The following is a 72,089-nucleotide window of genomic DNA, read 5'->3' as shown; positions in this document are numbered from 1 at the left end:
CAGGAGTGGAATTGATTGGTCTTGTTTGTGCCTGGGGTACAAGCGATGCGTGTGTTTCGGGGTACCCAACTGGGATACATTGGTTCACGAATCACCGTTTCTGTGAGACGGTACGACTTGGCTATGGTCTAGCACCAGTAGTAAGAACTAAAACTTGAAAGGTGATAAAATAGTTCTAATTGCTTACCACCTGCTTGAAAGTAGCATAGATGCTTACATAGAATGATTAGTTAATGAACTAATGATGACTGCTAGTAAAATTGAATATAAGGACAGCGCGTTTAGTAATGTTTCCGTAGATGTAATAACCCACAAGCCAAATAAGCCTTGTATATCATTGGAGTCTTTTATTTTCCTCCTATCGGGTAAGTCTTGCTGAGTACAATCGAGTACTCAAGGTTTTATTCCCCCAGTTGCAGGTGATCAGAGGATACTTATAACTGAGTCTTATGTGTGGAAACCTCCTGGTAGGCTCAGAGAGGATTCCCACTACGACCATAGTGTTTATTTATAACCCTCACTAAAGATTTTTATAAGAAAATATATAAAATCTGCTAGCATCTCTTGTATAAAAATGTTCCACCATGTAATTAAATTAATATTTGTTTCCTCTGTAACTCTGATAACATTGTTATATTCCGCTCCTATAATCAATTAAGGTAATATTCTGTTACTGTAATAAAGTGATGTAAAAAATGGCTTAAGAATGTTGTAAGCTTTATTCTCTTATTTATGATCCTGATGGAAAAATATGGATTTTCGAGTTCTCCCTTGGGTGTGCTCGATAGAACAACCTGGTTTAGTGCATTCTCTTGGGTATTTAGTATCTAATGGAAGACAAGTACTCTTGGAAGGGCATTAGATTAGGCAGTTCTGCCACACACGTTCTCATGTGTTATATTATACTCCATCCGTTCCTTAATATAAGCATATATTTGGACAGTTCTCATTAGGTACAGTATGTCATAGAAAAATTACACATTTCTCATCATAATACAAATTAATAAATTAAAATGAACCTATTCGACACCTCGCTCGTTAAACCAGCGAACCAGTACCAGAAGGCTGACTATTCCCATCTCCGGTGTGGCTTTTTGTTCTGTGCTTTGGCCGCTGTCCATGTTTATCGACATGCCTAGGATACACATCAGCTAGTTGGGCCACCTCGGATTAGCGTTGGACCGTGGTTTTTCTTGGGTCACGATAGTTAGGCCAGGCTCTTTAGGCCAGGCTCTTGATCCTCATATTTTGGCCACACATATACCAGCCCTCAAGGCCCCGTATGGCCACATTGAGATCACACTCGTGGCCACAATCAAAGATTCTCATTTAGTCCTGCGGCGTCACTATACTGCATCTATCTTGTCCAACAGATTAACTGCAACAGTTCAAAATGTTATGGCTGCAAATTGTAGCGCTGGGTTCTGCATGCTTTGGTTCCGCGTATCTACGCGTTATGATCGAGATAAGCCAAGAATCCCGCCAAACGGACTGCGATCAATGCGTGATGGCCGGTTGAAAACGAACGCGGGCGGGCGTTTCCCAAAACGCGGCCTCGGAGGCGCTTGGCTTAAACGCGGTCGCGCGTTCGTGAGTTGCGGAACCAAACAGGTACTTAGAATAGCATCGAAGGACTACTAGCTGTTTGCTACTTGGAATAAAAAATAAAAACAAATATGAAAGTAATCTATTCAAAAGAATTTCCTAATTTGAGCACGATAACAAGGATACTAGCTAGCTCACAAAATCGTTATCACTTCTTTTATACTTCATGCCTGAATTTTAAGGTGGTTTCAGACAACACTCTTGTACAATCAACTACGGAGTAGTACGTACAAGTGAATTGTTACTTTTGTGTTTTGTTATTTATCTTTGTATTATAACATAACAAATTTTATCCATGTCTGACTATAGAAACAATTGTGAATTGTTAATTGTCTTTGTGCCGACACAAATTAGATTTTGTTGGGTTTGTAGTTTTTGGAACAAAAAATTACAGATTATACTTACATAAATTGCAATGAACTAAACCTGCAATTTTAGTGTCAAAATATATGCAATAACCGTCCATAAAAGAAAGCTTAAATTCAGGTTTCTTGCATAGCTTCCTTTTGTCCCATGAATACCTATCTTAACAAGTGAGCGCACAACAAGTCCCTGCACCTGCTACCTCATGGCTTAGACCGGCTAGGCTTGACGGTTTGTCTACTGTGGCCAGTAGTGGTGCAAATTGTATAGAGCATTGGAAGCTCGAACAAAAGTGATAAAATCTTTGTTTCCATCCATGGACAAAAGGAGAACGATACAAGTAGTAAACACCAGTCTAATGCCTGATGATCACATTGTCAACATGGAGAAATCACAGATTAAGCAAGGCCAAGCAAAATCAAATTACTTCTAGGCATGCACTACATGGTACATACATACACCGTGTGTCATCTCAATCACCAGCAATCCGTCACACAGTTCTTTGATCAACTAATTAAGGTGGCAATAACCAACAGATCGATGGCACAGGCTATAAATCAAAAACAAAAAGGGACTCATTGCATGACCTGATCACCACCATCTCCTAAAGAGAGATGGATCGCCAAACCTTTTTTTTTGTAATAATCGCAAAGAAATTTAATCAGTAGGCGCCACTAATCCATCACTGGTTCTGTTCAGGAGGTGGCGACCCAGAACGCGGCAGCCTGCTCCGGCTCCCACTGCTTGCCGCGCCTCGCCGCGGCGGCAGCACCTTCCGCCTCGACACAACGGCCGCCGCGCACGTACATCTGGTAGTGGCACTCCTCTTCCTCAACCTTGGCCTCTACCACCTCCTCCTTCGCCTCTGCATCTCGCGGTTCTTGTCGGCGGCAAACGGCGGTGGAGCCGCTGGGGTGGGAGATGAAGCGCATGCGAAGGCGGCCGCCGCTCCGCTCGGCCTCCACCCCTGGCGTGCGCACCGCGTACACGGCCAGTCGGCCGTCCCGCCGCTCGTGGACCATCCGCACGCGGCTGGCGCCGCGCGCAAGCGTCGTCAGCGGCGGGGGCAGAGGCCGGCGCGACGACGACTGGTGTGCCCTCCCCTCCATCTCCATCTCCTCCTCCCGGACGCGCCGCTTCCACTCCGCGCACTCAGCCTCCCCCACTTCACCACCGTCGCCCTTGTCGTCGGCGCCGTTACAGGCCGGCGCGGCGTCGACGGCGCCGGTCTCGCACCCGAGCGCCTCGGTGCACGTCTCCAGGTTCTTCTTCCTGCCGCCGCCGTACGCCGTCTTCTTGGCAACTGCAGCCGCGGGGACGACGGCCGTCACGTGACGAGGTTTCACGGGTTCTTGGACAGCGTAGTACAGCGAGCCCCAGGCGCCGGCGGCCGGGATCTGTGGCGACGACGGCGAGTCGAGCAACGAAGGCATGGTGGATGCGAACACACAGCCACACACCGGACGGCGCCCCAAGGGTGCTGTAGAGGTCACAGGACACAGCTGGTGTATATAAAGGTTCGGAGAGGGAGGCGATCGGAGGCCAGAGGGTGTGGCGGTGATCACGATGGGAGAGAGACACTCCGGCCACAAGAAAGGATCACTGGGATCAATCCGCACTCGCGTCGTAGAACGCGGCGCTGGCTGTCAGGTGTGTTTTCTGGGGAAGAGAAGAGCCCGCTCTACTCGCTTATATAGGGCCAGAAAGGCAGGAGCAGTAAGCCCTGGTTTAGTCGGAGAAATTTGGATTTTGAGGCTACTGTAGCACGTTCGTTTTTGTTCAAACATGGACTAATTAGGCTTAAAACGTTCGTCTCGCAATTTCCCACCAAACTGTGTAATTAGTTTTTCTTTTCATCTACATTTAATGCTCCATGCACAGGCCGCAAACATTCGATGTGACAGGTACTGTAGCAAATTTTTGGAATTTGGAGTCCAACTAAACAAGGCCTAAGTGTGGTAAATTTTATTCGGTTGGTTATTTAGTACCAAAAATGCTTTTTTTATTGCCATAATAATGGTGCACTGACTCTGATTCCATCCGAGGCTAAAAAAGGGGCCTCCCGCTGCTGTGGCATACTGGCATGTAGGCTGTAAAGGTAGACCGCCCATGTAATTGGACTTGTCCATAGAGTGGTAAAGCCTTCTCTCTTTTTTTTTACTATACGACTGAGTGTAAAAATACCTTCTCAGTGCCTCCTGCCTTTTCCAATTTGGAAAAAGTATTCACCAACCATTGTCGGAGCTAGAAATTGCTAGGATGCCTCTGTATTTTTCCTAAATGCTAGATCTAGAGATTTTGATGAAAAACTACCCTCTAATAGCTTTTTTTAAATGATTATCCAAATATAACTATCTTCTATTCTGGATTTTTTACTGGCAAAAAATAAAAGACGATAATGGCTCTCTAAAGTGCGCATGAGATGTAAAAAAAATAGTGAAAAGTGAAAAGATATAGAAAACAATTTTTATACAAATGACACTCCAAATAATGATTTAGAGAGTGGGATTTAGAAAGGCTCTTGAAGATACTCTCACTGGCCACCCCATTTGCGCCATCAGGTATCACTTGTGCTTAACAATTTTCTTTTTGACACGTCCTAACACACACACACACACACACACACACATATATATATATATATATATATATATATATATATATATATATATATATATATATATATATATATATATATATATATATATATATATATATATATATACACACATATTATGTAGCCACTTTGAGTTACGATAATTACTATGCTAATTTACAAAATTATAGTAACTCTTTACTATGTGATTACTATAACGTTATGATAAATGTCCTCATATGTTATAGTAACCCAACTATCATAAACATGTATTGACATTATCGTAAATTAGTATATAGAATTATCGTAAATAGAGGTGGCTACAGAATAATTTATTTTATAGCTAGCTACTGAATATACTCTCCATATATATATATATATATATATATATATATATATATATATATATATATATATATATATATATATATATATATATATATTATAATAATAATCTTAAACTCCACTAGGGATGTATCTCAACATACAAGTTGTCCTCCTCAGCAATGCACTATAATTCAAATCCACTAGCACATTCAATTGTGATGTCCACATTAGTAAGAGACACATGTATTTTATTGTCCACGTCAACATGTCACGCAATCCACTATCATTAATTTATAATAATAGTTTATTCCTTCTATAAGTAATTATATAGTCTTAGTTTGTTCTAAATCATTAGTAATTCCCGCAACAACGTACGGGTTATGCTTCTATTTACTACTAATCAAATGCTCCTTTTAATTTAATACCTCTAGTTTTCTCCACCTATGCCATATGAAAAATAATCTAAAGTAACCATAATGAGATATAATTTTCAAAAAAAGACATAATGAAAGTCTAAATTATCCACCACTACAAATAATCTAATGTAAACAACCCCCATCAAAAGTTCTGCATTCTACTTTGATATAAATAACATATATATACAAATAATAAAAAGAATTTTTTCTACTCCTAGGGTGTACATATAAAAAAGTATACTTTAAAGACACACATACATTTCTATCTTAAACAACATACTCCCTTCGTTCTATAATATAGTGTATATAAATATTCAAAATTTATACACAAATATAATGAATGTATGGGATCAGAAAACAGTTTGCATGAAAATAGTAGAATAACTTTGGTAGGTATTATATTGTTATTTGTCATTTATCAATCAATCATCATTAATCATGTTGTTGAAAGGTCCTAATGGTTAGAGAGGGTTGAATAGCCTATTAAAAATTTTACAATAACACTAAGCCAAGTGGTTAGATAAATATAAGGCGAAGCGAATTTTACGCTAACACTACACTTGGGTTGCAAGCCACCTACCCAATTCTAATATCTATGATCTCTAGTATACACACAAGGGCTAAGCCACTAATTTACACCTAGGTGAACAAGCTAGCAAGAGAACTACAACTAAAGAGCTACACTAACTAGCTACAACTACCACAAACACTATATAAGGTAAAGGCACAATATAATACAAGAGAGTGGATAGAGAGATATACCACCGTGGCTAAGTGATCAATCAATGAATATCAAAGAATACCAAGGAGACAAATGATGACACAATCAATTTTTTCTCCGAGGTTCACTTGCTTGTCCGGCAAGCTAGTCCCCAGTTGTGGCGACTCACTCACTTGGAGGTTCATGCACTAATAGACATCACACGCCTAACCTACAACCGGGTGCCGCACAACCAACTACAAGATGAGGATCCATAAGCCTACGTGCAATTCACTAGAGTTGCCTTTGGCGCTCCGCCAGGAGAAGGCACAAGAACCCCTCACAATCACAATGATCGAAGCCGGAGACAATCACCTTCCTCCGCTCGATGATCTACCAATCACCGAGTCATCTAGGTGTCGGCAAACACAAGAGTAACAAGATCTCCACCAGCCCAAATCGTCCAACTAGTGCCACAAGATGCTAGAACAGTAAGCAATGCACTAGAGGCTCTTCAATCTCACTCAAGATGATGAAATCAAGTGTGCAAGTGAGTGGAGTGGTGTGCTTAGCTCCCAAAGGGTGTATGTAGGTGTAAGAGGTGCCAAGAGAGTGGCCAAGGCCGACCACCACCTCTATTTATAAGCCCACAAGCAAATAGAGCCGTTACCCCTTGGAGCTACTTTCTACGAGGGCACCAGACACGGTGGTGCTAGCACCGCCCTAGGGGTGGCGGTGCCCCCCAACGAATGGCCCAACGGCTAGTTTGACTGGCCAGGTGGGCACCAGACAGGCGGCGGTGTCACCGCCCCTATGGTGGCGATGACCACCCGGTCAACCCTCTGAAAAAAACAAGTCTGTGGAAAAAAGAGGTGGTGCACCTCCCTCATGACGGCGGTGCCAGTAGCGGTGACCAACCCCCTTTCCCACTCTCGGGACTGAAAAGCAGCGGTGGCACCACCCCACCAGTGGTGGTGACTAGGCGGTGCACCGCCCTCACCGCGGCAGTGTACACCGAACGCACCGGTGCCACCCTCTACTCTACTGCTCTCGACCGTGGTCAAGTGGGCACCGCCCTAGGGGTGGCGGTGCCACCAGATAGGGTGACAGTGCCCTACCAGAACACCTCCCTCTCGGCCTCCTTAGCTGGTCACCGCGACAGGGACGGCGGTGCACCGGACAAGGCATGGTTGTGCCTTTGGGATAGCACCCCAAGCCCGGTTATGCCTCTTTTCTTCACCTTTTTCACCACCTTTATAAATGTGCTAACACTCCAAGTGTTTCACCATCACGTGCAAGTGTGTTAGCATTTTCACAATTATTTTTCAAAGGTTAATCACTTTCTCATCGATTGTGCACTAGGCCTAAAATGCAATGCAAGTTTTCCAACACCTAGTGGCACTAGATGATCGAGTTATCAGATAAGAGCTCCCCTCTTAATAGTACGACCATCTATCCTAAATGTGATCACACTCTCTATAGTGTCTCGACCACCGAAAATAAAATGGCTCTATGGATATCACCTTTGCCTTGAGCCCATTTTGTTTTTCCCTTCCTTCTTTTCAAAATTCCGAAGCTTGTTCATCACATGTGTTCACACCATCACCATGATCTTTATTTTATGTGGACATCTCCGTCCATGAGTGCCACCTAGCTCCTTCACTTGGGTCGGACCAACCTATGTCAAATCCACATTTAGAGCATAGGATTAGTCCAAATAGGTTTCATCAATTAGCCAAAACCAAACTAAGGCTTTTAGTTGTTGATGATATCTTCCTATTAAGAAATAAAGTGAGGGTGCATACGTCTTTTAAGTTTTCTCATAATCTATCCTAAAATCTCTAGAATGCACTATATTACAGGACTAAGGGAGTACCTCATGCTAAAATTTCAACTAAAGACATGTCAAATACATATAGAAGTGCAACACAAGAGGAAGAACTATAAACAAGGATGGAAAAACATATAGAAGTGCAACTCATAAAATTTGCCATGCTACAGGAAATACCAGCACTGGGCCTTCCCTAGCTCATGTGACAGTGGAGGTGAGTTTGCTGCCCACTGAGTGGGACATTGGGGGCTGCTTGTGACTACAGGCTTCACCGGCACTACCGGAGACGGCTTCTTTGTCGAGTGTCCTAGACTTTGCCGAGTACTTTTTATCGGGCTCTCGGCAAAGAGGCTATTTGCCGAGTGCCAGAGATAAAGCACTCGGTAAACAACTAGCACTCGGTAAAGAGGTAGTTTGCCGAGTAGTCGAGCACTTGGCAAACAATAACACTCGGCAAAAGGGCCACCGCCGTTAACCCTTTGCCGAGTGTCTTTTTCTAACACTTAGTAAAACGGTGATTTGCCGAGTGTCATTTTTTAACACTCAGGCAAACCATATTTTTTTCTTCACTTTTGACCTCCTAAACTTTTTTTGCAGTCCTCATACAATACCTGGTACTCCATGTTCCAATGTGGCACATTTCTCGAATTTTTTCTATATTTCTTTAATTTATTTCATTTAATTGAATTTTCTTGGATAATTCAAATTATAACTGCTAGTCATTCGAATAATAAAAAAATGATATTCATGTTATTTAGTATAATATGAGGCCATATCTAGGAACAAACCACCAATTTCGAACATCTTGTTCATGAAACATGACCACGAAACCTGCGGTCGAGTTGTTTTTAAATTCTATAAAAAGCAAACTGAAGTACAAAAATCATGAAACTTGTCTAGATGTCATGATATCATATGTGGAGGCTGTGATAACAATTTGAGAAGTTTTTCGCACAAGTTGTCATGTACGATGCTTGCAAACCGAAGAATCTCCGAAGAAGTTTCATGATTTCAGTAAGAGGCCAACGAGGTGGTAAGCATCGTATGTGACAAACTTGCAGCGAAACCTCCTCAATTTTTTATCACAAGCCTCCACATATGATATCATGACATCTCGACAAGTTTAAGATTTTCGGTCTTTGTTTGCTTTTTATAGAGTTTAAAAACAACTCGACCGCAAGTTCGTGGTCATGTTTCAGTGAGCAAGATGTTCAAAATTGGTGGTCTGTTCCTAGGATACGGCCTCACATTATACTAAATAACATGAATATCATTTTCCCATTCATTTTTTTCATTATTCGAATGACTAGCAGTTATAATTTGAATTATCCAAGAAAATTCAATTAAATGAAATAAATTAAAGAAATATAGAAAATGTCTAAGAAATGTGCCATATTGGAAAATGGAGTACCAGGTATTGTATGAGGACTACAGAAAAAGTTTGGGGGCAGAAAGAAAAAATAAATAAAAACGGTTTGCCGAGTGTCTGCGTTTGGCGCTCGGCAAAGGAGCCTCTTTGCAGAGTGCTAAGACGGCTAGCACTCGGCAAAGAATTTTAATTTTTAAAAAAACCCTCTTTGTCGTATGCCAGGCCGGGTGGCACTCGGCAAAGAATTTAGAAAAAATAAAAGAATACTTTACCGAGTGCCAGATCAGGGGCACTCGACAAAGATTTTTTTAAAAAAAACTCTTTGCCGAGTGCCAAGCCAGGTGGCACTCGACAGAGAATTAAAAAAAATTAAAAATACTTTGTCGAGTGCCAGATCGGGGCACTCGACAAAGGGGGGATTTTACCCGCTGGCCCAGCTGGCCCACACACATCGCACACACGCACACACGCACGCAGGCAGCTGACCGCACCAGCGCCATCGTCACCGCCCGTACCAGCGCCACCCCTGCCCCCCACCCCTACCCCCGCTCGCGCCCATGCCACCCCCCGCGTTGCGCCGCCGGAGGAGGAGGAGAAAGAGAGGAGGAGGAGGAGAGGAGGAGAGGAGGAGAGGAGGAAGATGGAGGAAGGAGGAAGAGAAGGAGGAGGAGGAAGAAGGAGGAAGGAGGAAGAAGGAGGAGGTGGTGGAGGTGTCCCTGGCCGCGGTTGCCACGTCCCCGGTGCTTCCCCAGCCATCGCCTTAATCACTGGTGCCCTTGGCCCCATCACCACCGCCGCCCTACGACGCCCACTAGATATGCCCTACCGTCGTCGTCATCGTAGTATTACTAGTAGTTGCGGTAGTAGTAGTGGTAGAGTAGCAGTGGTGGTAGTCATAGGAGTGGTTGTGACATTGTTATATATATGTGGTTGGATATAATCTTGTGCATATCGGCCATCGTGTCGTTCATATATATGTGCACGTCGGCCATCGTGCCGTTGGTTTTCTTGTAGGTTTTGGAAACCTCACCGTGCAGGGGAGGTGTTGCCGAAATTTTGTATTGATAGTTTTATGTTTCTTTTTTGCTGAGAAGAGCCCGTCGGAGTGGAGCAGAGTACCTCGGCGACATCAATCACCTTCCTCGCTGCTATGGGTCTACCTACACCGCGTCGCCTCACCACTGCACCGACCCACCATGGCCCCGCTAGCCTGACTCCACTGCCACCCTAGGTATAACCCCTCTTTCAATATCATAGGTCGTAGATCACGTAACCCAGTTAGGCGTCTCCCGTTCGAAAGAGATATGGTTGGAAATATGCAAATATTTCCATATCTAAAACCGTATCTGTTTCGAATTGTCCATGTTTTTTGGATAGCCCGTGGATGCATAGGTGGGGTTAGTTTCCATGGTTTGCTCCAATCCGAGACAGAGTTTCGGCATCATCTCCCTGTTGTTCTCCGAATACACACTCTCCCTGGCAGGACGTGTATTTAGGAGAACAGCGGGGAGGTGCTACCGAAATTCTATCTTGAATAGGAGTAGAGCATGGAAACTAATCTCATCTACGGATCCTCGCATGGGATTAGGACCTATCCTCACCTATTTGATAGTAGGAATATCGTGTAGATGCAATTGATGTTTATATTACTCGCCGCTATATATGTTAGAGGATGGAGGACCGTGAGTGGATGTACACGGGCCGCGCAAGTCAGGTTCAGGTCACCAATGAATGGATCGACAAGACCGATGCTTTTCTTGGAACAGGGCATTTGGCGTGGCTGCTAAAGGAGCAAGAAAAATTTGTTGTCCCTACAGCAAATATGCAAACAGGAAAAGACAAACAAAGAAGGTCATGGGGGAACATCTTTGGAAGAATGGATTTACGGCAGACTATACCCGGTGGGTCTACCATGGTGAAGCCGATCGTATGAGAGAGGAGGTGGTGAGACCACGCGTCGAGGATTATGATGCTAATGTCGGGGTAGCAAACATGTTAAATGACTATCACGAGGCACAGTTCACTGAAGGACATACGGAGGAGGAGCTAGAGGCAACCGTAAAGGCGTTCTACGACATGTTTGTCATGGCACAGAAACCCCTTCACGGCCAGACAAAGGTTTCTCAACTAGATGCCATTGGACGCATAATGGCGTTAAAGTCCCAGTATAGCCTGAGTTGAGATGCCTTCGATGGTATGTTGACAGTTATTGGTAGCCTGCTTCTGGAGGGTCACCTTCTGCCAAAGAGCATACACGAGTCATAGAAACTCCTTCGTGCACTTAAGATGCCATATGAGTAGATACATGCTTGCCCGAAGGGGTGCGTCTTATTTAGGAAAGAATATGTGGAAGCAAAGTACTATCCAAAGTGTAAATCCTCTAGGTTCCTAGAGATAGATTCTGGTGATGGACTAGAAGAGGCAGCTTGACATTCCCGTGACAATCCTACGGCACCTTCCTGTTCATACCGAGGATCCAACGGCTATACATGACCGAGGAATCCGTGAAACAGATGACATGGCACAAAAATAGGCAAATGATACAATCCTAACAGGATGGTACATGCATCCGATGGTGAAGCATGGACCCACTTTGATGGCATTCATCATGAGAAAACTAAAGAGGCTCATAATGTACGTGTTGCACTGGCAACAGATCGGTTCAATCCTTATGGAATGATGGGTGTGTTCATGGACACCCGGGGAATACACATGTTGGCCCATGTTCAGTTATCCCCCTCAATCTACTCCTAGCGTATGCTTTCAATGACAGAACAGTATTCTTGTCAGTTGATAATTCCTGGACACCCGAGAAATAATATGGGTGTGTTCATGGAGCCTGTGATTGATGAATTGGTCCGTGCTTGGGAGGAAGGGGTATAGACATACGATCGAGCTACAAAGAAAAACTTCAAATGCATGTTTGGTACCACTACTCCCTTGCATGACTTCCTGGCAGTATTGGATATTCTGCGCCTGGTGTGTTCACGGGAAGTTCCCATGCCCTAGTATGCAAGGAAGGTCTGAGGTTCATTTGGTTGCAGAAGGGTGGTAAGTATTCATCGTTCTACAAACATCGACTAATTCCTCCCTCTTGACCATGCATTCAGACTAGACATCAAGAACTTTATGAAAGGTTTCATACTGATAGACCCTGCACCACCGATAATGACTGGTGCCGTGGTTTAGTGAACAGGTAGATGGTCTCGTGGTTAATCCAGAAGGTGGTTTTGTGGGATATGGTGAGCAACATATGTGGACTCATAAGTTGGGCTTGACTCGGCTCCCCTATTTTGATGACCTTCTCCTTCCACACAACATTGATGTAATGCACACTAAAAAGAATGTCATCGAGGCACTTTGGGCAACAATCATGGACATTCCTGACAACTCAAAGGACAACATTAAGGCTAGAGTGGATCTGGCAATGTTATGCGATAGACCAAACCAACATATGAAGCCTCCTAGTCATGGCAAGACATGGAGAAGGCCTAAGGCCAATTTTGTCTTGAGCAAGACCCAAAGGAGGGAAGTACTAGAATGGATCCAGACGTTAATGTTCCCTAATGGGTATGCAGGTAATCTGAGGAGGGGAGTGAACTTATCTACTATGCGAGTCTTAGGGATGAAGAGTCATGACTACCACATATGGATTGAATAGCCTCAGCGGATACGCAGAAACATAGGTACGCAAATTCATTTATTTATTCTAACGCTCAATTCTGCATGATTTCTAATCATCTTGCTGTTTTTCTCGCAGTCGGCATCACATGGTGGCCAGCCTTGCTCCATCTTCAAGGCATTTGCTATGGCCCACAAGGGCAAGGCGACGTCCGACGTCGACTACAACCCGGAGGACGGGCCCAAGACGTACAGCAATGCGACCGTCCACAACCGTCTAGTGAGTACACATCGATGACAAGGGAGGTACATGGGCCAGAGTATGATCCGAGCATCGAGGACCTTGATGGAGAAGTCATCATGAGGGTGGGAGGAGGCAAGAAGCATGGGCGGTACTGGATTGGCGACGGCGCAATCGACTCAGCCGCTACTCCTAGTCTCTCCCAGATTCGAGCAAGCAGCACGAGCCCGAGCCTGGCCATACGACCTCGGCAGGACACTTCACACCACCGGGTGGAGGCACTCGAGGTTATTCCTGGTTTATTCGTTGTTCATTGGTTTTTTCATACCTTTCTTTTGCATTATTGTAACATTGGGGTGAATATATTGTAGGCCCAACTAGAACAAGAGAGGAGGATACGGGAGCAGATGCAGGCGAACATGAAGAGGGTGGAGGCCGAGCAGCGGAGGATGACGGAGATTCTTTAGTACATGCAAAGTCTTGGCGCCGCTACGGGTGTAGTTCCGCCACCTTCGCTATTCGCTCCACCTCCACCTCCTCACTATTCTACTCCTATGAGTATAAATGTTTTAGTTTGTATGTTCATGCTTACGGTCAAACCTAGTGGAGTATGAAAGTTTTATTCATGTATGGTATATATTTATCTTGTCTCACACATGCAATCTCTTTTTCTTTGTGCAGAATCAATCGGTGACATCGAATGATCCTCATGCTTTAGCGAGTCCTTCACCAAATTAGTCTCACTGGCCATCTTGGTGATGATACTTGTGGTTGTTAATGGTACTTCTATTTGCAATTGTGGTTGTAGATGATGGAGCACTTGGATTACTTGTGAACTTATTTGTGATATATTGTGAGACATATGACGTTTGTGATATATATGTGGTGTTGGTGATATATATGTGCTGTTGATGATATATATGTGATGTTGGTGATGTTTGTTATATATATCTTCGATTTGTTTGGATGGGATGTAAAAAACAAATAAAAAAGTTGTTTTCAGTCACTTTGCCGAGTGCAATGGCCATGACACTCGGTAAAGTGACTACCTGGGAACATGCTTTGCCGAGTGCAAAGGCCATTGCACTCGATAAACATCACAGATTTGTCGAGTGCCACGGGCCAGGCACTCGGCAAAGGTCGCCTGTTTGCCGAGTGTCTTGACAGGACACTCGGCAAATAGGCTACCTTTGCCGAGTGTCTTGCTGGTGGCACTCGGCACAGTGGCCACATTTGCCGAGTGTCTGAGTCAACGACGCTTGGCAAAGCGGCGACCTTTGCCGAGTGCTTGACCTTGACACTCGCCGTCACGGTGGCGCTCGCCGTCACGGCGACTTTTCTTTACCGAGTGTCAGATTAGCACTCGGCAAAGGCTTTGCCGAGCGCCCGATAAAGTGCACTCGACAAAGAGGTCTTTGCCGATAAACTGTTTACCAAGCGCCCTTTGCTGAGTGTAACACTCAGCAAAGACTTTGCCGAGTGTATATCGGCCTTTGCGGAGTGCCTGAGGCACTCGACAAAGAAGCTGAATCCGGTAGTACGGTTTGCACAATAGCTAAAGCTCTCTTGCTCAACCGAAACGTCCTGCTTGGGGGCACTTGCACAGCTCAAGAAGGCTGCGCTGCTTGGGGGCAGCCTCCCAGCAATGAACCGATCACCCCCTACCGGAGGCCCCAACACCACCAGACCACACGTGGATAAGGTTGACTCCACCTTAGGCCTTCCACAATGTGGAAGTAGAGCCAACAAAAAAACTGGGGCCCATGACTAAAACCAGGAACGCTCCTCAAGTGTTGCAATGTGGATAGCCGTTGGCATCACTGGTGGTGGGACCCGTGTGATAGATAAAAAAAAATACTACGCAGAAGCCGGTAGCTAAGCAACTAGTACTCGGCTAGGAGCGACGTGAGCACAAAAGTACCAACAAAATTGTTTTCTATTCATTGGACATCAGTTGGGAGTGACACAAGTTCTTGCCCCGCTCCCTGTTTTTCTAGCACCGGTACAAGTTAGAATCGATTGTCCTAGTGGGAGAAGCGGTTCCTAATTTTTCTCTCTCCAAAATAAGCATTGCTCAAGCCACATGTGGAGGGCAGGCACGGAGCCAGCGGTGGGGCTAGGAGGGCTCCAGCCAGGCCCGGTCCTGGCGGGGGTCGAGCAGTGCCCCCGCACTGGGCCCTCGGATCCTTGGGGCCCTCCCAGGAATCTAAAGGCAGCGTTGGTTTGGCTGTCAGGCACGTTGCCAGTTTAATTTGCGACACGTTCAACCTTGTGGCATCGTTTCACTTAATGCTCGAGTTGTAGCCTATACTTGTATAATCTCAGCTTCTATACATGTGCTTGTGCAACGTGACGTGATCCACGTGACTTTGTCAATAGACTATTAATTCCAACTTCATCTGTCCCACATTATAAGACGTTTTGACAATTCTAAATTTATACCTTTTACTATGTATCTAGACATAATATATCTAGGTGCATAGCAAAAGTCATGAATCTAAAAAAACTAAAATATCTTATAATTTGAAACGGAGTACCTTTTATCGTTTACTCAGTCTCACTATTTGTTAGTTCATCCATCCTAAAATAAGTATATACCCTATTAATCAAGGAGTCAAATATTTTTAAGTTCGATCAAATATATATACACAATAATACTAACATTTATTATGTGCAATAAGCATTATTATATTAGTTGTGCATTATATATTTATAATAAACTATTTTAAGAAACAAATATTGATATTATTTTATAGTTAAATTTAAAAGAGTTTGACTCTCTGGGAAGCGTGATGTGTGTTTATTTTAAGACAAAATGAGAATATGTTAAATACCAAACTAAAACACCGTGACCGATCCCCTGCACGTACGGATTGGCGCACAAAATTACATAATCATTTTTTACCTGTAAATATTAAATTGCTTGATAATTTTAAATGTGTTTATTGGTAACATTTCATATGCATATTTTTCCCTTTATTTCAATTTTTAAGGGGCCTTCGTCTATGATTTCGCTTTAGGCCCTTAAACCCTCAGGACCGGCCCCGCTCCAGCCCCCCTACCGCTCGCGAGCAAGCGAAGCCCCGTAGAGCCGCCGTCTGAAATTTCAGCTGTAGATGTATAGGTAGGAGGGGCTAAGATTTGCTGAATATCTTTTCTTACTAATTACCGTTGTTTAGCCCATCCTAAAATTTTTCCTACCTTCGTCCCTGGTGGAGGGCCTTACAAAATGTTTGATCTGCCCTCGCAGTCTCACCGTCAAGCGTCATCCATGTCACCCCCAACCCAACTCAGTTAACAAAATTGGAAGAATAGCGTCACATCACCAGCATGCATTTATCTAACCATTCGCGTTGAAGAAAGCTGGGTGCTGCCTCCAGTCGGATGCTTTTTCGAGGGCACGCTGTTCACACAATCACACGTCCAAAGGTTTGGGATGCTGTGCAAAGCGTGGACACGTTTGCTTAAGCTTTGCTCATGCACTCTCGTAAGTCATAATAATGCTGGGTTGTTGATTAAACTCATCCTTGCTTGTCTGGTTAAACATTATTCTATCTCACACGTACTTCAACGTAATAAATAATCAATCTCCCAAACAACATTTGAAAGTTTTTGAATCAAACAACGTTAGCAACTGGATTTGAAATCCATTGTCTCTCTTAGCCTTTCTCCAACAGCGGTCGCACTTGATCATTGATGGTTCAAAATTGCATCAATCCATATGTGTTGGGGTCGATATGAGTGGAACTTTGAACTTAATTTCAACCCCAATCTGCCTCAATATATGTGGACTGAGGTGAATCCAACATCGTCCAAACAAGGTCTAACTAATTAAAACACATTTTATTAAACGAATTCTCTGAGAAAAGAAGGATATTGATCAATTTAAATGTACGGGAGAGTGTTTCATTCCCAGCTTTGTTGATGGCGACACGAGGAAATTCATGCACCGGTTGGTGCTCGGTGGTCTCTTTTGCGAAAGCAGAATTTCGCAGCCGGTCATTATCGGCTGATTCGGTTATTTTGGTTGTGGATAAGATCAAAATCATCGGTGAAACGCGTGTCACTCACATCTGTTATACTAAGTTTGTGGACACTGCCACATTACTCCATATGGTAAAAGTGTTTTCTGTGATTTTACTCATCTCCATTGGTGTACTTTGGATTTTTTGTTTCTTTATGGGATTATCCATAAGGAAAACAAAAAACACTTGAAATTTAAGTTGCAACTCCATAGATTTGACATTGAGTATTTACTGCATGCCCAAAATTCTATTCTTGCACTTGATTGAATGACACGACATTTCAGGGTGGACGCATGTAAGCCGAAAGCCGAACCGAACAGTCGGTTTTTCGGATGTTCTGCTCAACTTCGGGGTTTTAATCTAGAAAGTTCGGTTGTCGGCTCCATTCTCGTTTTTTTACTGAAACTCAAACCAATAAACCGTTTGAACTGAAGAAGCCAGCCTCCTACGTAGATCACTCAGAGCCCACCACGATGGCCCAAGTGCTCCCAACAGGCCCACACTATAAGCCTAAACCCCCGACCCACCTCCCTCAGCCACTCTCCTACTACTCTTGGGCCCACTTGCACGCCACACCCTAACCCTAGCCTGCGCGGATTGGGCAGTGGCGGCGCTTGTAGGGACTATGGCGGCGGTGCTTGCAGAAGCCGCGGAAGCGGCAGGACCGCTCGTCGAGCAGGGAGTAAGGTGGTCGAGGTGACGTGATCGCTCGAGCAGGAGCGAGCGAACAGCATAGGCGCGAGAAGGTGCTAGGAGCGACATGCCTGCCTCGGTATCACTGTAGCTGCTAGTGCCTAGCCACCGGGGCCGAGACGCGCAGGCGCACCTACGGCCCTACGCCACCACCTTGTCGCACTCACCGGTCGCCGGCCCTATGTGAGAAGTTTGATTTGGGATCTTAGGGATTGGATTGCAGTTTGATTTAGGGTATTGGGGAATGGATTGGAGTTGGAGTTGGAGATGGGGATGGGGATTTTTCTAGTTTTTTTCCTGCTGCAGACCTTGACAGTTCAGTGTTTCAGTTTTAATCGAAAAACCGAAATAGAAAATCGAAACCGAAATTGACGTTTTCTATTTTGTAATTAACCGGTCTTTTGCCTAGTCTTTCTACTCCCTCCGTCCTAAAATACAATGGTTCAAGTTTATCCTAAATTAAACTATGTTAAATTTAATTAAGCTTACAGAGAAAAGTATTAACATCTATTAAATTAAAGATATAAATTACAAGGATATATTTCATAATGTATCAATGATACTAATTTGATGTAAATGATATCATTTTTTTATACATTTGGTCAAGCTTAGAACAGTTTAACTTATGATAAATTTGGGTTCATTATGTTCCAATACTTAAGAAGAAAGAATACCCGACATACGACCCACTTTATTGTTTGCCTTTTCCCTTAAGTGAAAGCTGCTATTGCCTGGGTTCTCTTGCAGGGCTGAAGAGAAATGGCTGGACAATGTGGCTCCAGGAGAGATGATACCACGATGCCTTTTGCTTTCAGTACCCGGCCACCTCTCTGACCTCCTGCGGTCCTGCCACTTTCTGAATCCTAGATTAGATAGTACTGTATTCGTTTCGAGTGTGAAAATTCTAGTGCATTATTTTGGAGTTGTGACTGTGCAGACCAAGTCTGTGATCTGATCGACGATCATGCCGTGGTCTGGCTATGTTTGGAACTGGAAGATGGTATATTTCACACCTCGGGTTGTTGTGCTCGTTTCGGTTTCGACACGCATGGCCTGTATCTTTTGTGCTAGATATATAGCTTTGGGGTTCAGAGAAGTTGGTAGAGCAAAGATAAAGCTGCAGATATGATGTTGGGATTTGGTCACCAGTGAATCCATGAAAGTGATTACATCACTTCTTTTTAATCAAATACAAGGCAAACATTCACATGAATACACGTACACTCATTTCTATAAACGCGGCCATATATACACGTACATCAAAAGACTAAACCGACATATCTCGAGATGAAATCACTATATTAGAAAACGTATTTTTGAATAAGGTGACTTCTGGTTTTCATTATTAGACCTGTTTTGAGCACTGTGCAAGTCTGCATAAGAGTATCTGCAGACAATCAAATATGGACAAACTGCATTGCATAAGTCTTGATACGTACTAATTCAAACAACCAAATACGTCCTAAGCAAATAGAATCCTTCCTTACCCCTATGATTGAAGAACAACTTAACTATATATTCATGCATGTGGAAAAGCATAAACTTCACTGATCCAGAGATCAAACAAAGTATAGAGACAAGCCGACAACACTACTGAAAAATGAACGGCTGCACGAGCAGGCCACCACCATCTCCCCTAACGGCATGTAAGTCCTTCACAAACTGTGAAGAGGGTTTCATTTTTTTGACAGGACTCCAAAGCGTATTTTAGCTAGGAAAGTCACCTTTTGTCTCCCCAAAACAAAGTGAAACCTAGGCAGCAGGCATCCTCTACCCCCTTGAACAAACTGCAAGTGTAGTCCCCACAAAAAAAAATGATAAAAGAGACTAACAATAGCTGACAAGTGGCCCCATGTACCGCGTGTCATCCTTATAGACCCACATGTCAGTGACTTTTGGAAGGGCAACACTATCATATTTAGCCTCTCTTTTTTTTAAGAGTAGCCTCCTATTTAAGATGTTCAACTTTAACACTCCTACGCGTGAATGATGTCAACCTAATCACTTTTAACTTTTATGTGCGAGGACTAATCAGTTGTGACTCAAGGATCGGCAAAAAAGAAACAATGGCCCTAACCTTTCGCGCCTGTGCTACTCATGTGTCCGACGAGCTTTGAGCCGGATCCAGCACCACAAAGGCAAGGATCGGACGGTGCACTTACAGCTGCTCGTCAGCTCATGGTTTGTACACTAAAAAATTGGAAAAAGTTTATGCTCTGCTGATGCGAAGGCAGTGCAGGCAACAAAATGGACCCGGAGACAAACTTTTGCAACATATCAGTAAACAATGGCAGACAGTGGAATAGAAGTAGGCAACTAGGCACCCACTTGGTACTAGTTTTAGTACCCTTGATGATAAATCAAATTCTTCTTAATGCATGAAATCGTGCTAGAAAATAAATAAATCTTTGTTCACCGCCGGTACATTGCTAACTGGAATGCGTGTATGAATTGAACTTTAGGAAAGCCGTTTTCCAATCCTAGATGGGGGAATAAGTTCGGTCTGGCATATGTTTCCCTAGGTTCATGGGGAAAAAAATTATATGATACAGGATGAAGAAGCCCCAGATCCTTGCCAAACCTGTTTACCTGTATTGTGCGAGTGCGGCCCACTGATTTTGGTGGCACCAGATGTTCTTTGACTTGTTTAATTACATATACTTTACTTTCTTTATTTTCTTTGTTGTTTCCTTTTGCATAATGCGTTTCTTGGCTTGTTTCAAAGATCGGAACTTTATTAATAAAGCTTTTTCTGTTAAAAAAAATCAATATACTTTTCTCAATAGACAAGTCTCAGATCCCAAAATGTCACTGCAAAACAGATGTCCTCACAGCTTGTGCAAATGGTCCTATTCTTTTATTTATTGATGATCCACCATATTTTAGAAGAAAGACAGCATTGGCGAATATGCAGACATCAATTTTGCTGTGTGATTTCTTATATCAGGGAATTTTTCCAGTGGCGCATAGAACAAAAATCAAGTCCATCCACCACCATACGTACTAGTCTAGTTTCTGTACCTTGAAAAATCAACTGTTTGTTAATTAGGTGATACTGTGATAGAAAATTCCTAGATAAAGCTTAGTATAATTCTCATATATAAACTTCATCCATGTCCACCATCCTTGCGATGGACTCGTGTCAAACAAGGAGCAGTGGAAGGAAGACAAACTGACCACCCAAAATCACTCCCTTACTGTAATCAGGCCTCCAATGGGAGAAGTTTACGAGAATTTGTGTGGATTTGACTTTGCTACTAGAGTTCGCCGGAAGTTTTTTTAATATACTGTGTTATGTCTTTAGAGTATTTGGTGACGTCCGATATTGCTTTCATCAAAAGTAGAATGATTCATTACTTAAAAAAAGATTCCAATCCGGAAATGCCACTACAAAATCAAAGTCCTTTCATGCGCCATTGCTTTTGCGAATGGTTGTGTTCATTATTTTATTCAGTCGTGTATTTCAAAAGCAGTGGCATTATACATGAGCATCAATTTTATAGTGTCATTTGAAGGACCAAGAAATTTTTTCAACAGAATATGGCGCAAATTTCAATGATCCGTCCATCACCGTGGTACAAGATTAAATTGGTACCTCGAAAATCAACTCCTTGTTAATTACATTGTGCTAGAGAATAAGTCCATTTCTCATCCACCATACAATGCCCAGGTACGGTATCTATCTGAAAATGCATGTACCTGAGACATTGCAGTGAAAGGAAGAATAAACATAGCGTCAAAAGCCACTGCACTATTATATTTGTAATAAGGCCTCCAATGGGAGGAGAGTTGTGCGACAATTTGCATGGATTTGAGTATATTTGACTATGCTACCTACATGTACTCTGCAGCAACGCACTAACAGAAAAGGCCAAGGATTAGTTCACTTTGTGCTCACCTCGCAGCTAGTCAAAATTCTTGCAAAGCTCTCCTGTCATTGTAGGCCTTGGTGTGTGTAGCTAGTGTGTACCGAGCAGCAGCGGACCAGCACTCGAATAGAGCCCGGGCGAAGCTCAAAACTTCGTGTAAGCAATTGTCAGGATTATCAAAAAGGTTTTTAAAACAACCTTCTCAATTCTCAGGGCGAGCAATTATCATGTGACAGTTGATACCCAGTTTATCACTTGTTCTGAATTTACAATGCACATCACACTTACAGACTGTCATATACGGCAAAGGCACTACGTCTACATCACGATGCAGTATAAAAAAAGGGCGTACCCAGTGTAGAGAGCTTCCGCTCTGTGCGGGGTCTAGGGAAGGGTGTCAGTGGCAAGCCTTACCCTCGCCTGTGCAATGCGAGGAGACCGCGACTCGAACCCGGGACCTTCCGGTCACAGGCAGTAAGACTCTACCGCTTGCACCAGGCCCGCCCTTCATCACGATGCAGCATAAACCAACAAAAAATGATTAGTATATCCATCCAAAGAATTAATTGCAAATAAGCAAGGTGTACTGAGACCTCACGATCCATGAAGATTTTGGATTTCAACTTTCAAAGTTTGGAGCTTACCCTCGATAGCAGATAGCTCACCCTGAACTCCCTGTAACCAATCTATTTTCCGCTGACATGCTTCCTGGTACGGTTTGCTGATAACCTCAACAAAGCGGATTAGGTTAGTAGCACTCTGTGAGATATCCTTTTGGATAGCTTCATCAACTTTTCGAGAGAGTTCATCGGCAGCCTTGTTAACCTTCTCTATTGCAAGCTTCCGTCGACCAGGGAAACTTGATAAAACAAAAAACCTGAAGAAGGACAAATCAAAATGGTTACACATCAACCGTCCCATTTCAATGTCAAAAGATTTGCTAAAGAATGATGCACCAGTTATCAATTACTGAATTACCCGCCAGCTGAGCAGAGAGCAAGAGCAAGAAGATCTTCAAGAGTAGTTGACAAAACAGATGTCAAAAGAGAAGCTGACAGTCCAGCAATACCTAGCCCTCCAAATGTTCCAAAAGCCTTCACATGCAATAGCTAAGCTCAGAAGTAAAAAAACAAAACGCGAAAACAAGGACAAACAAAGCAGCCGTGGTTACAAGTCTAGGCATGCACTCTGCACTCAGATATATTACAAAACTTAAAATATTGTATTCTGTTAAACCTAAAATATTGTGAAGCGCTGAATGCTTTGGCTATTCTTACATTCCAATTCCCAGCACATGTATATTCTTTGCAGATTGAAGAGGGAAATGGACTAATTTCCCCCTAAATCCCTCCCGGTCTACTTCAATCGACAGGGAATGCATTTGTAAGGTGTGTATTCAAATGTTCCACATGACCACATACGATCAAATGCACTGAATTCTACTAAGTTTTCCTTCAGGGCTCAATTAGTTCATCATCTAGAAAGGTATCAGCAGGAAGCTTGACCACTTAAATATTCATGTAACAGACTGACAAGGGCAACGGAAAACTACAGATTTCACAAGGGCTTTTCTTGGCCTATTATCAAGGCAAAGGCATTTACCATTTAGTACCTATAATGAAATTTCCACATCTTCCCTAAAGGCTAAGAGGTGTGTTGTATTACTTGTAATTAGAGCCTCAATACTTTTTAGGGGTGACAAAGCATAGATTTGAAACATATCAATTGACATAAGGAAATCAAGGCCATTAATAGGCATACCACTTCTCGGATTTCCTCTTCAAAAACCTTGGCAGCAGCACTGGCATTGAAGCCATCCAGTGCCTTTGCGGTGAGTTTCTCACTTTCATTAACAAGCCCATTTGGATCTAACAGAACCCTTTCCTCCGGAGCAACCAGTGCATCCCATCTTTCACAGAAACACTCCAAATAAACTTTTGCTTCACGGGCATTGCTAGAACTCAACCATGTTGAGTAGTCACCTAGCAAATTCTAACAAAAGAAAGGACTTTTGCTGATAAAATGGATAGATAAGCATGGTAAAGCAAATAGCTAGAATATCGAGCAAATTTCAGATAACTATATTATGCGGTCTCTATTATCACAAAATTACTCATACTTTAGTCAACTGCAAAGAACTGCTTTTGCACTTATTATCACAAAACTAAACCTTTTCGCTAATTCCGTTAGTTTGGACATCAATTGACATCTCAGTCCCATATGTACGACAGCATCTGCTTGGATGATTAATGAGCTCCACCTGTGTGGATGTCAGTTGATACCCAACTATTTTACAAAAAGTGCAGTTTTGTGATATATAAGCAAAGTTTTTGCGAAATGAGTTCAGAAAAGTATAGTTTTTCTGATGATATAAACCATGTATAGTTCCATTAAATTTACTTTAGAACAGAACGTGCAAAAAAATAATAATAACATAATAATGTATCAAAAAAGAGAAGTACTCATTATGAGAGCTATAAAAAATATTAACCATGCTGCAAAATGGGTAAACTGAATTAAATGAATTGCTTAAACGGTTTAGACCTGTTATGAGGTGGCCATGTGGTTCCTTACTACATACCGTGTTCGAGATTGCTTACTACATACACCTGAAAATCCCAGTTCTATTAATGGAATATCTAAAAGACGAAGGTGGGTGCGCAGACTGCCCAGATGATGATCCTTGTAAAGTATATGATATTGTGGGAGGTAACCAGCGAATTGCAGAATTAATCAATCAAGTCAGTGTTATGGTAGGAAGGGTATACCACCGTCGAAACAAGACGAGTGGCTAGGGAGTTGGGCCTTGCACCAGAGGTGCGGCAGCCAGAACCAGGCGTGGGAGCCAGGCTGGGCTCCAGCCGGTTCAATAGGAGATTAGTTAGGAGGAGAGCTATTTCAGTTGGACTCTGTTAAGTTAAGTTGTTAGCCCTTAGATTTAGGAGAGGTTAGTTATTGAGTTGGTTATAAGTGTCAAACAATCAAGAGGAATAAAGATAAGCCTGAGATTGAGTTTATCTCACCTTGGGCCCTCGGGCGTTACTGTTCACGGTCTTCCATTGTCATCGAGCTTCCAGCCAGGCGCCGAGCACGGCGCCACCAGTTCGTCGCCGGGGTTTCAAGCCCAGGCCTCACATCTCCCACTCCTACTCCCTCAGGTCCCTAAGTTCCAACAACCTGGTATCAGCCATGTCTGGTCCTGGGCCGTCCGCCGCTGCCGTCGCTCCAACCACCGCCGCTGCCACCGCTGCCTCTACCACCTCTGCATTCCCTGTGTTCACCACCTCCGCGCCACTTGTTGCAACCACAGCGTCGCTGCTCAGCCCACCATCCGCGACCCCAGCATCGCCCACCGAGGCATTCAATGCCTTGACAACAGCCATCTACGCGATGCAACGCCAGATGGGGGATCTCTCCTTGCGTCTAGCTGCGGTGGAGCGCCAGCCCTCGTCTTCGGGGCAGCCGCTATTCCAGTACGGACTGCCGGGTTACGGCGGAATTCCGGCGTTGCCGGCGTCGGGCCCAGCCATCTTGGAGTTCCCAATTCCCGCACCGCCAGTGGCCACCACGGGAGTCACCATCGCCGGTGCCCTGTCTCTGCCGCCGCTGCCGCCATTTACGGGGGTTCCCATCACCCAGATTGCTTTTCCACACTCGCCGTCGCCCGTGCCTTCCCTGTCGTCCATCATGCAAGGAGCAAGGGTCACTGCACCGCCTCCTTCGGCCGCGATACACATGCCGCTGCCACTGCCTTATCTGCCGCCGGAGCCGGAAAGCCCTGCTGTCCCCCGTTACCATAAGCTGTCCTTCCCCACCTATGACGGCAAGGAGGATCCGCTCGGCTGGCTGCTCAAGTGTGAGCAGTTTTTCCGCGGCCAGCAGACTCGTCACGCGGATTGGGTCTGGCTCGCGTCCTACCACCTCACCGGCACAGCCCAGATGTGGTACACAATTCTGGAACGTGACGCCGGCCGGCCCGAGTGGGAAGAGTTCAAGCGCTTGTGTCATCAACGCTTCAGACCCCCGCTCAGTACCAATCACTTGGCGGACCTGGCACGCCTACCATTCACATCATCGGTGGATGCGTACCTGGATGCGTTTCAGGCGCGCATGGCGCACGCCGGTCGCCTCTCGCCGTACCAGCAGGCTCAGCTGTTCACCGGGGGCCTTCCGGACCACATTCGCGTCGACGTCGAGCTCCACGACCCGCAAGATCTCCAGCGGGCCATGCGGCTGGCACGCGCGTATGAGCGGCGGAATATGCCTGCACCGCTCGCCCTGCCAGCGCCATCGGCCCGCCCGCCTCGCCGCAATGCGAGGACTGCTCCAGCACTTACCTCCGCGCCAGCAGTCAATACAAGGCCATTCAAGCGGCTGTCACCTGAGGAGATGGCGGAACGCCGCAAACAGGGGCTATGCTACAACTGCGATGAGCAGTACGTCCGCGGACACAAGTGTGCCCGACTCTTTTATCTGGAGGATCAGACTACCTTGTCGAGGAACCAGACGACGCCGATGAGGACCCAGCTGCACCTGCAGCAGCGCCCCAGCCGCCCTTCAACCCCGATGCCCCCATGATCTCGCTCAACGCCATTACGGGCATTCGGACTGAGGACACCATTCAGCTCTACATACAGATTGGCAATGAGCAGTTTGTGGCGCTCTTGGATTCGGGGTCCACGCATAATTTTGTGCGCGGCGACGTCGCCCGACGCGTGGGCCTTCAGTTCCATCCCTGCCCGGGTGCTGGGGTCATCGTCGCCAACGATGACCGCGTGACCTGCCGTGGCCTCGCGAAGGACGTCGCCATTCGCATTGCTGACGAACACTTCTCCATTGACTGCTACTCCATCCCAATTGACGGCTACGACATGGTCCTCGGCGTCACTTTTCTAAGGATGTTGGGACCCATCCTCTGGGACTTCGATGATTTGTGTATGTGTAACACCTCTGTTGTTTTGACCTAATACTAAAATTTGACATGTCATCATGTGCATTGCAAAGCATTCATATAGTATAAAGTTTTGAATGCATTCACTAAATAAGGTTTATTTCATAATGTTGTTATTTCATGTGATGGGTTTCAAAAACCTTAAACAAAGATCATGACCACAAGGGTCAAATTTCATGTGATCATGTGAGACCATGTGTCATTTGACTCAAATAACCCTAATGGGCCATGTTACTGGTCAAAAATCAAAATTTAAGTAAAAGGAAGACAAATCAAATTTGAATTCACATTCAAATCATAAAAGTCATTTTTGCCCCTTTTAATTAATTCAAAATCCATGAGGAATTTGGGGTTGAGGCAAAAAGCAAAGTTGGAGATTATTTTATGAAGATCAACTTTGGTATTCAAAGTTTTTCAAGTTTACATATAAAATTTGGAGTAATTTTGAAATGATTCAAATCTTTAAATGTACCCCAAATTTGAATTTCAAAATGGAGGCAGAATTTGAAAATGTTTCTTAAACCAAAGTTGTAGTACTTAAAAAATTGAACAACTTTCATTTTTGGAGATTTTCAACTTCTTTAGAAAATTTCTGAGTAATTTGAGAAATGAATGCAGTGGTAGTTCTGTAATTATTTCAAAAATCATCTCCACCTCACTGCTTGCCGCCGGCGCCACGCGGGGGGGTCACCGCCGATCAAATTTCGCCGCTTTCCCGCGTGCAGGCACGTCACCGTCGCCGTGGCGTCTCCGTCGTGCGCTGTCGCAGCCGGGCGAGCTCATCCCGGCTATAAATAGCCACCGTCGCCGCCGTCGTCATCGTTTTCCCCTCTGCTCTGCTCCGCCACCGTATAGCTCCGCCGCTCGCCGTAGGCCTCGTCGAGCCGCGTCAGCCGTTCCCAGCTACGTCAACGTGATCGCATTGGTCTTGCGCTCCTCCTCGACTTGCTCTCGTCGCTGGTGTTGGCCGGAATCGTCCGGCGCAACCCGTCTTCCCCGTGACCGGTCAGAGCTCCGCCGCGACTGCCCTCACCGTGGCCAGGCTGCTCCAGACCATCTCCGACTGCTCCAAGCACATCATCGTGATCACTGTGAGCTCCTGAGCGTGTTGCTCACTCTTCCTTTGACTCTACCGCGCCGTAGCCCTAGTTACATCGACCGCCGTCGGGTCCGAGCCGCCATGGCCGGCGTCGAGTTCCATCCGGTGTGTCCTTTTCTGTTCTGAGGCTTGGGATAGATGCGCGACTTGGTGTAGATCATGTAGGAGCAGTCCGTGTCGCCGGAGAGTCACCACCGGCGCATTTTGCTGGCCGGAGCTGGCCGCGCCGCCGCGACTTGCCCACTGTCGCTGACGCGTGGGGTCAGGCTGTCAGTGATGCTGAGGAAGAAGAATAGTAAGCTTTGGTTATTTTCTGATTTTGAATAGTGCAGCAATTTTTGCAATTTTGTAGGAATTTATTTACACATCCAAAAATTCTAAAAATTTTTGTGTAGCTTCTGTACATGTTCTAGTATGATTTAAAAATTTGAAATTTGAAATTTGGATAAATTTTGAATGTTCAAATATTCAGTCCATTAATTGAAAAATGCAATTTCCATGATTTTTGTAAATCACTATATAACTCCAAAAATTATGAAATTTATTTTGGTACACTAATTTGTCATGAGGAAGCTTACATAAAAATTTGAGATTAATTGGACAAAGTTTATTTTATACCTAATGTAGACTTAATTATTTAATTAATTATTCATTTAATTAATGTTTAATCAATTAGGATTTGTTTGACTTTAGATTTGATTGTTGACCTTGGGTCATTAACTTATAATGATCCTTAGTACCTTAACTAGTATTTGAACTAATATCTAATTTGTAATTAGTAAAGCTTAATGACATTTCGTGTGATAACAAAAGTCATTAACAAGTTAACTTGTCGAAACCCTAAGTGTTGATTAGTGTTGGATCTTGTTTTGGTCATGTTTTGTGACTAGTAGAGTTCCAAGATCCATTAGGTCAAATCACATGTGTGGTTCTTAATGATAGGGTTACAGGTTGGTTTTGTTGGCTTGCAACTGTACCGCGAAATCAAATCGGTTGCGGGTGTTTTTATATTTCATGTGCCGTGAAAGCATCATGTTTACATTATCATCATGTTAAAGCATATGTTATTATTTCGTGTAGAACCCGAGAACGAAACGATTCTAGTTGAGCAAGTTCTGGAAGAATCCCCGGTTGTCACGGGATTCGATAATTGTGGTACTAATCCAGAACCGGAAATCGTCAACGAAGGCAAGCCCCGGTTTATGCATTAAGCCATTACCTTGTTACTTTGAAAAGTTTATCACCTATGTTACTTATTGCATTAAGTTGATCAATTCAAATATTACCTACTTGATGCATTACCTACCTTGTTACTCGTTTACCATCCTTGAAGATGTTTTCATTTATAAAGGCGTAGATTGCTTAGTATGCTTTATGGTAGGCTTTCAAAGTAAAAGTTTTGATACAATCAAAGATGGCATACTGGCCGAAGAAAGAAAGAAGGTTGAATGAACTAGAGACTAGTCGGGTGACTTATCTTGAATTGTGGGTAATGTTGCCGACTATGTCGCTTAAAGGCCACTCATTGTGGATCTTCTGAACGAGACACTTTGTAGTACTGGTCACATACTCCGGTAAGCCTACTTCGGCTAATCCGATACTAAGACGAATGCCCGCGCACTGGGAGTGGAGAGATGGCGGGAGTAGCGTGTACCCTCGTGGCTGGAATGTGGCCGGATTTGAGGTGTGCTGTGCTCTCGGGTGGCGTGGAGACGGCTTAGTATAGGAGTATCCGGTAGCAAGGTTGATATATGCAAGATTAAGTTCTACATATGTCGTGTGATAAGGAATCCCCAGCTGGGACTTGAATCAATTCGAATTGCCGGTGCTCTGCGGATATGGAGACTCGATTCATTACAGAAGCAATGTAGTACTGGTGAATTACTAAAATATGAGAAAAAGAATGGAATGAGAAGGAATGGAATATGGGAAATGTATATTTAGTTGAGATAATGAACTAAAAGAACTTAGTGGTAAACTTGAAAATAGAATGAAGGATAGTAAGCTTTTGGCAAAGAACTTTTGAATCTTGCTACATCCTTACCTTGCCCCAAAATCCCTGCATCTCTAAAGTCTTACACCCCGTTACGTCGGGTTAGTCTTGTTGAGTACCTTTGTACTCAGGGTTTGTTAACCCTTGTTGCAGGTGAGTCGCATGCGCAGGCTTGTTTTGGTCCCTGCTGCATGTCAGTGTTTGAAGTCAACGATGATGATGAGGAGTAATGAATGGCCTTTGGACAAGGCACTAGTTTGTATGATAAATAAAGTTAATGTAATATTATCCCGCTACTATGGTTGTATAACACTTATGGTATTGTAAGTTTGAAAACAACTGGTTTGTAATTATGTTATCTTAAGACTTCCGCTATCTTTTACTCTGGTATATATTTGAATAAACTGTTGTAATCTGCAATGACTGTGATTGGGATCCTGTTTGAAAAGAGAATCGTGGATGATTCGGGTTTCCCGAGGACACCCGACAGACCTGTTGAGTTGTTGGGAACTCGTGTACGCTATCCGAGGTCTGTTAAGACAACGATAGGTGCATGTGGGCCCGATTCCTTAGGAGGTTCTGCCACAGCTGGTATCAGAGCAGTTCCCATCTAAGATCATTGTAGGTTACTTTGGAAAAACCTTCAAAATGATTTGGATCAATGAAAGTAAACATGATATTTTGAAAGTTCAATTTCTTTCTTCTTACCTTTGATCTAGGCTCAATCCTGACTTATTTGAAAAGTTGGTGGCGGATAATATGATTAGGTTGTCCTAAGTATTATGAAAATCTAGTACTTATGATTATATTAATCTTTTGTACTTAGATTCGTAAGATCGATTCATGCATCATGCTTGAGCACATTGCATAATAATTCCCCTTAATAGTGGTTGGGTAAGTAATATCAATCCCATTCTTGCTAACCCCGTTATCCTCAAGCTATTCTTATAGTCCTATCCTAAATTCTTCAGGCTATGGCAAAGACCAAGAAAACCGCACGCAAGTCCACCGGACCTCATGGAGTCCCTCGTCACCAAATGGCACCAAGAAATCACGAGCTTGGTGAAGGAAGTTCCAAGAACCCAGAAGAGGAAGGATCTTCAAGCAACCCCGTCAACGTCGAGAACCTTAACAAGGAGCTCAACACTCTTCGTCGAGCTCATGCTAAAGATCAAGAAAAACTGGCGGAATTGCAAAGGGGTATCACCATGACCATGGAGCTGCGGAATGAAGCCTGGACACGAGAAGATGCGGCCAATGAACGCGTCAATGAGTTGGAGTTCTACGTAGAGGACCTGGAGATGGACAATGCCATCCTTCATGAAAATGTCCATATGATGTATGCTCAACTTCATCCTCCTCATGGGGATGGTGAAGTTACCGATGAAGAAATGATTGTAGCTCCAGGAGAAGTCGAGAATGAAGAAGAGGAGGAGGACCCTGAGGAGTTAGTGTACTTCTCAGATGAAGATGAGGTTTCATCTGATACGGGCACGAATGCCGAAGACTGAAAACTTGGAGTAGTAGTAGTTCCTTTACTGCTTTCCTAGAGAACCAGGGTTGTCTTGTGGGATACAAGACCTATAGTTTAAATAAGAACCCTTTGTAGCATGCAACCTTTTAAAAGCTTTCAATAAAGAATAATGTAAGTAAATGTGTTTCTCTAACAGATGCTTCGTCCTATCACCCGAACTGGTGCTAGTGGCTCGCATGATGATGATGAGTGCCCAAATCCTCCACCAATGCCCTCGACTATGGCAGATGCCATAGCTGCACTCGTCAATGCAACGGCAGAGAATGCCAGGCTGTTAAGGGAGTTGGCGCAGAACCAGCAGGCACCATACCCTAATCGTGGCCGTCGTAATAATGGAAACGACGAGTCAACCTATGTGGATTTTACTGACACACGTCCGCCTGTGTTCTCAAAGGCAGACGAACCTTTAGAAGCTGATGATTGGCTTAGGACAATAGAGCAAAAGTTCAAGCTAATCCACTGTACTGAGGTTCAAAAACCAAGGTTTGCGGCACAGCAACTCCGAGGAGCTGCTGGTGCTTGGTGGGCAAATTTGGTAGCAGTACAGCCCGTTGGTCACCAAATCAACTGGAGGGAGTTCAAGGATGCCTTCAGGGCACATTATATTCCAGACGGTGTGATGACCATGAAGCTGGAAGAGTTCTTGGCTCTTAAGCAAGGGGAGCACCCGGTGATACATTATGTTGGCCGTTTCAACCACCTGTCTCAGTATGCTATTGAGTATGTCAATACGGACAGGAAGAAAAAGAATCATTTTCTTCGAGGCTTGAACACTAAACTTCAGACAATGATGACAGCCTGTGGTAATGCAACTTACCATGAAACAATCAACATTGCTATCGCTTCGGAAGAAAATTACCGCCGACACAAGGAGGCGAAGAAGAAGAAAATATTTGCTTCCGGATCATCAAGTGGCAAGCGTCAGAAGATAGTATACCATCCTCAGAATCATGGCCGTACGCCATTCCGCCCACAACAAGGCCAAAGCAGGCAGCAAATCTTCATTCGCCCTGCAACTAATACACCTTATACATATCAAGCACCGCAGCAGCAGAACAATACAAATAATGCAAACCGCAATGTTACTTCCCAGAATCATAATTTTCCATGCTATAATTGTGGTAAACCTGGGCATTTTTCCCGAGAATGTCCGTATCCTAGGAAGAACAATCCTGATGCAACCAAAGCCCCTGTTAATCAAGCTCAAAATCAGTACAAGGGCAATGCTCAGAACCATCAAAAGGGTCCGGCTGAGAAGAAAACTAGAAGGGTATTCTATACGCAAGTGGAATCTATTCCAGAAGGAGAACCAGTTATGATGGGTATGTTTCCCATTGCTAAGCATCCTGCAATTACCTTATTTGATTCTGGTGCATCCCATACATTCATCAACCGTACATTTGTTGTAAAGCATGGGATAGCTATTGGGGAAACAAAAGAACCCTATCATATACAGTCGCCTGGGGGGCGAATCTGTACAAGGGAGGTAGTTCAGCATGTACCTATTGATTTGGGAGGTTATGAGTTCCCTACCAATATGCTGATATTAAAGGATCAAGATATAGATGTGATCCTTGGTATGAACTGGCTAACTCAACACGGGGCTATCATAGATGTCCTACATAGAACAATAAGGGTAAATGCACCTGACAGCAAAACCCAACTTCTTATCCAACTTCCTTTTCCTAAGAGTACAGTGGAGACAGTTTGTGCAACTATTGTTGAAGGAGCCGAGGAAATTTCAGTGGTATGTGAGTTTACGGATGTCTTTCCCGATGACTTGCCTGGTCTGCCACCAGACCGAGACGTAGAGTTCAGAATTGATCTGAAACCAGGGACAGCACCAGTGTCCAGAAGAGCATATAGGATGTCACCGAAAGAATTAGCAGAATTAAAAATGCAACTACAAGAGTTGTTAGACAAGGGTTTCATTCAACCCAGTTCATCACCTTGGGGATGTCCTGCTATTTTTGTGAAGAAGAAGGACCAAACCTTAAGGTTATGTGTTGACTATAGGCCATTAAATGAAGTCACCATCAAGAACAAATATCCCTTACCCCGAATCGATTTACTTTTTGATCAACTTGCGGGAGCTAAGGTATTCTCAAAGATAGACTTAAGATCAGGCTACCACCAGATTAAGATCAGACATGAAGATGTGCCAAAGACAGCGTTTACTACCCGATATGGACTATATGAGTATTTAGTCATGTCTTTTGGGCTGACCAATGCCCCGGCTCATTTCATGTACCTGATGAACTCAGTTTTCATGCCTGAGTTGGATAAGTTTGTCGTGGTGTTTATTGATGACATTCTTATCTACTCTAAGAGCAAAGAGGAACATGCGGAACATCTCCGTATTGTTCTACAAAGATTAAGAGATCACCAACTATATGCCAAATTCAGCAAATGTGCATTTTGGTTGGAGGAAGTACAATTTCTGGGTCATGTGCTATCTGCTGAAGGTATAGCTGTTGATCCGAGCAAGGTAGAAGAAGTCCTTAATTGGAAAGCACCTACAACTGTTCATCAAGTTCGTAGTTTCCTGGGGTTGGCAGGGTATTACCGTCGGTTTATCCCTGACTTCTCCAGAATTGCGAAGTCAATTACTGGACTGTTGAAAAATCAAACAAAGTTTGTATGGTCGAAAGAATGTGAAGAGGCCTTTCAGACATTGAAGAAGTTGCTGACAACTGCACCAGTATTAGCACAACCTGATATCGAGAGGCCATTTGATATCTATTGTGATGCATCTGGAATTGGTATTGGCTGTGTTCTTATGCAAGAACGCAGAGTCATAGCATATGCTTCCAGACAACTCAAGAAGCACGAAGAACATTATCCCACCCATGATCTTGAATTAGCTGCGGTTGTCCATTCACTCAAGATTTGGCGACATTATTTATTGGGCAATATATGTCATATCTATACGGATCACAAGAGTCTGAAATACATCTTCACTCAGTCAGAACTGAATATGAGGCAAAGGAGATGGTTAGAACTTATCAAAGATTATGACTTAGAAGTGCATTATCATCCGGGCAAGGCTAATGTGGTTGCCGATGCCCTGAGTCGCAAGAGTCATTGTCATTGCCTAATTGTAGAACCTATGCAGCGAACATTGTGTCAAGAGATGGAGCATCTGAATTTACAAATCATAGAACAAGGTTACCTGTCCAGTATTGTAGTTGAGTCCACTATCAAAGATCAGATCATTGCTGCTCAACAGAAAAGTAAGGGCATAGCCCATATTAAGGATAAAGTCAGATCTGGAAAACCAACATGTTTCAAGATTGATGAATCAGATGTCGTATGGTTCAAGGATAGGTTGGTAATACCCAAAAATCCAGAGCTGCGAAAGCAGATTCTCGATGAAGCTCATTCTACAAGATACTCCATTCATCCGGGTAGCAACAAAATGTATCATGATCTGAGAAAGAGATATTGGTGGACCAAAATGAAAATAGAAATAGCTCAATATGTGGCCAAGTGTGATGTTTGCCAGAGAGTCAAAGCAGTTCATATGAAGACTGCAGGTCCATTACATTCGTTGCCAGTTCCATCTTGGAAGTGGGAAGATATTTGTATGGACTTTATCGTGGGATTGCCTAGGACATCTGCAGGCTACAATTCAATATGGGTTATTGTTGATCGTCTAACCAAGATAGCTCATTTCTTACCAGTCAGAGATAAATATCGAGCGGAGCAGTATGCAAAGCTTTATCTTAATAGAATTTTCAGTCTGCATGGGGCACCCAAGACCATTGTCTCTGACAGAGGATCATTGTTCATATCCAAGTTTTGGAAAAGTTTACATGAGTCTTTAGGAACTAAACTTATCCGTAGTTCTGCTTATCATCCGCAAACAGACGGACAGACTGAAAGGGTAAATCAAATTCTTGAAGATATGTTAAGAGCATGTGTTCTTTCCTTTGGTACTAAATGGGATGAATGTCTTTCCTTAGCTGAATTTTCATATAACAACAGCCATCAAGAGAGCATTAAAATGTCACCGTTCGAAGCACTGTATGGCCGTAGGTGCCAAACACCTTTAAATTGGTCAGAAGCTGGAGAACGTTGGTTCTTTGGACCAGATGTGGTCAAGGAAGCTGAAGAGAAAGTTAAACTCATACAAGCCAATATGAAGGTAGCTCAATCTAGACAGAAAAGCTATGCTGATAAGAGGAGACGACCGCTAGAATTCAAAGTGGGAGATTATGTCTACCTCAAGGTATCACCGATGAAAGGAGTTCATCGTTTTGGGATTCGGGGAAAGTTGGCGCCCCGTTATGTCGGTCCTTTTCAGATCCAACAACGATGTGGACCAGTCGCCTATCGCGTCAAACTCCCAGATCACATGTCAGCGGTGCATGATATCTTTCATGTATCTCAGTTAAAGAAGTGTCTTCAAGTACCTGACCAGGAAATCGACTTTGGTGGTGTAGAACTAGAACCTGATTTGACTTATGCTGAGTACCCCATTAGAGTCTTAGATCAGAAAGATCGAGTCACTCGGAGAAGTACGATCAAGTTCTACAAAGTACAATGGAATCAACACACTGAAGATGAAGCTACTTGGGAGTCCGAGGATTACTTAGAAGAGAATTTTCCTGACTTCTTCGCTTCTATCTAGTTGCAATACCTTGTCTATATTGTAACTTGTCTCGTTTGTCAGCAGAATGGAAAAACCCCCTCGCTCGCCTTTTTGAATAAAGTTTTAAAGTGTTAGCTTGACACATTTCCTTTTCCATTACTTAGCCTTAAGTTTTAAATCTCGGGACGAGATTTCTTTAAGGGGGAAGGGTTGTAACACCTCTGGTGTTTTGACCTAATACTAAAATTTGACATGTCATCATGTGCATTGCAAAGCATTCATATAGTATAAAGTTTTGAATGCATTCACTAAATAAGGTTTATTTCATAATGTTGTTATTTCATGTGATGGGTTTCAAAAACCTTAAACAAAGATCATGACCACAAGGGTCAAATTTCATGTGATCATGTGAGACCATGTGTCATTTGACTCAAATAACCCTAATGGGCCATGTTACTGGTCAAAAATCAAAATTTAAGTAAAAGGAAGACAAATCAAATTTGAATTCACATTCAAATCATAAAAGTCCTTTTTGCCCCTTTTAATTAATTCAAAATCCATGAGGAATTTGGGGTTGAGGCAAAAAGCAAAGTTGGAGATTATTTTATGAAGATCAACTTTGGTATTCAAAGTTTTTCAAGTTTACATATAAAATTTGGAGTAATTTTGAAATGATTCAAATCTTTAAATGTACCCCAAATTTGAATTTCAAAATGGAGGCAGAATTTGAAAATGTTTCTTAAACCAAAGTTGTAGTACTTAAAAAATTGAACAACTTTCATTTTTGGAGATTTTCAACTTCTTTAGAAAATTTCTGAGTAATTTGAGAAATGAATGCAGTGGCAGTTCTGTAATTATTTCAAAAATCATCTCCACCTCACTGCTTGCCGCCGGCGCCACGCGGGGGGGTCACCGCCGATCAAATTTCGCCGCTTTCCCGCGTGCAGGCACGTCACCGTCACCGTGGCGTCTCCGTCGTGCGCTGTCGCAGCCGGGCGAGCTCATCCCGGCTATAAATAGCCACCGTCGCCGCCGTCGTCATCGTTTTCCCCTCTGCTCTGCTCCGCCACCGTATAGCTCCGCCGCTCGCCGTAGGCCTCGTCGAGCCGCGTCAGCCGTTCCCAGCTACGTCAACGTGATCGCATTGGTCTTGCGCTCCTCCTCGACTTGCTCTCGTCGCTGGTGTTGGCCGGAATCGTCCGGCGCAACCCGTCTTCCCCGTGACCGGTCAAAGCTCCGCCGCGACTGCCCTCACCGTGGCCAGGCTGCTCCAGACCATCTCCGACTGCTCCAAGCACATCATCGTGATCACTGTGAGCTCCTGAGCGTGTTGCTCACTCTTCCTTTGACTCTACCGCGCCGTAGCCCTAGTTACATCGACCGCCGTCGGGTTCGAGCCGCCATGGCCGGCGTCGAGTTCCATCCGGTGTGTCCTTTTCTGTTCTGAGGCTTGGGATAGATGCGCGACTTGGTGTAGATCATGTAGGAGCAGTCCGTGTCGCCGGAGAGTCACCACCGGCGCATTTTGCTGGCCAGAGCTGGCCGCGCCGCCGCGACTTGCCCACTGTCGCTGACGCGTGGGGTCAGGCTGTCAGTGAGGCTGAGGAAGAAGAATAGTAAGCTTTGGTTATTTTCTGATTTTGAATAGTGCAGCAATTTTTGCAATTTTGTAGGAATTTATTTACACATCCAAAAATTCTGAAAATTTTTGTGTAGCTTCTGTACATGTTCTAGTATGATTTAAAAATTTGAAATTTGAAATTTGGATAAATTTTGAATGTTCAAATATTCAGTCCATTAATTGAAAAATGCAATTTCCATGATTTTTGTAAGTCACTATATAACTCCAAAAATTATGAAATTTATTTTGGTACACTAATTTGTCATGAGGAAGCTTACATAAAAATTTGAGATTAATTGGACAAAGTTTATTTTATACCTAATGTAGACTTAATTATTTAATTAATTATTCATTTAATTAATGTTTAATCAATTAGGATTTGTTTGACTTTAGATTTGATTGTTGACCTTGGGTCATTAACTTATAATGATCCTTAGTACCTTAACTAGTATTTGAACTAATATCTAATTTGTAATTAGTAAAGCTTAATGACATTTCGTGTGATAACAAAAGTCATTAACAAGTTAACTTGTCAAAACCCTAAGTGTTGATTAGTGTTGGATCTTGTTTTGGTCATGTTTTGTGACTAGTAGAGTTCCAAGATCCATTAGGTCAAATCACATGTGTGGTTCTTAATGATAGGGTTACAGGTTGGTTTTGTTGGCTTGCAACTGTACCGCGAAATCAAATCGGTTGCGGGTGTTTTTACATTTCATGTGCCGTGAAAGCATCATGTTTACATTATCATCATGTTAAAGCATATGTTATTATTTCGTGTAGAACCCGAGAACGAAACGATTCTAGTTGAGCAAGTTCTGGAAGAATCCCCGGTTGTCACAGGATTTGATAATTGTGGTACTAATCCGGAACCGGAAATCGTCAACGAAGGCAAGCCCCGGTTTATGCATTAAGCCATTACCTTGTTACTTTGAAAAGTTTATCACCTATGTTACTTATTGCATTAAGTTGATCAATTCAAATATTACCTACTTGATGCATTACCTACCTTGTTACTCGTTTACCATCCTTGAAGATGTTTTCATTTATAAAGGCGTAGATTGCTTAGTATGCTTTATGGTAGGCTTTCAAAGTAAAAGTTTTGATACAATCAAAGATGACATACTGGCCGAAGAAAGAAAGAAGGTTGAATGAACTAGAGACTAGTCGGGTGACTTATTTTGAATTGTGGGTAATGTTGCCGACTATGTCGCTTAAAGGCCACTCATTGTGGATCTTCTGAACGAGACACTTTGTAGTACTGGTCACATACTCCGGTAAGCCTACTTCGGCTAATCCGATACTAAGACGAATGCCCGCGCACTGGGAGTGGAGAGATGACGGGAGTAGCGTGTACCCTCGTGGCTGGAATGTGGCCGGATTTGAGGTGTGCTGTGCTCTCGGGTGGCGTGGAGACGGCTTAGTATAGGAGTATCCGGTAGCAAGGTTGATATATGCAAGATTAAGTTCTACATATGTCGTGTGATAAGGAATCCCCAGCTGGGACTTGAATCAATTCGAATTGCCGGTGCTCCGCGGATATGGAGACTCGATTCATTACAGAAGCAATGTAGTACTGGTGAATTACTAAAATATGAGAAAAAGAATGGAATGAGAAGGAATGGAATATGGGAAATGTATATTTAGTTGAGATAATGAACTAAAAGAACTTAGTGGTAAACTTGAAAATAGAATGAAGGATAGTAAGCTTTTGGCAAAGAACTTTTGAATCTTGCTACATCCTTACCTTGCCCCAAAATCCCTGCATCTCTAAAGTCTTACACCCCGTTACGTCGGGTTAGTCTTGTTGAGTACCTTTGTACTCAGGGTTTGTTAACCCTTGTTGCAGGTGAGTCGCATGCGCAGGCTTGTTTTGGTCCCTGCTGCATGTCAGTGTTTGAAGTCAACGATGATGATGAGGAGTAATGAATGGCCTTTGGACAAGGCACTAGTTTGTATGATAAATAAAGTTAATGTAATATTATCCCGCTACTATGGTTGTATAACACTTATGGTATTGTAAGTTTGAAAACAACTGGTTTGTAATTATGTTATCTTAAGACTTCCGCTATCTTTTACTCTGGTATATATTTGAATAAACTGTTGTAATCTGCAATGACTGTGATTGGGATCCTGTTTGAAAAGAGAATCGTGGATGATTCGGGTTTCCCGAGGACACCCGACAGACCTGTTGAGTTGTTGGGAACTCGTGTACGCTATCCGAGGTCTGTTAAGACAACAATAGGTGCATGTGGGCCCGATTCCTTAGGAGGTTCTGCCACAGTATGGCGTTTTCACGTGAAGGCCGCCGCGTGTTCTGGCGCGGCATCGGCTCGACACGGCATGATGTCCAATCAACTCAGCGCCTCCATGCCCTTCGCCAAGATGGGCCAGCTCTGATGGAGCGCCTACTACAATCTTTCGAAGACCTCTTCGCTGAACCCAAGGGCTTGCCACCGGTCCGTGCCTGTGATCACCGCATACACCTGCAGCCCAACACGGCACCGGTAGTAGTTCGCCCCTACAGATACCCACAGCTCCAGAAAGAGGAGCTCGAGTCACAGTGTGCTGCTATGCTGTCCCAGGGAATAATTCGGCCAAGTACGTCGGCATTTTCAGCACCGGTGTTGCTGGTCAAGAAACCGGACTCCTCTTGGCGCTTTTGTGTGGATTACCGCGCCCTCAACGACAAAACAGTCAAGGACAAGTTCCCCATTCCAGTGGTTGAGGAGCTCCTGGTTGAACTCAAAGGCGCCAAATTCTTCACCAAATTGGATCTCCGTTCGGGCTACCATCAAGTCCGGATGCACGCTGATGACGTTGAGAAGACGGCCTTTCGCACACATCATGGCCACTTCGAATTTTTGGTCATGCCCTTCGGCCTGACCAACGCGCCGGCGACATTCCAGAGCCTCATGAACACGGTCCTTCGGGCCTACCTCCGTAAATTCATCTTGGTTTTCTTCGATGACATTCTAATCTACAGCCCTTCGTGGACGTCGCACCTCCAGCATGTCAAGGCCGTCCTCACAGTGTTGTGGGAACAGCAGTTGCGCATCAAGCGCAGCAAGTGTTCGTTCGCCGCACCCTCCGTTGCGTACCTGGGCCACGTCATCTCCGCTGGTGGGGTGGCCATGGACCCATCAAAGGTGGAGGCGGTGACGTCGTGGCCTCAGCCGCCCTCAGCGCGGGGTCTCCGGGGCTTCCTCGGCTTAGCGGGCTACTACCGCCGCTTCATCAGGGATTTTGGAGCCATAGCTGCGCCTCTCACGCAGCTCCTGCGCAAGGACGCCTTTCTGTGGTCTGAGGCGGCAGCATCAGCATTCACGGCGTTGAAACAAGCACTGACTGCGGCCCCGATTCTCCAATTGCCGGACTTTGAGTTACCCTTCATGGTGGATTGCGATGCGTCTGGATCATGTTTTGGCGCTGTACTGCACCAGGGCACGGGCGCTATCGCATTCTTCAGCAGGCCGTTCTCGCCAAGGCACATGAAGCTCGCTGCGTACGAGCGGGAACTCATTGGATTGGTACAAGCTGTTCGGCACTGGAGGCCATATCTTTGGGGGCGTCACTTCGTCGTGCGCACGGATCACTATGCGCTCAAATTCCTTCTCGACTAGCGCCTCTCCACCATGCCTCAACATCAGTGGGTTTCCAAGCTGTTCGGCTACGACTTCGCCGTCGAATTTCGGCCGGGGCGCCTGAATGTGGTGGCCGACGCGCTGTCCCGGCGTGACGAGGTTGCTGATCATCTTCACGCCTTGTCCGGACCATCCTTCGCCCTCTTCGACAACCTCCGCAGTGAGCTCCAGGAGGACACAGCCCTGCGCGCACTGTGGGACTCCATAGCCGCTGACCGCGGCGCCCCTTGGCGCGTCGTGGACGGTCTCATCCTCCACGGCACCCGCGTCTTCGTCCCGGTGCAGTCGGCGCTGCTACCCGCTGTGCTGGAACTTGCCCACTCGGTTGGGCATGAGGGTATCCAGAAGACTCTCCACCGCTTGCGTGCCCAGTTCTACGTTGAGGGTGGTCGGGCACAGGTGCGCGACTTTGTGCAAGCCTGCGCCGTCTGCCAGAAGAACAAGGTGGACTCCCTTCGGCCGGCGGGGTTGCTGCAGCCCCTGGAGGTACCATCACAGGTGTGGTCTGACATCTCGCTCGACTTCATCGAAGGACTGCCGCGTGTTAATGGCAAGAGCGTCATCTTAACAGTGGTCGATCGATTCTCCAAGCATGCACACTTCATCGTGCTCAGTCATCCGTATACCGCGGCTTCGGTCGCCAAGGCATTCTTCGAGGCCATCGTTCGCCTGCACGGGTTCCCCAACTCCATTGTCAGCAATCGGGACCCCGTGTTCATTGGCAATGTGTGGCGGGATCTATTCAAGTTGGCAGGGGTCAAGCTTCGCCTCAGTACAGCGTTCCACCCACAAACTGATGGCCAGTCCGAAGCAGTCAACAAGACCATTGCCATGTATTTGCGCTGCATCACCGGCGACCGTCCCCGTGCTTGGTTGGAGTGGCTTCCCTGGGCCGAATACTGCTACAACACGTCCTACCACACTTCCTTGCGGACTTCGCCGTTTCAAGTTGTTTACGGCCGGCCTCCGCCTGCCTTAATTCCCTATACTGCAGGTACAGCACGCACCGACATAGTCGACGCGCTTCTCTAGGATCGCGACACCTTCCTGGCTGAGGTGCGTGAACGCCTTCTCCAAGCCCAAGAGTATGCTAAGCGCTACTACGACGGCCACCATTGCCCCTTGGAGTTTGCGGTGGGTGATTGGGTGTGGCTCCGCATTCTTCATCGGCCGGTGCAGTCGCTACTGCCAGGACAGCGGGGCAAGCTCGGGCCACGGTTCGCTGGCCCGTTCCAAGTGGCCGAGCGCATTGGTCAGGTCGCGTACCGGCTGTTGCTGCCAGAGGGAGCGCGCGTCCACAACGTCTTTCATGTTGGCGTCCTCAAGCCATTCCGGGGGACTCCTCCAGCAACGCCCCTGGCCCTTCCTCCACTGCGCCACGGCCGTCGCCTCCAGCAACCGGCACGCGCTCTGCGTGCCCTGCTTCGGCGGGGCGTTTGGCATGTGTTGATCCAATGGGCGGCCTTGCCTGAAGATGAAGCCACCTAGGAGCCACTGGACGAGTTCCGTGCTGAGTTCCCCGCCTTCCAGCTCGAGGACGAGCTGTTCGTCGAGGGGGGGAGTGATGTTACGGTAGGAAGGGTATACCACCGTCGAAACAAGACGAGTGGCTAGGGAGTTGGGCCTTGCACCAGAGGTGCGGCAGCCAGAACCAGGCATGGGAGCCAGGCTGGGCTCCAGCCGGTTCAATAGGAGATTAGTTAGGAGGAGAGCTATTTCAGTTGGACTCTGTTAAGTTAAGTTGTTAGCCCTTAGATTTAGGAGAGGTTGGTTATTGAGTTGGTTATAAGTGTCAAACAATCAAGAGGAATAAAGATAAGCCTGAGATTGAGTTTATCTCACCTTGGGCCCTCGGGCGTTACTGTTCACGGTCTTCCATTGTCATCGAGCTTCCAGCCAGGCGCCGAGCATGGCGCCACCAGTTCGTCGCCGGGGTTTCAAGCCCAGGCCTCACATCTCCCACTCCTACTCCCTCAGGTCCCTAAGTTCCAACAGTCAACACTAAAAGTTTTGATATAGGAAGATTTGTTGAAATCAAGGTGAAACGAGTTGTTACAATTAACTTGGGATCACTTCCGAGAATCGTTTGTCCAAATAGAGCATATGTGGATCATAATATGATAAAACTAAGAAAGTTCAATGGCAAACATACCACAGCATCATCAAGGGTTGGACTCAGAATATCATTCTGAACAAATGATGTGGCTCCCGTGGAACTGCCTGTTTTTCCTTTGACAGTGTATGTAAAAATAAGGTCAATATTTGACAGCTGAAGTGTAGATTCCATGAGTTTAACTGCTCGACCTTTTGCTCTCTCAATCTGCAAGAAGTAAGATGTAAGTACGTTACCAATCTCTCAATCTAGGAGTATTAAGCATATTGCACTCAAAAGGACTTTCACCAAATACCAATGCTAGGTCGGCAACAGATGCATTTATGAGAAGTTGAAGAGTGTGTATGTGTATCTAACAATATGCACACTTAAAAGGTCAAAAGTTAATGGGAAAGGCATGTCGAAAATGACAAAAAATCCTCATAGTTGCCCTTGGAAAGTCTAGTGTGGGCACTAACTGTTTATGTCAAGGGCCGTGAGCGGCAAGGACGCCGGACCTCGACTGCGGAGTTCGTAGTCACGCTCCGTGGTAACTAGGACGGGGTTATGCCCCCACGCCGCGACACACTCGCCGGGTTTTGCCCCCTGGCTCGTGGCTTGAGAGAAGAGATAGGAGATTAGATGGAATGATTCTTGCTTCCCCTTTCAATGTGCGTTTACAGCAATATATGGTCTCTGGCCCAACCATACTTCCTAAACTTAAGGACTATCAAGGGAATGTAACAAAAAGGAAACAATCAATTACTCTCCTCTTTCTAAACTTAGCCACTTGACGTAATCTCCTGCTGACCCAGGCGTGCAGCTCGTTCGGCAGCGCGGCGCACATCGCGTGCCCTGCGACGCCGTGTATACGAGCGCCCGTACATAACATCTCTCCCCTCCTCGAGAGACAGCTCGTCCTCGAGCTGAAACTGGGGATATGTGGCGCGGAAAGAGGCGACATCCTCCCAGGTTGATGAAGCTGGCGATGATCCCTTCCACTGAATGAGGACTTGGCGCACGCCGCGCGCCACGCGGAACTTGACCGCCCGCTCAGGCTCAGGAACGATCGCGCCATGGCGAATCGGAGGAAGGGCTGGTGGATCCTGCGGTGGGGCGCCATGGAATTTTTTTAGCAGCCCAACGTGGAAGACGTCGTGGAGGCGAGCTTGAGGTGGTAGGGCCAGGTGGACTGCGACGTCGTTGATGAGCTCGACGACGAGGTATGGCCCAGTAAAAGCGTGGCTTGAGCTTGCCAGTCGACGCTTGGGGCATGGATGCAGAAGGCCGCTGACGCAGGCGAAGCAGGACCCAGTCACCGGCCTGGTAGGTGACCGCGCGGTGGAGACGGTCGTAGTGGCGCTTCTGGATGGCCTGGGCCTGCTCGAGGCGGTGCCTTGATGTCCTCCAGGAACTCGGTGCGCTCCTCCAACGTGCGGGCCACCGCCGGCACCCTGGAGTCACCATGCGCATAGTTGCGCAAGGATGGCGGATCAGCGGCCGTAGACGACGCGGAACGGCGTGTCGCGCAACGACGACTGGAAGGCGGTGTTGAAGACGTACTCCGCCCATGGAAGCCAGCGTAGCCAGTCACGTGGACGATCACCTGTTAAGCATCGAAGGTACATGATGATTAATTTGTTAGCGGCCTCCGACTGCCCGTCCGACTGTGGGTGGAACGCCGTCGTCATCTGCAGCTTGGTGCCACTCAAGCGCAGCAGCTCGCGCCAGAAGTTGGAGGTAAACACCGGGTCGTGATCGGAGACGATGGACTGCGGAATGCCGTGCAGCCGGACGATCTCGGCGAAGAATGCTTGGGCCACAGTCTCCGCCGAGTACGGGTGCGCCAGGGGGATGAAGTGCGCGTACTTGCTGAAGCGGTCCACGACCGTCAGGATGACGGACTTGCCCCGGACGCGCGGCAGCGCCTCGACGAAGTCCATGGCGATGTCCGACCACACACCCTAGGGCACCGGAAGTGGCAGCAACAGTCCGGCCGGGTGGAGATGTTCCGGCTTGTTGCGCTGGCACACTGTACACGCACGCACCAAGTCCTGCACCACAGTTTTCATGTTAGGGAAGTGGAAGTCGTGGCGGAGTCGATGCAGCGTGCGCTGGACGCCCTCATGGCCCTCCTCATGGACCGCCCGCAGCAGCTCCTGCAGCAGCGGCGAGTCTGGCGGCAGGTACAGCCGGCCGCCGTAGTGAACCAGTCCGTCGGTGAGGGTCCATGGCGGTGACTTGGAGCCGCTGCTGATGGCGTCCTGTAGGGCGACCAACGCCGGATCGGAGGCTTGAGCTTGGCGAAGGCGGTCGAGGAAGTCGAAGCGCGGTCCGGACAACACCAACACCGAGCCCTCGTCAGGAGTATCGCGGCGCGACAGAGCGTCCGCCACGGCATTGGTACGCCCCGGCTTGTACTCCACAGTAAAGTCGAAACCGAGGAGCTTCCCGACCCAGTGATGTTGGGGGATCGTGGACAGCCTCTGATCCAACAAGTACTTGAGGCTGTAATGATCGGTCTTGACCTCGAAACGCCGCCCCCAAAGGTAGGGCCTCCAGTGGCGCACGGCCTGGACGAGGCCGATCAGTTCGCGCTCATACGCCGCGAGAGCTCGGTGCCGGGGGGCCACAGGCCGGCTGAAGAAGGCCACCGGGTGGCTGTCCTGGACCAGCACCGCCCCGAAGCCGTGCGAGGACGCGTCGCACTCGACGACGAACAGCTTGGAGAAATCCGGCATGGCGAGCACCGGTGCTGAGGTGACCGCCTCCTTGAGCGCGGTGAACGCAGCCGCCGCGTCGGGCGACCAGGCGAACCCGTCCTTCTTGAGCAGGGCGGTGAGCGGCGCGGCGATGGTGCCGTAGTTGTGCACGAACTTCCGGTAGTACCCGGCAAGTCCCAGGAAGGCGCGCACGGCTCGCGCGGACCGAGGCTGCTGCCAGTCCCGCACCGCCTGTACCTTTGCCGGGTCCATGGCGACGCCCACGGCCGACACCACGTGGCCGAGGTACGCGACGGACGACGCCGCGAACGCGCATTTGGAGCGCTTCACGAAGAGCTGGTGCTGTTGGAGCGCCTCGAAGACGACGCGCAAGTGGCGTAGGTGATCCGCCCACGTGCGACTGTAAATCAGAATGTCGTCAAAAAACACAAGCACAAAGCGGCGTAGGAAGGGTCGAAGGACGTCGTTCATCAGCGCTTGGAACGTGGCGGGGGCGTTGCACAGCCCGAACGCCATGACCAAGAACTCGTATAGGCCATCATGAGTCCTGAACGCCGTCTTGTGGATGTCAGCCAGATGCATGCGGACTTGGTGATATCCCGAACGCAGATCGAGCTTGGTGAAGAAGCACGCCCCATGGAGCTCGTCCAGCAGTTCGTCGACGACTGGTATGGGAAACGCGTCCTTGACGGTGAGCGCGTTGAGCGCCCGATAGTCGACGCAGAAGCGCCACGATCCGTCCGGTTTCTTGACGAGGAGGACCGGGGACGAGAACGCGGAGTCGCTGCGCCGCACGATGCCCTGCTCGATCATCGCGGCGCATTGGCGCTCCAATTCGTCCTTGTGGGCCGCCGGGTATCTGTAAGGCCTGACAGCCACCGGCAGCGCGCCCGGCTTGAGGACGATGCTGTGGTCACGCGCGCGCTGTGGCGGCAGCCCGGCTGGCTCTGTGAAGAGACCACCGAAAGTGGTCAACAGTTCTTCCAATAGGGTCGTGGACGACATGACGGCGGTGAGACGCGGCTCCTGGCGCGCGGAGACGTCCTCCCAGCAGATGGTGCGGCCATGGCGAGTGAAGGCCACGGTTCGGGTGGTGAAGTCCCACACCATTTTCCCCAACGTCACCATCCACTGTGTGCCGAGGACGACGTCGTAGCCGGCGAGCGGCATCACATAGAGGTCGACGCAGAATGCCTCGCCGGCGATGGCGATCGGTGCCCGGCGGAGGACCCCGGGACAGGCGATCCGTTCGCCGTTGGCCACGGTGGCACAGAGGCGTGGCCTGGAGTGGACGGCGAGGCCTGTGCGGGCTGCTGCCGCCTCCGCGATGAAGTTATGAGTGGAGCCCGTATCCAGGAGGGCGGTGAACGTCGCGGCTCCCACCGTTACGCGCACCTAGATCGAATCACAGATCGGCATACCAGCTACGGCCCGGAGGGAGAACAGCGGCGCCTCCTGGTCGGCCGGCGCGTCAGCCTCTGCGTCAGCGTCGAGTTCCACACCGTGGACATAGAAGATGCGACGGCAGACCCGGTTGTGGCCCCTGGAGTAGGGCTCGTTGCAGTTATAGCAAAGGCCGAGGCGCCGACGTTCAGCCTGCTCCTCGGGGGTGAGGCGCTTCGCCTGCGGCCCTGCACCTCGGGGAGGAGGAGCCTGGAGCACCGGGGGTTGAGGCGGTAGTGCCGGGGCGGGAAGTGCCAGGACCGGCGGGCCAGCGGGCAACGCCGGCCGAGCCGCAGGGGCCGGCAACACCGCGCGCGGCGCGTGCCTAGGGGGGGTTTGGTGGAGCCGATCTAGCTCCATGAGCTCCACCTGACGCGCCAAACTCATGGCCGCGTTGAGGGTCTCCGGGTTGTGGATGCGGACGGCGTGACTGAGCGGCAGGCAGGAGTCCCCCGGTGAAGAGCTGCACCCGTTGGCTCTCATCGAGCCGACCAGCGCGCGGTAGGAGCTCTTGAAAACGGTTGGCGTAGTCCTCGACGGAGCCCGTGCGGCGGCACTCGGAAAGCTCAAAGAGGGGCGCCGAACGAAGATGGGGCCCAAACCGCAAGTTGAGGAGCTCCTTGAAGCGTCCCCATGGCGGCGTGCCTTCATCTTCTTGCAACTGGATGAACCACATGTGGGCGACACCTTCCAGTTGATATGAAGCCATCCAGACGCGTTCCTCCGCCATGGTGCGCTGCTGCCGGAAATACGACTCGCACTTGTTGATGAAGATCATGGGATCGGACTTGCCGTCGTAGCGGGGGAAGTCGAGCTTCTGAAACTTGGGGGGACGATCGAGGTCCCTCGGCCCCTCGGTGCGGCCACCTCCGCTAGTTTCCGAGGAGTAGGCGCGCTCTTGGATACCCTCCATCTTCACCTTCATGGCGGCCATGTCGGTGGTGAGGGTGTTCAGCTTCTCCATGAGATCGGCGAGGGTGAGTTGATCACCCATGTCTGGCGGTGATGTGGTGGGAGGAGCGAACGGCAGGCGGCTGCGGGTGGGCGGCGCGACGGATGATGAGGATGCGGTGGGCTGGTGGGTGGAAGAGGATCGAGAGACTCTGGATACCAGGTTGTCAAGGGCCGTGTGCGGCAAGGACGCCGGACCTCGACTGCGGAGTTCGTAGTCGCGCTCCGTGGTAACTAGGACGGGGTTATGCCCCCACGCCGCGACACACTCGCCGGGTTTTGCCCCCTGGCTCGTGGCTTGAGAGAAGAGATAGGAGATTAGATGGAATGATTCTTGCTTCCCCTTTCAATGTGCGTTTACAACAATATATGGTCTCTGGCCCAACCATACTTCCTAAACTTAAGGACTATCAAGGGAATGTAACAAAAAGGAAACAATCAATTACTCTCCTCTTTCTAAACTTAGCCACTTGACGTAATCTCCTGCTGACCCAGGCGTGCAGCTCGTTCGGCAGCGCGGCGCACATCGCGTGCCCTGCGACGCCGTGTATACGAGCGCCCGTACATAACAGTTTATTATACATGTCTTTTTGGAGGAAACAGGAGGGGTAGCCCCCCTACTGGTTAATATATATTAATAATACAATAAAAAAGAGGTGTCCAAGCAACAGAAATATAAAGTACTCCCAACGATCCCAAATATAAGTCCATCTGGACCTGGCACAAGTATTAAGGTGAGAGGGTACAATGATCATATTACTCATCAATCATTCTTGGAGTTAAGATGGGTGGCAACTGGCAAGTTTACTTCATTGATTAGTGTGCATCTAAGTAAGGGTAGACAAGGAAGAATAAGACAAAAAGATGCATTAGAGTTGTTATGGACTTATTATATTTGGTGCACTGAAGCAGACTTGTATTTGGGATTAGAGGTATTACAAGCAAGAAAAATAGGCAGTATCATAAGTTGCATTTAACCACTATTTTGCATTGAAGGCAGGAGAAACACAACTTATATTTTGGTAAAAGAGGGAATACATTTGTATAAACAAATAAAAAAGAACAAGTAGTATTTGAAACACCTACAAGAGATGAAATCTGGTTCTGCCAAGAATTGCTATCGGACTCAAGTTTGATGGCATAATTGTTTGCATCATAAACAAGATCCTTGATGGATGTTAAGTCTTCAACAGCCTTTTCATATTCTAGTTTCACGAGTCTTTGACATGAAGTTAACAAACGATCTGCAATGCCTATTGGTGTTTTAAGTTTCAGCAGGACCCTCTCTTTTCCATTTTCCGTTGAACTATCTAAGAAACTCAGCAAGTAATCCTCAAGTTCACAAAATTTGCTGCTTCTCCATCTAGGATCACTAAACATAGCTTCCCTCGAATGCTTTCTGTCACTGCTTTTGGAATATGAAAGCTTGACTTCCAGAGCAGAGCGTGAAGATACAGGAAACAGTGTTATGTCCTCTGTATTAAGCAATTTCATTGCATTTTCCTTGACAAATGCAGTAGCTTCTTCAAGCTATACACATCAGATTGAGAAGCAAAGCAATGAATTAGAAACAAGCAATTAGGAACAAAATAAATCTTGCTTTGATTTCAATGGTGCAGAAATGACGTTACAACCAAACCTCATTGCTGTTCCGATAGAGGTCCAATTTGTTCAGAACAAATACAACTTTCTTCTTCCACTGCTGGACATACTGAAGAAATCCAACCTAGAGGTTACAAGAAACCATGTTTAGCTCTATTAGAAAAAAAAAACATTGTCCAAACATATTGCGGTCATACGAGAAAGGATCAAGTTCGGAACGATGATATACGTGATAGATTCGGGGTAGCACCAATTGAAGAAAAGCTTGTCCAACACCGGTTGAGATGGTTTGGACATGTCCAACGGAGACCTCCAGAGGCACCGGTGCGTAGTGGAATCCTAAGCCAGGATAGTAACGTGAAGAGAGGCAGAGGAAGACCGAAGTTGACTTGGGTAGAGGCAATAAAAGGAGACTTGAAAGGATAGAATATACCCAAAGACTTAGCCTTAGATAGGAGTGCTTGGAAAACAGCTATTCACGTGCCTGAACCTTGATTGCTTCTGCTGGGTTTCAACTCTAGCCTACCCCAACTTGTTTGGGACTTAAAGGCTTTGTTGTTGTTGTTGTTGTCGTCGTCGTCCAAACATAAATTAGAACTCTAGATTATAGAGACCATGAAATATGTGATTCAGAAGGAATCCATGTAAAGATAAGACAAAATGCAGCCTATATATAATATAGAAAGAAACCTAGAATAAGTCACTGAAAATTTCCATGAATTGAAATGGCTGTGCAGAAAGGCTATGTTGTTGTTGTTGTTGAAATGGCTGTGCATTTGATCTGCTATAATTGTCATAGATAGCAGTTCAAATTAAAATTTGAGTTTCTAAATGGAATATAGCAATGAGAGCCCTTGATACAGTGACCCAGGTTTGGGTCTATAAGCAGTGACAATCACCCTATGAAGCCTCGCTTTCGCTACAGCTCAGGTGGGCTCATTCCATTCCCTTAACCAAATCACTGCCTATGAGTCACCAGCTCATTCTTCAACAGGATCATGACGCTTAACATAGTGAAGTATAAACTAAGCCCGCCAAAAGCAGCAAACTAGAAAGCATGTATTTCTTTCTAGATTTGGATAGAGCTGTAACAGAGTACATCTTGCTAGAACTTCTCTCCAGACTCACATCAACTGGAAGTCTGAAGTTTTGAAATGTTCAAGTCTGCCAATTGAAACTTCAATCCAACAAACTCAAGAAAGCTTGTGAATACCATTCTGGTTTGTTTGTTGAACGGGATGCACCCAAACCATAGGCAGACTATAATACCCTTAACCCCCCCCCCCCCCCCCCCCCCCCCCCCCTCTCTCTCTCTCTCTCAAATGGAAGGCGTATGCAATTGCGTTGGATTTGGAAGAGTGAGAACACTCAGCACTAAACTTAGACACATTACAAACACTAAGATAAATGAAACATCCAAATCCGAATCTCCAATATGTCGTTGTAGCATTTGAGTCTTAAAACCCTTGCCAAGCCAAGGAGGTGCGAAGAGAAGCACATAGGTAGAGCCATGACGATGGACATGCCTTTAGTCAAGTGTCAAGAGCACACCGAGGAGGCGACAAGTAGCAACTAGAAAGGTTCAAGCGGACGAGCCATTGCCGCACAGATCCGGACGAGATCACCACAAAGGGAGAGTTGCATCGACAACGACATAAAAATGATTACCCAAAAACAGAACCGACAACCACAAAGGAAAAGAAATATTTGGCTATTTGAAAAATATTTTTGTGGAGTTGGACGGTGCAGGTGACTCTTGGAGAGCAAGTGCAGTGGACACGGATAGGCGCAGCAGCGGCATGACTCTAATGTAACACTAGCAGCAAGCAGCAACATCGCATCTTCCAAACAGCAGGCCAAATAGCAAACATGGACTAGCATGCTGAGAATTGAAGAAACAGCACTGCACTGATGGCAGCACAACCTCCAGCCCACGTGACCCATCAGCCCAAACTGAAGAAAATGGTGCCATGGTGGCCTAACAGCTCCTACGGAGCAGCACAAGAGGCAACCACTCACACTGGCGGCACATCTGGAGGCAGACCGAGCGAAGGATATGCGGGCCCGCTGGGGTGGTGTGGCGGCCGCGGGCAGGGATTCGCTCTGGGAAGCACAGATCTCGTGTTGGTCCGAGCAGATGCCCCTAGCAGGCTGGCAGATGCGGAGGGGCGCAAACACTGCAAGGTAGAGCTCGGGGGAGAATGAACCGAGGCCCAGCGGCACCCAATCTATGCGGATGATGGATTGACGTCGGACAGCGCTCCATCTGAACTCATGGGACCACCTTTGGACTTCCTCGTTCCACCACCAAGTATCTTTAGCCTGGCCTCCACTTCCTTTGGTTACTCCACACACCTCTGAGACCACCTTCCGAATGTTGGTTGTCATCTTCTCCCACATGTTGTGTATATCCTCTTCTTTCTTCCAAGAGCCCTCTTTGATAACATTTTCCCTGAATACCTCTGACGTCTCCCCTTTCAGTTTCCACCACTTTGTTCTTTCAATCTTAGCTTGTTTATCCCTACGAGCACGCACCTGAAAATGAAAGTCTGCCACCAAAAGCTTATGTTGAGAAACAACACACTCCCCTGGTATCACCTTGCAACCCAAGCATGCTCGTTTATCCTTTCTCCTTGCGAGGACAAAATCAATCTGGCTAGAGTGTTGTCCGCTACTGAAGTCTGAAGGTCACTAGATGAGATTCTCTCTTTCTAAAGAAAGTGTTGGCTATCATCAGGTCAAAAGCTACCGCGAAGTCCAGAACTTTCTCCCCCTCCTGATTCCTACTACCATACCCAAAACCTCCATGAGCTGCCTCGAAACCTGCGCTTGTAGTACCTACATGCTCATTAAGATCTCCTATAAAAAGCTTCTTGTTACTAGGTACAGCTCTAATCAGGCCATCTAAGTCTTCCCAGAACTGTCTCTTAGCACTCTCGTCGAGGCCTACTTGGGGGGCATACGCACTAATTACGTTCAAGACCATATCACCAATAACAAGCTTGACTAAGATAATCCTATCTCCTTGCCTTTTCACTCCCACCACACTATTCTTGAGGCTCTTATCAATCAAAACTCCTACTCCATTTCTATTCGCGACTGTCCCTGTGTACCAAAGCTTGAAACCTGTATTGTCCACCTCCTTCGCCTTCTGACCCTTCCATTTAGTCTCTTGAACGCATAATATATTTACACGCCTCCTAGTCGCGGTATCAACTAATTCTCTTAACTTACTTGTAAGCGACCCTACATTCCAACTACCTAAACGGATCCTAGTTGGTTCAACTAGCTTCCTTATCCTTCGCACCCGTCGACTCAGATGCGAAGACCCTTGCTCATTTTTCACTACACCTGGACGCCGATGTAGCGCGCCACTAAGGATACGACGACCCGATCCTTGCTCACTTGACACCGTGCCCAGATCACGACACGGCGCGTCATGGGGGTGATGACCCGGCCCTTGCTCATTTAACACTATACCCAGGTTCCGATATGGCGCGTCGCTAAGAGGGTTACGCCCCAACGGTTTTCTTTCGGGTTTCATCTCCATTAGAATTGCTAGATTTAACGTTGGCTCGCCAAGCCTATCACAACCCTCCTCCTTTACCAGGGCTTGGGACCTGCTATGTTCATAAAATTAATTGATAAGTTCATAAAATGTAAGATATTGAGAACTTCGATAGATTCATAGGTTCAAATAAATAAAAAATACATGTACAAAGCAATATTCATAACATACTGGTATTCCTTGTTTATGAAAAAAACAGATATTAAGATTGTTGATTGCTTTTGAGGGAGATGCATGATATATTGATATGACTGCCCTATAGCACCATTTGATGATTTATGTAATATAACACAATAATCATGTCTAATGTCATTTGCCTCAGTAGTATGCATGCAGGTTATCTAAATATGAGCTATTTAATGGACGTTGCTGAAATCAATACTCGATGTAAACCCAAAATTACCACAGTAACCAACAAAAATGGCTCACTCAGGTGAGAAGCAGCATCCACTAGAAGCTCAACCTCCTCCATCTGTGATGACAAATCGGCAATTACATTCAAGTCAAAGATATGCTAAAGATGATGATATGAAGTACAATTGAATTCATTCCAGGGCATCTTCAACTACCAAATGTGTAACGTTAGATGGTCACCATTGGTGCTGCCTTGCGGATAATAGCAATAGCTTCGTTTAGAATAGGCTTCTCTATTTCTATCAACTGTACCACTTTTTCATCCAGTTTTGTAAATCCAGCAACTTTAGTCCTCTCGCGATCGCGAGTTAGGACCATTACATTATTAACATCTTTCAACATCCCAGCAGGAGAGTAACTCGCTTGTGGGACTTCCTCAGCTGAGTCCACATTTGTGAAGTCCTTTTTTATAAGATCATCAGTGAGGAGTTGCATACCAGCTAAGGATGTAACAACTCCAGATGCACCAGATTGGAGCAACCTGGATGTGAAGTCAAAATAAATTGCTTCACCCAAATGATTCAACGTGAAGAAAATCGGAATCTTCACATGTTGACCAACACCATCATTCATAACATCCGCAAAATCACCACTGTCAGTATTTACAATCAGAAAATCAGCCCCTTCAGAACTTGAAGCGCTCATTGCAGAGTTTGCAGATTGTATCCTTCTAGCAACAATAGGGAGATATATGGAATCAGCATTTGATTTCATCATCATACTCCTTGCAACAATAGCAGTAATGCCTGCATCAAAATAACATCTTAAATACATGAATGTTGCAGACAATTACTACTTAGAAAATGAAGAACACTTTAGTTAATGACAGAACACATCCAATGTCCCATTTAAAATTATTGACATTATATTCAGAACTTCTAAAAAGGCTGAAAGAAACTCTGAATGAATGATAGGCACCCATGAACGATCAGCAACTGGAGCATAAACCGGGTTGTTGCAAAATGTAAGCTCTAGAACAGTAATAGCGACTGCTACCTACCAAACACAAGCTCATACAAACTGGAAGGTAAGGAGAATTTCAGTCACCAACCATCGTCGGCGAGCACGACGCCGCTCGCCCCGACTGCGGAGGCGACGTCGACGCGCTCCGCGATCAGCAGGTACGCGCTGTCCCCGACCGTGGCCCGGAGCGCGCGAGCGGCCTCGTACGCTCGGCCTCCGCCCTCCTCTCCGGCCTCGAGCACGACGATCCCCACGCCCCGGGACACGGCGGCGGATACCCCATCCGCGCACGGCAGCGCCGACGCGCAGGACGAGCGCTGGCACCTGGATCTCCGGCCGCTTAAACCCGCCGGGGAACAGCGTCCGCGGCGGCTCCTTCGCAGCGCCCTCGCCGGCCCCGCTGCCTCCTCCGCCGCCGCCAGCGGCGACGGTGTTGCCGTGGAACGCGCGGCGGAGGCGGCCCCGGAGGCGGGAAAGAAGGAGGGAGCGGAACGGGACTGGAGGGCGCGGGAGGATGAGGCGGGTGGCCGTGGCGGTGGAAGCGGCGGACATGGAGAGCGAGAGGAGAGGGGAAGGGGAGTGCGCTCGTGTGTGGACAGTGGAGCGAGGAGCGAAGCGAGGCGAGGTGGTGGACTGGTGGCCGGTGGGGGTGTGATTGTGTGAAGTGGGAGGCGGTGGAGCCGTGGAGGGGAGCAGTTTGTCGCGGATTTGGTTGGATAGGGCGAGGGCCTGGGGGGCCGCCACTTGATAACGGCCGCCATGGCCCATGGGATTTGCCGTTTGCGACTTTGCGGCCCTTTTCAACCCGCTCGGATGAGCCGTTCCATCAGCATGGGTGCTCTGTTTGGTTTAAAAAAGCAACGTTAATGCAACAAGTAGATCGGTTCCGCAGCCGCAATGAAAGGGAATCACTGATTACCAGTTTTGTTTGGCAGTCGCTGAACATTGGAGGGCAATGCTTACACCACCTAGGATCGGACGTTATCGATGTGCGGAAGACTGGTATCCATTCTTGCGCCATCCAGTTACGTGGCCTGTGGAACAAACAACAGCCAACACGATCAGATCACGCCACAAAATAAGCCAGCTAAACAGCACCTTGTGATCTTCGGTTTCTATGATACAGTACGTTTTGAAGACGAGAGTAAAAAAACTCGACCCACCGGGTATGACATCGCTAGAGTATTGCTATTAAGATATAAGACTTATCTTTGGCAGATCGAGAAACCCTCGAACTCTGATAGTGCAAACCCTTTGTGCCACGCCATACCCTAGCTCGGCGACCGTAGTCATATGGTTCGGCACCCAGGTCACTACCCTCAGTAGGACTACATCGTTCACACCAGCTGATTAAACTGTTACCAAGGCTCTCGCTTGTCACTATTTTTAAATCGCCAGTGAGAGAGGTTTTTTAACCCGTCTAAATTCACTCCTATGGAAAGCCAAACCTTGGGCCTAGAGATGCTACTAAAGTTCTTACAACCACTAAGCTATATGTTCTTTCGCTGGAGACGAAAATAAATTATTAGCAATGATGATGATACATCATTAATTCATTATCTATTTACATGTCTATTTGAGAAAATTTATTAGGGTGTGAAAAATGAGGACCGTTGGTGAGGAGCGATCGAGTGGCTAGAAAAATATAGGTACTAAAAGCTACCAAGGGAAAAATACCAGGAGATACGAGATGGATACTAAATTGGTGGAATCAACAACAAAAAATATTATTTAACAAAGGATAAGATAGTAAGTTCATATTGTAGCCATAATCAGTTGAGGAGCATATATATGTTCTTTTAGTTAGGGCTGGATATCGAGTTAGCTCGGCTCGTTATACAAACGAGCCAGAAGGCTAGCTTGGCTCGGCTCGTTGGATAGCTCATTTGGCTTGCGAGCCAAAGCACAAAAACATAATACATAGAGATTATAACCGCTAGTCGGGAGCAGGTACAGGTGTGGAGGAGGTGGTCAAGGAAGAGGCATTAGGCGACAAGGAGGTGGCACCGGGCGTGGAGGAGGTGGCAGACAGGAAGGAGGACGTGTCGGGTGAGGAGGAACCGACATAGTGGGTGGAAAACCGATGGAACGGAAAAGTAGAAGCCCCTACTTGATATACCGCGCAAAGCCCAACACTCACTACACAAGGATTCCAAGAAAAGCTGCTTGTGACTAGCAGGGAATCTGACCCAGTCACTTCTCGAGCATTGCTAATCATCGTTGGTAGACCTTGTGCTTGTATTTGTGAAGCAAGGAAGAGTGCACTACTTAATGTGTCGCTCTACTTCAGTGATATTTTATCATACAAAATCGGTGACCTACACTTCGTCGAGTACATAATACGATGTAGTCAAACTTGGAGATGAACTTATATTTGCATGAACTTTGGTGTGTACTTCAACATCTGGTTTGTATCGACTTAACGAATGTGAATGATCACATTGTAACTTGTTAATTAGTTTCATTCTTATTTTGAAACATATGTATAGTTTATGGATGTACAATAGTAGCATATAATACGTATACGAAAAACTATTTAAAATGAAAGGAAATCGAAAGAAACCATAAAAAAAGAAAGAAAGAAAAAAGGTTATTTAACGTCGGTTAGTAACACCAACAGGGACTAAAGGTGTTCGCCCTCGGACGTGGGCCGGAGAGTAGCTAAAAATAGATTCCAAAAATCCATGATTAACCATTCTCTAAGATAAAAACCTCGTAAAAAAAACATTTGTACTCCAGCAACCTCTATAAATTTTCCATTTTCTATATTCAAAACGGTAACGTCATATATCTATTTTTTTGGTATCCAACGTCGCAAACCATCCATTAGGCCTTCTCTGCCACTAGAAACCTTCGCCCGTTTCCATGGCCGCGCCATGGCCTTTGGGGAGGTGGAGTCGGGTTGGCATTCCAGGCGGCGGCGGCCGGCCAACATCCAAAACAGACATTGCTGGCAAAATAACGCACGTGATTCTCCAATGGCGAGCGAGACTTCCTATCATATTCTAGCGATCGAGCTCTGCGGGATCAACGAGAGTAAATTTAGCGACAGGCTTGGAGTGTTAGAGACATATTAGCTACATTTGGCTTCACAGAGTTGCCGTTTACTCATAACTAGTGAGAACCCCGAGGCAGTTGCCGCGGGCTAGGCAGACTCAGTTGACATAAGCATCATTGGTTTGTACATATGGAAAATTAAGATACACAACATATGCCTGAACGAAAACTTTCATGATATAATTGCACGATGATGTTAGAGAAGGACCTTAATCTATTACTGATACTCAGTTAAAAAACTGATATGTTCTCGGTATGCTCGTTGTACCAGGAACATGTCTCTGTTTAACATGTGTTTCACTGTTGGTTACCGGATCTTGTATCCTTATCCCCCTGCGGACTGGTAGGGCAAATTACGACTATTAAGGTCTTGTTTGGATGTAGTCAGATTAGTGTCAAACCACGTGTGTTGGGATGGATTGGAGTGAAACTTGAACTAAATTACACCCTAATCCACTCCAACGCATGTAGATCGAGAGAAATCCGACAACATCCAAACAAGGCCTAAGCAGATATATTTGTGTTAATAAGATATGAAACAGTCAGAAGAGTCGATGTACATAATCCAGGCAAGAGCACCATATAAGTAACTGTTGTCCTGAGAAGTGAAGCACGGGTATATGAGATCCCTGGATAATTTCGCCAAAGGGTAGCAGCAGTGCACCATTACCTGGAATGGCAAGAGTTTTCTCATGTTTTGCCTGTTGAACTGTAATGCAAATAGATAAAATAGGTAAACAGGTACTGCCTGAATATCTCAATAGAAAGCATGTGGATCTTATTATTCCCAGTGGAAGTAATCAATTGAAGGAGTAAAGAAGAAGAGAACTCATAATAGAAAATGAGGGTGGGACATCAGTGGAGCATATTACGTAGCAAGCACGTAGGTTTTTGAAAAAAAAACTAATAAGAATTGTAAGCAAAAATTTAATTTCCTGTATATTAAAACATTTATGAATTGGAGTTTCTTCTATTCCTCTTGGTAGTTCTAGCCTGTAGGGGCCTTTTTCTGAGGCAAAACTTGCAAGGGAAGATAGTACTGGACATGCATTGATGCATATCAAGATATCTTTGGTGATTCTTGTTAGGTTTGATCTCCCACTAGTTAGGCCCAACGGTCTTTTTGGGCCTTATTCTCGCGCTCTGATCGGGGGCGCCCAACCCTACATGGTTGGTGGGCCCCCGTCGCACAGCGCTATAAAGGAAAGGTGGGGGCCGGGGCTCGCAGTACGAGGTTCACCGCGCCGCCAGTCACCCCACCAACATCATAACCCTAACCCGATCTTGAGAAGGGGCGCTGCCAGCAACGGGAAGCACCACCGACGCCGGCAACGCCATCCCGACGCACACGCCGCCGCCGAGGACGCCACTGCACCGACTCTCCCTCTCCACCGAACATCGCTGCCGGCGCGCAGATGGTGTCCGCCAATGAGACCCCGGCCGGTGCTTCGACCACTACGGCCTTCGATGGTCTGCTACCTCTCACTCTCCTTCTCTCTGCCTCTCATATAAATCTTGAACATGTATTCTATTCCTATGCAAAATATCCCGATCTGATGAATATGACGAGAAGAAATTCAACAATGGTATCAAAGCAAGGTTCCTAGAAGAAACCGGATCGGGAAAAGAAAATAGAAACAAGAACCCTAGACCTAAATCCTTTCGGATAAGAGAAAACCCTAGACCCAAATCCGAAAGAGGGAAGAAGGGGAAGAAGAAAGAAAGAAGGGTCGAAACCCTAACCCTAACCCTAGTTTCCCATTCGGATGAACGAAAAAGAAAAAAAATCCAAAAAATACAGAAAACCGAATCGGCAAAAATTGAACCCTAACCCTAATTTTTTCCCCATCCCCACCATGGGTTAATCCCAGAAGAGAGAAAGGACGGGGAAGAAGGTAAAAAGGGGGCAGACTCACCGTCGCCGACGCGGGAGAAGAAGAGCCGAACCGGCTCTTCGCCGGCGCGGGAGAAGAAGAGCCGATTCGGCTCGCTGCTCGCTGGGCTCGGCCAAGGGGCGCCGCGGCCAGGCCGCTCGACGACGGCGTGCTCACCCGTTGGGGAGCACGCGCGCCAGCGAGGGGGCCGGCGACGGCGCCGAGGCTCGCTCCACCGCCCGCTCGCTCGTCGTCGCTCGCTCTTGGTTGCGGCTGCGCTGCGCTGAAGAGAGAAGAGAGAGTGCGGCGAAGAAGAAGAGAGAGAGAGAGCAGGGGCGAATGCGCTAGGGTTTCCAGGCCACCGGCCGCGGCGATGTTTTTGATCGGGCGAAACGAACGCTTGGCCGTCGGATCAAGACGAACGGTCGAGATTCGATGGGCCAACTCGAGGCCCAGGCGGGAGCGCGCTGCCGAGGCACTTTGCCGGCCCAGGCCCAGGTTGCGGCCTGCTGCGCGCAAGGAGGACTAGGCCGAATTGTTTTTTGCCGTCTTGGGCCGCGCTGGGCTGAAATGAAAGAAGGAAGAAAAATTTTCTTATTATTTTCCAGGAGCAATTTTAATGCATATTTTTTGATGAATTTGAATGATTTTGATACAATTTTCTGTGCAAATTTTATCCAACGATATTTTGCTCAGAAAACAGTGAATTTTTTTAGTGCTTCTGGAAAATAATAATATGAAAAGATTATTAATGTTTCCGCTGTGCATGATAATTATTGTTCTCTTTGATTAAATTTGAACCAACGGGATAATTTAATTTTAAGAGAAATGAATTTCTGATAATTTTGATGAGATTATGATGTTGTTATTTTCTGACCAACGTTGTTAATAACAATATTATAATTTTGATCGATGAGAAATTATGCATTAATTTTACTTCTGCCCAATGGTGATGTAAAATGTTTGTATGGATGAATTATAAGTTTTAATTTGACCAACGTTGAGTTAAAGCATGGAATTTTATGTATAAATGTTTCTTACTTACACTGGTGTGATTTCAGGAGGCAAATGCATTGTGAACATTGCCAACATCCCGACACTCAATGGGACCAATCACCGTGTATGGCGGGAGAAGTATGAATTGGAACTTACGTTGGGAGAGGTCGATTTTGTCATCACCTCACCATGTCCTACTGAGCCAGAGGACCCGGTGAGAGGTGAAAATGAATCTGACACTGATTTCGCTGCTCGAAAGCGTGATCATGCTGAAATAAGAATGAAATATGACCTTGAACATAGGCAATGGACTCTCTCCAACCGCAAGTGCCTGTTGGTGGCCAAAGCCACCATAGAAGAACAGATAAGGGGCTCAATCCCTGAATGTGCTACTGCTAAAGAATATCTTAAGAAAATCAAGAGTCAGTTTACTGGGTCTACCAAGGCCACAGTAAGTTCACTGATCAAGAAGCTTGTGAATGAGAAATTCACTGGTGGTAGCATAAGAGAGCATATTTTGACGATGAACACTACGGCATCTAAGCTAAAGGAAATGAATTTGAAGGAGGAGGATTTCTTGATTCATTTGATTTTTGCTTCTTTGCCAAAAGAATATGACACCTTTATTATGAACTATAATATGCAGCCAGAAAGATGGGGCATAGAAAGACTCATCTCAATGTGTGCTCAAGAAGAGGAGAGGATAAAGTCGTCACAAGGTGAATCCGCTCATTTTGTGAAGGATAACAAAAGAAAGAACTTTAATGGCAAGAATTCTAAACCACAAGGAAAACCTAAGTGGGATAAGGTCTCTTCCTCCAATTCACAGGGAAAGAAACCCCAGGATTCTGAGAATCAGTAGTATGGTGGAGCTGAAAAGGATCAGTGCAAGCACTGCTTCAAGAAGGGACACTACAAGAGGGATTGTCTAGACTTCCTGAAATCTCTGCTAAAGAAAGGTGATGAATTTATTACATTTGTAGATGAATCCCTGTATTTATGTTATGATAAATCCACTTGGTGGGTTGATTCAGGTGCAACTACTCATATTGCAAATTCCTTACAGGGGTTAAGTGGGACGAGAACCTTGCAAAGAGGAGAAAGAACGATTAAAGTTGCAAATGAAGTGCAAGCCAATGTTGAAGCCATTGGAGTTTTTTCTTTAGAATTGAATAATAGTTTTGTACTTAGACTTAAAGAAGTACTTTATGTTCCCTTTTTGCGTAGAAATTTGATAAGCGTTTCAAAACTTGATGATGATGGAATTGATTGCCATTTTGGTGATGGCAAGTGTAAGATACTGGTTAATAATAAATGTGTTGGTCTTGCCTTCCGACAAGACAAGCTTTATTTATTATCTCTTAGGAAAGTATGTCAAGAAAATTAAGAAAGATGCCAAACGAAGCACAGAAATTTTAGAAATAATCCACACAGACATATGTGGTCCTTTTCCTGTGAAAAGTGTGGATGGTTATGACTCGTTTATAACATTCACAGACGACTACTCTCATTATGGCAATATTTATCCAATTAAAGAAAGATCGGAAGCATTGGATAAATTCAAAATATTTAAAGCTGAAGTTGAAAATCAGCACAATAAGAAAATCAAGATAGTACGATCAGACCGAGGTGGAGAGTACTATGGGCGACATACCCCATATGGCCAAATTCCTGGACCATTTGCAAGGTTCCTACAGGAAAATGACATAGTTGCTCAGTACTCCACACCGGGGGAGCCTCAGTAGAATAGAGTGGCTGAAAGACGTAACCGTACCTTAATGGATATGGTAAGAAGCATGATGAGTTACTCCACATTACCGATTAGTTTATGGATGGAGGCACTGAAAACCGCCATTCACATACTTAATCGAGTACCAAGTAAATCGGTGCCTAAAACACCGTATGAATTATGGATAGGAAGGGAATCCTTACTTAACCATTTGCGTGTGTGGGGCTGTCCAGCTGAGGCAAAAGTGTTTAACCCAAACATAGGAAAGTTAGACTCCAAGACAGTCAGCTGCCATTTTATTGGCTATCTAGAAAGATCGAAAGGATATCGCTTCTATTGTCCTGACAGACATACGAAGATTGTAGAAACAAGACACGCTGTGTTCTTGGAGAATAACATGATCAGGGGGAGCATGGTAGCACGAGAAATTAGCCTACAGGAGAAGCGGGTACATGTACCCACTCCGATGGTTGAAGAACCATTCTTCACGCTACCTGTTGCTGTTGCACCGACAGTGCAGGACACTGTAGTGCCAACACCTGTTGCAAGTTCTCCCGTGGCGACAATGAATGAACATGAGGAACCTATAGAACCAAATGTTGCACATGAGGAAGAACAACAACAGCCCAATGTGGAACAAGTGCCGGAGGCACCTAGAAGGTCTCAAAGAATAAGAAGATCAGCTATTACTGATGACTATGAAGTTTATGAAACAGAAGAATATCAGATGGGGGATGATCCCACCTCATTTGAAGAAGCCATGAGAAGCGACCACTCATCAAAGTGGCTTAAGGCCATGGAAGATGAATTGAAATCAATGAGTACCAATAAAGTTTGAGACTTAGAAAATATTCCTAAAGGAGCCAAAACAGTAGGCTGTAAATGGGTCTACAAAACAAAATAGGACTCCCAAGGGAATATAGAAAGATTTAAAGCGCGACTTGTGACGAAAGGCTTCACGCAAAGAGAAGGGATTGATTACAATGAGACGTTTTCTCCAGTCTCATGTAAAGATTCCTTCAGAATTATAATGGCACTTGTAGCCCACTATGATTTGGAGTTACATCAAATGGATGTAAAGACGGCTTTCCTAAACAGGGATTTGGAAGAAAATGTTTATATGGCACAACCGAAAGGTTTTACCGTAAAAGGAAAGGAAAATATGGAATGCCGCCTGAAGAAATCAATCTACGGATTGAAGCAAGCTTCAAGACAGTGGTATTTGAAGTTTGATAGAACGATAAAAGGTTTTGGGTTTGAAAAAAATGTTGAGGACAATTGCGTTTATGCAAAGTTCAAGAATGGAAAGTACATATTCCTAATTTTGTTTGTGGATGATATCTTGCTTGCTAGTAGTGATATCAATCTACTAATGGAAACGAAGAAATTATTGTCCTCAAACTTTGATATGAAAGATCTCGGTGAGGCTTCGTTCGTTTTGGGAATAGAGATTCACCGAGACAGGAGAAAAGGGGTTCTAGGATTATCGCAAAAGACATACATAGAAAAGGTCCTGAAGAAATTTAGTATGTATGCGTGCAGTCCTTCACCTGCTCCTATAGTCAAGGGCGATAGGTTTGGGGAACATCAGTGTCCCAAGAACCAATATGAAATTGACCGAATGAAAGCGGTACCGTATGCTTCAGCTGTTGGAAGTTTACAATATGCTCAAGTGTGTACACGCCCTGACTTAGCTTTTGTTACCGGGTTACTTGGCAGATATCAAAAGAATCCAGGAATTGAACATTGGAAATTAGTGAAGAAAGTCCTGCGTTATTTGCAGGGTACGAAAGGCCTCATGCTTACGTATAGAAGATCTGATTCCCAACAGATAGAGGGGTATTCAGATTCTGATTATGCGGGAGATGAAAAAAAATCCACGTCAGGATATGTATTTACTCTCGTAGGAGGGGCTATATCGTGGAAAAGCTCCAAACAAACCGTAACTACATCCTCGACAATGTATGCCGAGTTTGTAGCATGCTATGAGGCAACGGGGTAGGTGAATTGGCTGAAGAAATTCATACCCGGATTGAAAGTGATTGATGATATAAATGAACCACTGAGATTGTATTGTGATAACAATCCAGCGGTATAGTACGCTCACAACAATAGGTCAAGTGGTGCTGCCAAACACATTGACATAAAGTACTATGTTGTGAAAGATAAAGTTCAGGATCATATAATAAATCTTGAGCATATAAGTACAGAGAAAATGCTCGCGGATCCGCTCACAAAGGGCTTACCACCCAACGTGTTCAGAGAACACGTAGCCGGCATGGGTTTAAGGGAAAACCTATGATTCCCGAACATACGAAGGGCCCAAAGAAAGTTTACATTTCAAAACGGAGAAGTGTATTGTGGCTGTTAGTCTCACGGCACTAATTGCTGTGACGATGGGACAGTTCTATGCACTAATCTGTGATGAAATAGGATGGAAGCAAGAAAAATATGAATTGAAAGTTTTGAGTATGAAATTAAAGAACGAAGAATAGATGAGAGATCAAGGGGGAGAATGTTAGGTTTGATCTCCCACCAGTTAGGCCCAACGGCCTTTTTGGGCCTTGTTCTCGCGCCCTGATCGGGGGCGCCCAACCCTACATGGTTGGTGGGCCCCTATCGCACAGCGCTATAAAGGAAAGGTGGGGGCCGGGGCTCGCAGTACGAGGTTCACCGCGCCGCCAGTCACCCCACCGACATCCTAACCCTAACCCGATCTTGAGAAGGGGCGCTGCCAGCGACGGGAAGCACCACCAACGCCGGCAACGCCATCTCGACGCACATGCCGCTGCCGAGGACGCCACTGCACCGACTCTCCCTCTCCACCGAACATCGCTGCCGGCGCGCAGATGGCATCCGCCAACGAGACCCCGGCCGGTGCTTCGACCACTACGGCCTTCGATGGTCTGCTACCTCTCACTCCCCTTCTCTCTGCCTCTCATGTAAAACTTGAACATGTATTCTATTCCTATGCAAAATATCCCGATCTGATGAATATGACAAGAAGAAATTCAACAATTCTCTGTTTCTAAGTTTTTTCATTTGTCACATTGAAAGACAAAGGGAATTCCTTTGCTTTGAAAACTGTCAGGGAATCAAATGTCTTCATTGAGTTGGAGCCGTCACCTCTCAGGAATGATTCGATGCAGGAGGCAAACACATATTGGCCGTTGTTGAAAGAATCACCAACAAACAGCTGAATCGAAGCTGCAAGAAAAGGCATTTTCTTGTAAGATATTGTGCATCACAAAGATGAGTAACTACTACAAAAACTGCATAGGACAGTTAAGCAGCAGCTTGTGGCACATTGCAGAAATCATGTAAGGCACTGGTACTCACAGATCCAAAAAACAATATGGCAAAAGAATGTCTTAAATTGTTGTACAAATGTTGAGTCGCGAATCCTATTCAGTGATATTTGGCAACAGTGATTTCTATCCGCACCTAAGTCAGAACGGCTTTTTTTCCATAAACAAAATACTACCTATATCTTCAGATCTAAAAATATTTCTGTTAAAAGTGTAGGTACGTACGTTTCCTTGATCGTCTTTAGCTATTCTAACATCCGGCAACCAACAGGAGCCCTTGGGCATCTTTAACTATTCTAACATCGGCCAGATTTAATGGTTCACTTTAAACAATTTTAGACAATACATCTTGCAGCCCAATGTAAGAATAGGGAAGTAATGTATCTCTGATTTAATTCCGTCCGTATCTGGGTGCTGCCTAAGTGAAGTAAGCAGGTATAGCCTGGAAATCAACATCAAAGTAGACAAGGTTCAAATTTTTATTAAATATGCAGGCATCACCGAGCACTAATTATCACCAGTCCCTACAAAAATGCAGCATACATAATTTTTCATTGTAGGGAGAAGTATGTGTACAAAATCAATGCCATATAATACACGAACCTGCACAGAACCCATGATGAACTGACGAACCAGCAAGGCCGGGACACATGGTCCATGTTATGGGGCATCCTGAACCAGGACATCACATGGCAGCTGAAGAACACCTCGAGGGCGAGGAGCATATAATAGCAGGAAGATTAGATGGTCGATGGAAGAACTTGCAGCTTCCAAGGTAGAAAAAATTGAGCTATCTGTAAATGTTGTCAGTCAGGGTAAGCACAATAAGTCATGGATTTATGGTAAAACAACTGAATCTTCAATGATGATAGATCTTATTTAGATTAGACAAGATTAATATTTCTTTACATTGATCACATGGCTAATAAAATATTTATATAACTTTCTCGTATGGTCTCGCGCAAGTGATGCAAGCCCTTTTTTGTTCGGTATTTGGATCTCATAGAAATAAGATCATCAGTAGCTAAAAACAAATTGAGAGAGATGTTTATAGTTTACCGGATTGTGAGACCGAGGAGTTTTCACATTGATCTGGAATTTTGTCTTCGAATAAATATTCTTCATGCAGATTATCTAAACCATCTCCATTGTTAACATCTTTATCATCCCCATCCTGCGAGTATTCTCCAGTAGAATTATTCAACCTATCCTGTGGAGATAACCCTGAATACATGCATTCAAGCAACTAATATGATAAAAGACATGTAGCAGTTAAGTGACATAAGCAAAGCCCTAATAAGAAGCAAAACGACAGCAGCAACAACAACAACAAAGCTTTTAAGTCCCAAACAAGTTGGTGTAGGCTAGAGTTGAAACCCAGCAGAAGCAATCAAGGTTCAGGCACGTGAATAGCTGTTTTCCAAGCACTCCTATCTAAGGCTAAGTCTTTGGGTATATTCCATCCTTTCAAGTCTCCTTTTATTGCCTCTACCCAAGTCAACTTCGGTCTTCCTCTGCCTCTCTTTATGTTACTATCCTGGCTTAGGATTCCACTACGCACCGATGCCTCTGGAGGTCTCCGTTGGACATGCGACAACACTGTAATCAAATGTAGAAACTTCCACGAGCTTGGTCTTTTGCCCACTTCATTATCCAATAGCAACATCCCAACATCTATAGACTCTACCTGCATGTTTGACAGGGAAAATCTGAACATTAACAAAAATATATGATGAAACCTATGGAATCCACAAAAAGATATGAGATGCAGTGTTAGGGATTAGAGGATGCAAGGAGATCGGAGAAACCAAGGCTTACCTCAGAAGAAAGGCGCCACAAGTTTGACCAAAATTATAGAGAATTATAAAGATTTATAAAATAAAATAGGTATACTATAAAAATATAATTAATGAAAAATATAATGATACTCATTTGATATCATAAATGTTATTATTTTATTATATAAATTTAGTCAAACTTGAAATGTTTTGACTCTCCAAAAAAGTTAGAATGACTTATAATTTGGGGTGGAGGGAGTAAATCAGATGGCAACGCCCGCAAGATTCAAAAAAATTTCAATTTTTCATTTATTTATAAGGTGAAAATGGAGACTTGAATAAAAATTATCATGTAGTATAGTTAACATGGATTTCCCAAAATATTGACCATATTTTCCGGTTACAAACGTCATAACGAGAACATAACGAAACAAAACCTTAACATAGTGAGTTTTCATTAACAAAAGGAAAATCATACGGAAAGTACACAGTTGGAGAGGAAAACATCAACACTGCACCATGTATCTGCTGAACGAATATACTTCCAAAAAAATCAAATGCTCCTTCATCAGGTCCTTTTACCTGAACATATACGGTAGAATTGTTGAATAGCAGACCACCGAGAAGAAATCTTCCAAGAAAGCATGCACATGAAGTGAACTAACTGTTTTAGATAAGATCATATTTAGCCTACCTGTGGCAGGTGCGAGGACAGATATAAAAAATATTAATTACATCATGCTTCGTTGTGGTCACAAGTGCTACATTGTGCATCATAACTCAGATATCATTATCTCATTCTTCATAAGTGCAACATTAGTTTTATTAAAAGCCATGATAAATATGTTGATACTGCGAGAGAAAATCTCACATCTACTTGACTTTTAACTTGCAGCTAATTTCCCAAGTGTAAACAGCAACCCAAGACGGGTTTTTTTTGAGATCCATGCATCCTTGTAAGATTTACTAACAATCAATACAGGCTAGCCCCTCCAAGAAAATGATACTTTGCAGGGAGAAATCTTATGTGTTCCTGACAAGTCCCTTTGCTTGAGAAGAGATCGATCAGCAACATTGTGGTTGAATGTTCAAGTGAGAAATTTCTCTCATCAATTTTGGACAGGTAAGTTCCAGCCCTGACTATTTCACGTTTCTCTAGTAATTCCCTAACCACATGATTCAGCAATCGAGAGTCAGGATCACAACTAGCATTCTCCATGGATGAAAACATATTGTCTGCCTCTTCCACCAATCCTTCTTTTATAAGATTTGTCATCATTACACTGTATGTCACAACAGAAGGCACCAGTCCATTTCCTAAGATCGAAGCAAACAAATCCTTGGCTTCGTCAACTCTCCTAGTTTGAAACATTCCAGCTATCATGGTAGTAAGAGTTTTGATATCAATCTTTACATTCATTGCACGTAGTTTTTTGAAAAGCAAGATTGCTTCATCAGAACAACTGTTTTTAAAAAGTCCATCAAGAACTATGGTGTACGTATTTGTGTGCACTGAGATTCCACTTTCAGTCATTTCATGGAACATTTCCAATGCAGAAACTGTTCTCCCAGCCTGAAATAACCCATCAAGTATGATGTTGTATAAAATAGTTGAAGGCTTCATTCCCTTATGCAAAATTTCTCTGAAAAGTCTCAATCCTTCATCGATCCTTCCAACTTTATAATAGCCATTAACAAGTGTACCGTACACTACAACATTTGGTTCAATGCCAGCTGACACCATAGCATCAAATACTCTTAATGCTTTATCCATCTTGCCAACTAGACAGTACCCATCCATCAGCGTACTATACACCATAACAGTAGGATGCAGACCAATATTTACAGTTAAATCAAATATATGTTGTGCGTCCATTACCCTTCCCAGTTTGCAAAGGTTGTTTATTATAGAACTGAAGAAAACAATGTCAGGACGCATACCTTTATTCATCATTTCCAAAACCAATTCCTTGGCTTTTAGCGAACCACCATAAGTACAAAAACCTTGAATCAGGCAATAGTAAGTAGATATATTGGGTGCTACTCCTTCATCAATCATCTGATTAAATTTTTCCACAGCATCATCCAGCTTACCAATTCTGCAAAGTGCAGCTATCACTGTCGAATAGGTTACTACATTAGGTTTCACTCCTTGCTCCCTCATTTCATTGAAGATAATCATAGCCCTATCTAGCATTCCACTATTAGCATATGCCTTGATCTGCACATTGAAAATATGGATGTCAGGTGCAATACTGTCTCCTAGCATCGAATTGAATAGATTTGTCATATCAACTAGGCATCCTTTAGTAGCGTACCCGTTGAGCATAATTTGGTAGGAGAAAATATCAGGTTTTTGGCCCTTCATTGCCATTGAGTCAAAAACATCTCTAGCATCCTTGATTTTTTCATATTTGCAAAGGGAAGCCATTAACATGTTGAAAGTAACCACATCTGGTAAGATGCCCTGACTTGTCATGTCTTTAAATACCCTAACTGCCTCCTTCCACTGGCCCATAGAGGAATATCCATAGATCAAGTTATTATATGTCCTGTTATCTGGCAGAACACCTTTATCAACCATTTGTCGAAGGACAGCCTCTGCCTTGTCCATTGCTCTTGCCTTACACAGTGCATGAATGACAGAGTTATAAGTCACTAGATTAGGTGAAATGCCCCGCTGCATCATTTCATTGAATAGATCACAAGCTTTAGCAACATCGCCCTCCTTAAAGAAGCCATTGATGACCGTATTATATGCGACCACGGTGGGCGAGCAGACAGATCCCCTTCCAGCCATCATCCGTAGCATTTCATCTGCCTGGACACTCTTTCCTTCGTTGCAGAAGCTCTTCCGAAGTATGCAGTACGAGAAAACATCAGGCACACAACCCAACTCAGGCATTCTGTGGAGAAGGATGTCCAAAGCCTCGTCTGTCCGCTTTGCTTCACAAAGGCCCTTCAGAAGGTTGCTGATGATGATGGTATTGATGCCCAAGCCTGTCTTGAGGACCTGGCCGAAGAAGGCCAGCGTTAGCTCCGGGCGGTGTGCGCGGGTGCAGCAGTCCATGAGGATGCCATAGGTGTGGAGTGTGGGGGACAGCACCCGCAGGCCGTGAGCTCGAGAGGCGCGGTTGAAGAGTGCGACGGCCAGGGCAGGGCCATCTCTGCAGGCGGCGGAGGCCGGTGCCCGCGGAGCGCGGTGAGGAACACGTTCAGCTCGCGCCCGGGCACTGGGGTGGCTTGACGCAGCAATTCGTCGAACAGGTCGTGTGCCTCCTCAGGGCGGAACGTCCCTTTCCTCACGAGCGCCGTGGCGGTGGCGAGGGCGAGGTGGGGAGCGCGCGGTGATGGCGAGGTGCAAGCAGCGGTGGTGAAGACGGCGGAGGAGATGCGGGCACATGACGACATTGCCGCGTGGGATTTGGGCGTCCTGGTTCCGCCGCTTGTCTCGTCCTCCGTTGAGAGGCCGCCCAGCGGCGCTAGAGCAGTCGCTGGCGAACCTCAACACGCGCAAGCGCCTACGATGTTTGGTGACGCCGGCTGGCCCACCGCCGCCGGCAGTTGCCGTCACCGTGGGTTGCCCCTAGGTACAGTGGAGGGCATGGAGCTGGTGCTTTGTGGATTTGTGGGAAGAGGAGTCGTGGATCGAGGATGTTGCGTGCTCGCTTAGATGAGCGGCACCGGCGGTGGAAGCCTCGGAGCTCGGCGGCGCGTCGCCGGCGAGGCACGGCGAACAGGGTCACGAAGAGAGTTTGGGCCTTCGGGGGATCGGGAAGTGGCTTACGGAAGATGTTTTTTTTGAGAGAGAGGGGAACGGAAGATGTATCTAAGCGTTTAAGGGGTGTGTTGGTTTGAAATTATTAGTCGACTTATGTAGAATTTATAGTATTTTTTTCTCACAGCAACTTTAATATCAGGCGAACCGACCAAGATCCTTCACCGATGTGCCTAATAATTTCTACTTTTATTCATTTTTGTTTAAATATAGTAAAAATACTCCTCATCCTAAAAAAAGTAAATATACTCCTGTGTCCTAAAATAAAAAAACACGTCCAGGATTTGAGATGCAAATTAGTGTGAGTATAAAATTACATAGTTACTTCTATAAAGTGCAACTGACGTCTGCAGACAGTTTATGGTCACATGTAGTAACGATTGAAGCAACAATAAAGAAGAAGCGAACGACAGACAGCCCGTTCGGCTGCTCAGTTCTCAGCTGAAACGACTGCTCAGTTCTCAGCTCATTTCAGCTTATTTTAGTTTATTCTCTCTCGTAGAATACTATTGAATCATTCGAAATCATCCAAAATCTGATTAGCCAAATGAGGCCAGATTTATGTGAACTAGTGGACCCGGTGCTTCTAGAGCCTTCGGAGTTTTTTCTTTTTTATTGGCGACTTGATTTTTTTTATCTGAGTATATAAGATGTGACTCAGTTGAACTAAAACTGAGTATATGGGATGTGACTTCGGCATTACTACTCGGGAGGAGGAAGATAT

At 45.6% G+C, this 72,089-nt stretch overlaps 1 protein-coding gene, 1 long non-coding RNA gene and 2 pseudogenes across 4 annotated transcripts; all 4 read right to left on the bottom strand.

Moving 5' to 3' along the window:
- Window positions 1-2,413: 2,413 nt before the first annotated feature.
- Window positions 2,414-3,608, bottom strand: LOC136514058 (uncharacterized). The gene has a single exon (XM_066508036.1). It carries the CDS (start codon window positions 3,399-3,401, stop codon window positions 2,664-2,666), a length of 738 nt encoding a protein of 245 aa, XP_066364133.1. The 5' UTR covers window positions 3,402-3,608; the 3' UTR covers window positions 2,414-2,663.
- An 18,199-nt stretch (window positions 3,609-21,807) lies between these two features.
- LOC136510826 (probable transmembrane GTPase FZO-like, chloroplastic) lies at window positions 21,808-55,527 on the bottom strand (annotated as a pseudogene).
- Window positions 55,528-58,429: 2,902 nt separating this feature from the next.
- On the bottom strand, window positions 58,430-67,091 carry LOC136511457 (uncharacterized). 3 transcript variants are annotated; one of them, XR_010772714.1, is made up of 4 exons: window positions 66,869-67,091; window positions 66,413-66,603; window positions 65,628-65,708; window positions 58,430-58,611 (listed from the first exon to the last, which is right to left on the bottom strand). It is a non-coding gene; the product is annotated as an uncharacterized lncRNA (long non-coding RNA). The 3 variants fall into 3 exon arrangements; XR_010772715.1 differs by having other exon boundaries at window positions 58,430-58,572; XR_010772713.1 differs by lacking the exon at window positions 58,430-58,611 and having other exon boundaries at window positions 65,556-65,708.
- A 1,062-nt stretch (window positions 67,092-68,153) lies between these two features.
- LOC136513595 (protein Rf1, mitochondrial-like) lies at window positions 68,154-71,359 on the bottom strand (annotated as a pseudogene).
- Between the last annotated feature and the right edge of the window lie 730 nt (window positions 71,360-72,089).

This window comes from Miscanthus floridulus, chromosome 16 (assembly GCF_019320115.1).
Source record: "Miscanthus floridulus cultivar M001 chromosome 16, ASM1932011v1, whole genome shotgun sequence".
In the NCBI taxonomy this organism is placed as follows: Eukaryota; Viridiplantae; Streptophyta; class Magnoliopsida; order Poales; family Poaceae; genus Miscanthus; species Miscanthus floridulus.
Note: the sequence above shows the minus strand (reverse complement) of the source record. Positions and strands in the feature narration are given on the sequence as shown.

Bases quoted from the DNA above. Each gene is read 5' to 3' on its own strand.
- LOC136514058 (XM_066508036.1), bottom strand. From the start codon at position 3,401: ATGCCTTCGTTGCTCGACTCGCCGTCGTCGCCACAGATCCCGGCCGCC.